Source organism: Hordeum vulgare, chromosome 1H (assembly GCF_904849725.1).
Source record: "Hordeum vulgare subsp. vulgare chromosome 1H, MorexV3_pseudomolecules_assembly, whole genome shotgun sequence".
NCBI lineage: Eukaryota > Viridiplantae > Streptophyta > Magnoliopsida > Poales > Poaceae > Hordeum > Hordeum vulgare.
In genome coordinates, this window is record NC_058518.1 from 471811020 (window position 1) to 471883108 (window position 72089).

The 72089-nt window shown below is 46.2% G+C and overlaps 1 protein-coding gene, 1 long non-coding RNA gene and 4 other non-coding genes across 6 annotated transcripts; 5 read left to right on the forward strand and 1 right to left on the reverse strand.

The window, feature by feature from the left end:
* Positions 1-19949: 19949 nt before the first annotated feature.
* On the forward strand, positions 19950-20887 carry LOC123415584. The gene is made up of 3 exons (XR_006615299.1): positions 19950-20467; positions 20644-20715; positions 20860-20887. It is a non-coding gene; the product is annotated as an uncharacterized LOC123415584 (long non-coding RNA).
* A 35053-nt stretch (positions 20888-55940) lies between these two features.
* On the forward strand, positions 55941-56018 carry LOC123423985. Its single transcript, XR_006621491.1, has one exon. It is a non-coding gene; the product is annotated as a small nucleolar RNA U83 (small nucleolar RNA).
* Positions 56019-56428: 410 nt separating this feature from the next.
* On the forward strand, positions 56429-56518 carry LOC123424032. The gene has a single exon (XR_006621523.1). It is a non-coding gene; the product is annotated as a small nucleolar RNA U31b (small nucleolar RNA).
* Positions 56519-56638: 120 nt separating this feature from the next.
* LOC123423973 lies at positions 56639-56742 on the forward strand. The gene has a single exon (XR_006621480.1). It is a non-coding gene; the product is annotated as a small nucleolar RNA Z107/R87 (small nucleolar RNA).
* Positions 56743-56840: 98 nt separating this feature from the next.
* Positions 56841-56964, forward strand: LOC123422635. Its single transcript, XR_006620614.1, has one exon. It is a non-coding gene; the product is annotated as a small nucleolar RNA SNORD14 (small nucleolar RNA).
* A 7171-nt stretch (positions 56965-64135) lies between these two features.
* Positions 64136-65376, reverse strand: LOC123446368 (myb-related protein 308-like). Its single transcript, XM_045123003.1, has 2 exons — positions 64934-65376; positions 64136-64793 (listed from the first exon to the last, which is right to left on the reverse strand). The coding sequence occupies exons 1-2, from the start codon at positions 65194-65196 to the stop codon at positions 64301-64303; spliced, it is 756 nt and encodes a 251-aa protein (XP_044978938.1). The 5' UTR covers positions 65197-65376; the 3' UTR covers positions 64136-64300.
* Between the last annotated feature and the right edge of the window lie 6713 nt (positions 65377-72089).

Genomic DNA, 72089 nt, shown 5'->3' on the forward strand with positions numbered 1-72089 from the left:
CCGAGCCAGTCGCCTTCTTCCCCTCTTCTTCTCTCCTCGCACTCTGTCCCTTTTGTCGCCGAACCTCGTCGGCGGCCACCACCTCCGCCGCACCATGGTTTATGAGGATGAGAGTAGCAACGACCTATCGAGCCTGGACATCAGCTCTTCCTACGACGACATGATGTACCGGGTAATTTGTAGAGCTAGGGTTAGGTTTAGGGTTTCGGTTTCTTCACATTGGGGATTTATCTCTGTTTTTTGGTTCTTTTTTAGATCCCTGCTAGTATCGACGACGAAGACTACATGGGCATCGAGAATTCTGCCCTGGATGTTTGCTTGGAGCATGGGCTGCCGCCTGAGCGTCGCGTAGCATTCGAAGGATTTGAGACGGGCATGAGGTTTTTAGTGTGTGCTCAGCCGGTAAGATGCATGAAGTTGCTTCTGTTTTTTCTATCTGCTGGTTTCCTGCAATTTTCTAGATGCAGCTTAGTTAGATTAGCTAATTGTTGATGTTTAGTGTAATGCCCCAAGTGTGGAACCTTCCCTATTTGGAACCTGTTGCATGTGGGTCCACCCTGTCAGATATATGTTGATGTCACTTGTGCCTATGATTTCCTGTGTCCCTTGCATATCTTCCTTGCATGCATGCTTAGCATAACATAACATGTCATCTCCTTGATCTTGTGATTTCATGTGACTCTTATTTTTAGTCTTATTTGCATGAATGTATCTTTGCCATACCTTGATTCTATGCCATACCTTATGATTGCATGTGATCTTGTTAGGTGTGATGTTGAGGTTTGTTATTATCTTGTGTTGATGCTCATGTGATAATGGTAGGTGGGTAGGAGTGAGTGCTAAGTATGGTTTAAGCTCTTGCTATTTAAAAACCTTTTTCCCTCCTATTATTCCATGTCAAAATTCCTTCTTCCCAAAAATGATTCTAAAATGTCTGGGGGTTAGAGTAAATTGTGATTATGAGGAGGTGTATTTTTGCTGACTTGTTCTTTGATTTTAAAAGGTGCAAATAAACCCAAAACAGTAAATTAATTACTGTTTTGCATTTATTTCAAATGGCTCCGAATATTACTTTCCTATTTTTTTTCCTATTGGGCCATAAATCCTTATGACCAGGAGGTATTCCTTTTGATTTTTAACTCAGTAGCTTATCTTGTGGATTATTTTTTCCCTCTGTGTGTTTTTAAACTAAATAGAAAAACCCTCCCCTGTGTTTTCTATTTTCCCTGGACAACATGGGCCTCCTTCCTGTTCGCTGGCCCATGCTCTCCCCTCCAGAGAGAGCCCACGCGAGAGCCCCTCCTTTCCTTTCTTTCCCTGACGGCGTTTCTTCTCCTTCCCCGCTTTCTGCTTTCCGTCAGCACGTGAGAGAGAGGGAGGAGCTGACGGTGCCGTGGCACGGACGCCGAGGGCCCCTATATATCTGGGCGTCCGAGCCTCCCCTCGAATAGGGTTTCCTCCTGCCGCCGCCATCTCCTTATTCCCCCTCCATCTCTTCCTTTCCTCCCCAGGTAAGCTTCCTGTAGGTAGCAGAGAGTGCAGAGAAGAAAGAGTTCGTCGGCGTCTACCCCGCGTGCGTCGTCGGGCGGCACGGCCGCCATGTCCGGGGGCTCGGGGTGGTTCCCCGTGACCCATTCCCGGCGCTAGGAGCCCCGGGGAGCGACCCTCCCGTCGAGACCGTCCTTGTCTTCGGCGAGCACCGGGCGAACTCCTTCCCCTGCTTCGGTCTACGGCAGGACGACTTCTTCGGCTCGTCTTCTTCCCCTCCGGCGCTCCTCCTCCCCGTTCGGCGCCCCCTCTTCTCTCCAAGGTGAGGTTCATCGCCCCTTGCCTCCTCCTCCTCGGTTCGGTCATGATCCGAAGTAGGATCTTCGTTCCTTCTCTGCTGCTGTTTGTCGTGTAGTTAGCGAGCTGGGTGGTGCGTGGTGTTGTGGTGGCGCCTTGCTGCTGGTTGGTAGAGGTAGCAGCAGGAGCCCGCCTCCACCCAGCACGAGGAGCCGTTGCGTCGGGAGGGCGAGCGCCTCCTTCTCTAACGGGAGGCCACTGTCCGACAGGAACCAAGTCAGCAGACATCTCGTGTGGTTCTTTTGGTTTAGAGTATGACTAGGCTCGTAGCAGTAAGGGCGGTTCTCCCCCTCGTGCCAGCAGCGACGCGGGCGGGGTGCTTCCCCGTCGACGTTGGAGGTGTAGATGGGTCGGTGTACATGCCTGCTGTGTTGAGTAAGGTAGATTAGAGGGCAGATCCGATCGAGTGTATCCTTTTTTTTGTTTTCTCGCGCGTACCTGTTCAGACTTCGACCCATAGTGCAGTGGTAGCGAGAGTGTACGCCTGATGAGAGGTTCTGGGTTCGATCCCCCTCTCGGCCTATTTTTGTTTTGCTAATTCGGTGCACAATGACCAGGAGCAGTTCACCTTGTTCCCTTCCTCCATCCTGTCGAATAGATGACAGTAGTGTGGTGGTGTGTTGTTGTTGCTAGAACCAGAGGTTCTGGGTTCGAATCCCAGTAGTCTCTGTGTCCCTTTTGCTGTCATTTCTTTTTTTTTGTCTATTTAATTTCTGTTTTTCCTAACTCCTTTACAAAGTGGTTGTTTTGCTGTTAATTCTGATGTTTAACCATCTCTTTGGATTGGGGGGGATTAATTACTGTTACTGTTAGAATGGTTAGGATAGATTTATGTGTGTGTGTGTTTTGCACACTAGTGTTTAATTCCTTTTGCTGTGATCTTATGGTTTTGGGAAAGTTTGTGGCCTTGTAGCTTCTAGAGTTTAATTCCTTTTGCTGTGATTCTTGATGGAGCTTGTAGTGTTTTTGGTTGGCAACAACCACATATATTATTTGCCATGTTTGAAGACCTGTAGCTATGTTGCATGTTGCTCCCAAACAGCTAAGATGCAGAAACTGGCAGATTGTGTAGTTTTGCCATTTTGTTCAAAGTTTGTGTTTAATTGTTGTTGGGGTGTTCTACCTTGCTCCATTTCATTCATGTTGGGTTAATATATGTCTTGGCAACCTGGGAACACCAAATTTCTGCCAATTGTGTGTGTGGTGTTGAATCTTTCACGTAGAGCTTCATATCTTGTATCGTTGATTCCCGTTGATCCGTAGCTCCGTTTGCAATGTGCTTTAAATGGTTTTGCACTGTTTTTACGAGCTGCATCCGTTCTTGTCATTCCCATGCATGTCCAAATAGTTAGTGAAAAGTTCTGTCTAGAAACTTGCTGTAGTTTATTTTTGCTTGTGCTAGTGATAGAAATAGTGGAGCGTGCTCAACTTTCATCTCATGCATCATGTGATTGTTGCATCTTGTGGTGCTGCTGTTCATTGGCTGTTATTCTTATGTTGGGTAGCACCGGGAGCGGAGAACGAATACGTGGAGTCAGGAGAGTACGTGCAGGACGATCCAGAACCATTCCAAGCTGAGGATATCACAAGCAAGATGATATGACCTTGATCCCATCTCTAGACTTGTTATGTTAGTTTCGATTCCATGTAAAATTGCTCGCTGCCTACCACTGAAAAGATATTGCCTCTTCATATGCCATGAGCCTAAACACCTTACTCATTCCTAGCAAACTTGCCTGGCTAGGTAGGCTTGCTCAGCTACTAATGTTAGCATTGTTAGTTGCAGGTGTTTTAAGCTCATGTGATGACATGAGCTGGATATCCTTATATTAAATTCTGCCATTTAATTAATGTATCTATATATTTGGTAAATGACGGGAGGCCTAGCCTTTTGCCGGGTGACTTGTTCCGTTATTGTCGCCTTAGTTACCGGTTACCGGTGTTTGATTCCATAATGATCGCTCCTAACACGTTCGGGGTTGTTATGGGGACCCCCTTGATAAATCGCGTAGTGCTAAGGCTTGTCCGGCAGGACCCAACTTTGGTTTTAATCTGCTAATCACATAATAATCTGCATAGGGAATAGCTACCCCGAGGAATTTAATCAGCAACCCGGGCCAGTGCTCCTCATGAGTGTTGGCCCCACCTGAGCGATGTCCGGGGCCCCACTGGTCACCCAGATGTTTAGCCATCCCGACGTCTAGCTCATCTGTCATGTCCTGACACTAAGATACGCGGCTCTTATCAGGGTCGTCGACACGACGGGAGGTCCTGCTGGTCTTGTCTTACCTTAGCGGTATATCTTGCGTATAGGAATCCCGGTGAAGCTTTGGTTTCCCCCAGAGTTGAGGTTTTCCTCTAAGGAATCTGACGAGATCACGAGATTCGTGGTAGAGGATGCCTTTGCGGCCTGTGTTCGTTTGTGACGGACTAGTTGGAGCACCCCTGCAGGGTTTAATCTTTCGGAAAGCCGTGCCCGCGGTTATGTGGCAACTTGGAATATTTTGTTAACATCCGGTATTAGAGAACTTAAACATAAACTAATAAAAATGCCAACTGTGTGCGTAACCGTGACTGTCCCTTCGAAGATCTCTTTTCGATCGGGAACACGGTGGGGTTATGAATGCCGTAGGTAGGTGTTCAGGATCACTTTCTGATCTAGTATTCTCGATCGTTAGCATAGACCACTTTCACTTCACTTTTGCGTAAGTTAGCCAATTATTCAACCATAGGTTGCAGCAGCCTGATACACTTCAACCCTTCCTTACCCAAATAACGTGGCTAGTTTTGGCACCAAGGTCTTAGATTGCTGAGTCCCCGTGGCTCACGGATTCCTCCGAAACTCCCAGCAGGTACAGGTATCCCGGAGACAGATGATCCCGATGGCACCCAGCTGGCGTGGCAGTACGACGAGGAGACAGATCGCCTTTACGTGAACTATCCAGAGGACTGAGCCGTGGTCGTGATCGTGGGCCTGCAGCGGGTAGCATAGCATTTTCCTTGATTTGTAGTCCGTACTGGAACTACCTTGTTTGTATCTCCGTTGTACTCTGTATTATTAATAAGAAGACAGTTGAATCCCAGATTGTCTACTGTACTTATTATTATGTGCTATGTTTACTTGCTTGCGAAACGCTTAGATGCGCTTCTTTCCTATTTGGGGCCTCGACCCCCAGATCGGAAAGGACCGCATCTTGGTCGTTACATTTAGTTAGATTAGCTAATTCCTGTTTAGATCCCTGTTTATTCAATATAGAAGACTACATGGTTAATTGTTTTTGGTTGGTTCTTTATATCCCTGTTAGCTTAGTTCGATGCAGACTATCATTGTTCCTGATGCCAGCACTGTCATTGTTTATTACAAATGGGCAAGTGTTCTTAGATTGTTTAATACTAAAGATGGAGCTTAGCTCAAAGATACTGGCTTAGTTGGAAGTGCTGATATTTTTTTACAAGTAGTGGAAGTAGTGGTCAGTACTTCTACAATTGCTGGTATTTTTTTATTGATTCTAAACATGGAGCTTAGCTTTAAGATTCTGGCTTAGTTGGAGGTGCTGGTATTTTTTTACAAGTAGTGGTCAGTACTTTTGCAATTGATGTTATTTTTTTACAAGTAGTTAGAAGTGCTGGTATTGATGGACTGCTAAAGATGCAGCTTAGTTACAATTGCTGTTATTTTCTTACCTTTTCATGGAAGTAGTGGTCAGTACTTTTGCAATTATTTTATTGGTGTTCTTTACGGAATAATATAATATGTGTTTTTTGTATTGCAACCACCTCAAAATTGTGGTTTTGTTGGGTGGGTAGACCAAGAGTGGCCTCCCACAATGCAAAATGCATTGTTGAAACTTTGGGAAATGTTGGAAGACAACAAGAGTGGTAGGAAGGATGATAATTTGGAGAATTCACTGAAAATTCACCACCTCACAGAGGAGAAAAGAAATCTTGATGCAAACTATGACAAACTAGTAGAAGATGTGAATCAACTCCTCAATGCCCAGGAGGAGAGGGTCATGGATTTGAGCTATATGAAGGTGAATGCCCATGGTGCAGAGAGCTCTAGTTCTGATGTGTCTGTCATGAAGTGTGAGATTGAGAAGAAAGAGGCAGAGATAATGGAAGTTAAAGGGAAGTATTAAGTGCTTATGAACCTTGCAGAAGCTCAAGGTAGGGTCATTAGGACCCAGAAGGCAAATCATTTGAAGGAGAAGGAGAAGCTAAGTGAAGAGAACTACAATTTAAAGGTTCAGATTGATAAACTATCAAAATCTAAGGAAAAACTTAATGATGACATTATGGTGCTCAACCTTCACATTGATGGTCTGAAGAAAGGAATTGAGAATCTGATTAAACGCAGGGATGAGCTGAAGCTCCAGATTGCTGATCAGTTGAAGGCATTGGAGAAGAACCAAGCGAAGTTGAAGATGATCAGGGACATTTTGGATGGATGAGCTGATCATATGAAGATGAAATCCACTATGCTATGGTTGATGTGGTGCCTTTTTGTGAAATGTTGTTCTTTAATGCATGATGAACTCCACTATGCTATGTTTGTAACTCTACTATGCTATGGTTGGTGCGTTGCCCTTTTGTACCAATGTTGTAATGCAAGAATCTCTGAATTATGTATGGTTAAGTGACTTGATCTTTGTTCAACCTAAGTATGTTGTATTATGCTTAAGTGACTTCTTATTTTTTGTATTGATAGATGGGTATATGTTTAAGTGTCCATGACAATGAAGCACTTGTTGCATTGATAGATGGGTATATCTTAAGAACCATGACCATCAGAGAGCAATAAGAACCATGACCATCAAGCACATCAGAGAGCAGATATAACACCATTTGAGCAATAAGAACCATGACCATTTCTTGTATTATGTGAAATTTGCTAGCTATTAATTTTCTAACTAAAGAGAGATCTTAATTTCCTAACCTGTTGCTATAAACAGATGATGAACACATAAATAGATCAAATCATGACCATCACATCACACATTATATAACCTCATCATCAGCTCACCAAGAAATTAGTACTTATCATAGAACCAGCAAATTCACTTAATACTTATCACTTATCACACATCACTTACTACTGGTAGTACAACCAGCAAATTCACTTAATACACATCATAGAACTTAGTACTTATCACTTATCACACATAACTTAGTACTGATCATACAACCAGAAAATACTCTGAATACACATCATTAGTCATGGTTACCACTGGCAGTAAAAAATGCCATCCAGCCAGAATGGTTTCTTGGTGTAGGAGCAATTGATGAACCTCCAGGAGCTGATGATGAAGCTCCAACAGATATTTGGCTGAGAATCAAAGTGAATCCTCGGTTCCCAAACATCATCATTTAAACTAAAGTTCAGACATAAAAATTCAGATAAGCACATAAGCATCAAAATTCAGATAAGCAAGCATATAAATTCAGATAAGCAAGCATATAAATTCAGATAAGCAAATAGACATCAAAATTCAGATAAGCACATAAGCACTTGTTGTCTTCATCAGTCAAACTATAAGCATATAAAGCCTCTACTATGAATTCTTAATTGCACTGGTTCAGAGTCCAGGAGCAACACAGAACCTCTACCATTGATAAACGTAGCTGGAGCAACACACATATCGAGTCCAGGAGCAACAAACAACCTCTAGCATTGATACAACTAGCCTCTACCATTGATACAACCCAAAAAAAGAAAGAAAAAAATTGCCAGTGTTCATCAGTGACTTACATCATGCCGCCACCAGAACCACTGGTCCACTGATGGCTACTGCTAGGGTTGGCGACCCAGATCTCTGCCATCTTCACCTTGTCCTCCATGGACAGGGCAACCTCCTCCTCCAAATCCTCATCCTCCGAACCAGCGCCGGAGGAGTGGTTCAAACTGTAGCTGCCATCGTCCACAACCAGACCTACGTGGTCATCTACCCCGAGGCCGGGGAGGTCTCCGTAGCCGCCAGCAACGTCACCGCCGCCGGGAGTCGCTGTTGCCATCATCGGAGAGCCGCACAGAGAGGGAGAGGGGAGAGCAATGCTAGGGTTCGAGCGAGAGAAGAGGGTTGGTCTGGTTCGACCAGGTTCGAGCGAGATGGTCGGGTTCGACCAGTTTCGAGTGAGTGACCGAGCCGGTACGTGTACGCCACCGTGGAGGCTGACATGCGGGCCCGGTATGTCAGATACATCGTCAATACGTGTTATACGGGTGTCAGATCGTATTGCAACAATTAGGCTATGAGATGGTACTGACACGCAAAAAAAAATGACTATTGGTACCAATTCGTTACATGGTGCCCAAATGTGGTAGTGCCCTGCAATTTGTTCGACTCGGAGGTAAATAAACAGGGGCGGCTCCAGTGTAGGGTCATGTAGGGGCGGCCGCCCCGGGTAATTTTTTTAAACCTAGGGTACACCCCCTACTAATTTCAACCGGTGGCCACCATGGGAATTGGGAGGCGAGCAGCTTTGCCTGAAGCTATGGTCGAACCCTCTCTGACGAACAGTTCTGCTGAGTGCTGAAAAGGAAGAAGAAAACGCTTCGCTTTGAGTAACTGCTCGGTAGATATAGATGGGCCAATTAATCAAGCCAAATAAAATTAGATGGGCCAATTAAGAATAAAATACACAACCCAATTCTCACGTTACTCATGGACCTTAATTCTCACGTTGTGGTATCCACTATTCCAGGTTATATCAATCGTGGACCTGAATACCTGATCGGCTGGTCGTTCTGATTTCTGAACCTAGCCTGGATCGATCGCACTGTAGGGACGCGCCGCCGGCCGTGTCGTCTCGCAATCGTCGGCGCTGCGCAGGTCAGTCTAGCCCATGGTATTAGATGGAGAAGGAGAAGCGAGTCCGCCTGTTCGCGTTACCGTCTTCACGGGAAGCGGAGTCGCCGCAGCCGCCAGCGGCGGCGCCATGATCCCTGCTCAAAACAACAAACGATCAGCCACCACAGGAAACAAGGAGCAGGTTCTTTCATTGTCCTAGTCTTCTTAATTTGTTGTCGTTCTTAGCCTTATTTTTGAAAGTTGAATACTGGAAAGTAATCAACACTGTGATGTTACAGAGACCTAAGAAGATGAAGCAAATTGAATCTTTTTTCAAGGCTATCCCAGTAAATCAGTCTAGACCCCAAGTTTGTGAATCTGAAGTAAATGCAACCAGTTCAGAAGTTGATGTTCTCGCAGTATTAAGTACAGAGAGTGATGCAAATAATTTGCAAGATGATATTCCTCAAATATTTATTCCAGCTGAGATTGAACCTGACCCGGGCCTTCGAAAACAAATTGAAGAGTATGCTACCCCGGAAATTAGAGATGAAGTGAGAAGGGCGTATATCTCAAAAGGTGCATGTCAGCCTAAAGATCACGATTTTGAACGCAATGAAGATGGCAGGGCGTTTAGAGGCGACTGGTATAAGGAGTTTGATTCGCTAGAGTATAGTGTAGCAAAAAAATCTGCGTATTGTTTTCATTGTTTTCTTTTCAACAAACCAACAACCAGTTCAAAGTTTGGGGCTGAAGTCTTCAGCAAGACTGGTTATACGAACTGGAAGAAAGAAGTTGAAAACTTCAGGCTCCATGTAGGTTCGACAAAGAGTGCTCACAACAATTCAAGAAGGCATTGTGAAGATTTTAAAAATCAGAAGCAAAGTGTGGCATATGCAATCACTACTCAAACTGAGAAGGCACATATTGAATATCAGAACCGATTGTTAGGTGTTGTTGGTGTTGTAAGGTTTCTGCTTAGGCAAGGTCTTGCTTTTCGTGGTCATGATGAGTCTAAAAATTCAAGAAACAAGGGTAATTTTCTTGAGATGTTAGAGTGGTATGCTCAGAGGTGTAAGGATGCAGCTGATGTTCTCTTTGATAATGCTCCTGGAAATCACCAGATGACTTGTCATGAAATTCAAAAGCAATTGGTGCAAGCTTGTGCTGAAAAAACTATTGAGGTCATGATGAATGAGCTTGGGGATGGTCAATTCTCACTTCTTGTTGACGAGTCCCATGATGCATCAATCAAGGAGCAAATGGTAGTGATTTTGAGGTTTTTGAATAAGCAGGGGGAGACTGTAGAAAGGCTTCTTTGTGTTGAGCATGTTGTTGACACCACATCTGCTTCTCTCAAACGATGTTTGAATAAAGTGTTTGCTACCCATAATTTGAGCATGTCTAGGCTGAGAGGGCAAGGATATGATGGAGCCTCAAATATCCGTGGGCAACTTAATAGCTTAAATAAACTAGTGCTTGATGAGAATCCTCATGCATTTTATGTGCATTGTTTCGCCCATCAGCTTCAACTAGTAGTTGTGGCTGTTGTGAAAGGAGTTCTTGCTGTTAGTGATTTCTTTGGCTATACAAATATCATTGTGACCATGGTAAGTGCATCTTGTAGAAGAAAAGATGCATTGCTGCAGAAATATCATGACAAGATTGTACTCCAATTGGAGAATGGGGAGATTATGAAGGGAAGGGGAAAACATCAAGAGACAACTATAGCACGACCTGGTGATACACGTTGGGGATCACACCAGAGAACTCTAGTTCGCATCTATCAAATGTGGGACTCGGTCATCCAAGTGCTACATGCTATTTGTTTAGATGGGGAAAATGACGATGACAAAGGCAAAGCATCAGGTTTGATGAAACAAATGGAAGTCTTTGAATTCGTACTCATATTGCATTTGATGATTAAAGTTCTTGGTCTGACGAATGATTTATCACAAGCATTGCAACAAAAGGACCAAAACATAGTCAATGCAATGAACATGATTGTCTCCGTGAAAAGGTTATTGCAACATTTGAGGGATGAAGGGTGGGAGCCACTTTTGGAGGCTGCAACTACATTTTGTGTTCACAGAGATATACTGGTGCCGAATATGAATGATAATATTTCAGCAAGGGGTTATCCAAGGAGTTCACGTAAGTCAGTTACCTGCTTCCATCACTACAAAGTAGAAATATTCAACGAGGTGATTGATAGAAACATAGCCGAGATGAACAGTCGATTTAGTGAAACAACAACACGATTATTGATTTGCATTTCATGTCTAGATCCTAGAGACTCATTCATTAGCTTTAACCATGACAAGATAATGGAGCTTACAACCATTTACTCAGCAGACTTTGATCCAGAAGAACGGCAATTTCTGAGTGGTCAGCTTGACATATACATTGATGTGATGAAAAGATCACCTATTTTTTGTGGTTGTGATAGTCTATCAAGTCTGTCTATCAAGTTAGTTCAAACTAAGGAGTATTTGCGTTTCCCATTGGTTTATCAACTCATCAAACTCGCATTGATATTGCGAGTAGCGACAACATTAGTTGAAAGGGCTTTCTCAGCCATGAATATAATAAAGACAGATTTGAGAAACAAGATAGGTGATGAATGGTTGAATGATATGATGATTTGCTATGTTGAGCGATATATATTTGCTGGGATTGAAGACAAGAAGATTATCGAACATTCTCATGGCCTAAGGAGTCGTAGAGGCCATCTTCCAAATCCTGCACGTATAACTACAACTTAATGGTAAACATTCGTCTTATCTTTTGTTTAAACGAAATAACGAATGTCATCCTATATTGTGACTTAAGTTAATGTGATTGTTTTTACATATTTCAGGTACATAATGGACTGGGAGATTAAATATTTGAGATAAAGCATAGATGATTTAGCGAGCGGGAGTCCAAGTTAGACTTTATGTGAATTTTTGCATTACATTTTTGCCTAGTTCTTGAGAAGAAAACTACTTTGATATTTTTTGCCTAGTTCTTCAAAAATAAACTATTTTGTTAATTTCGTCTTGCATGCATGTGTACTTTTGGCCAATTATTTTTCTTGATTGTTTTATTTGATTGTATTGTGCCTTTGATTTTTTCTTTCCTTTAAAATCCGCCCCTCGTAACTTTAAATCCTGGATCCGTCACTGTAAACAACTTACCACTGCCTTGGCAGACGGGGCTCTATGGGTTGATCGTCTCATGGACCCTATGGCCCGAGCGATGTGGAAGAACTTCGCTCCTAACAAGTGCAAATTGTTCCTATGGCTCGCCCACAAAGATCGACTATTCACCAATGCCCGAAGATTCAGGAGAGGCATTGAGGCAATGGGCACTTGCCCCTTCTGTAACAACGCGGAGTCAATCAATCACCTGCTCTTCTCCTGTGATCGAACTAAATTGATGTGGGATGAGCTAAACTCCATCTGCCAGGCTCCTCCTGAATCTATCACCAACTGTTGGGAAAACAAAATGCATAATAAAACCCGCTCCACGGTCATCATCGCTCTACTCTGGAACATCTGGAAGAGGCGAAATGCCAAAGTCTTCAGATATGAAACCCAAGAATCACACCATCTGCTGTGCACATGTGCGGGCGACCTAATGCTCTGGCCCCAATGGTGTGCCAACGAGCTTAAGAGATCAGTTCCCCGTGAATGGAGCGCCATGTTGTTCCATCTTGCTGCGAGAATGTAGCCTTGTGTATTTTTGCTTTTCCTCTCTCCCGCCCGCGTATACCTCCTCCAAGCTTGGTTTTAACTCCACCATTGGTTATATAAAAGTTCAGGCCGGCATAATAAGCCCGCCATTGCAGCGTCAAAAATTATTTTTCTTTGTCACTCTCTCTTGCCCCCAAACATATTTTTTTGTATATTCTTGATATTTTGTTTATTCGTTAAGGGAAATGATTAGCATCCACCGGCGGATTGCTCCCAAACATCCACCGCCTTCCTCTTCTACCACGTCTCCATGTAGTCTTATGTTTCCATCATGCCCTCCAAAAGACCACATAAGATAGTTGTAGAGCTTGGGCTCGCACAGACATTTCCTATGAGAATATCTCTAAAAATTTCTACAACACCACCTTTGTTGCAGAATAATTATGCAACAAGACCATTGTTGCACAAATATTCTGCACTTCTGTAAATTTTCTGCAAAAAGAATTTTGTCCCGAAAATTTCTATGACAAGACCTCTCTTGCAAGGAAAAAAGGGTAACAAGACATTTGTTGGAAAAAAATTTACGGCTTAACCTATCTTGTAAACAATTCTGCAACTTGAGCCGTGTTACAAAAAAAATCCTACAACATTACTCGAGTTACACAAATATTCTAGATTCTGCAACCCGACCTGTGTTGCAATTGTAGAGGGTGATGTTCGGCCACTCAATCCACAAAATGCGACGACTTGCAACGCCTCCGCCACCTCCCCGCGCATGGCACTCCTCCAAATGAGGATCCAAATACCGTCCTTTGTCAAACACCCGCCTATAACACGGACTATGCTCTTAAAGCATATAGGTGTTCCAATGATTCTATATTTTACAACAAAATCTATGTTGCGAAAATATTCTGCAACAGTACCTCAATTGTTAATCATGTTAATTTAGCGGATTTGGCAAATATGAAATGATATGACCCATGGGAAGTATGCACCCCCGTTCTTGCCACCGTCGAGTACATGGATAGCTATTACAAGTCAATTAAGCTCTCTCGACGCTTCTGAACGGAAGAAATTCAAAAGGGGAAGATGCCCTCTTCGATCAATGCTATGCCAACTCAGGTTTTCCATACCGCCGCACTCCTTGGGCCGGCGCCGACACCGAGCAAGTTGGCCCTTTCGGTCGATGGCTCATTCCTAAAGGAGGATGGCTTGGTTGCCGCTGGTATGGTGCTCGGGAATGAGAAAGGGGAGATTCTGATGGCAGCTTATTGATACATATTCCATTGCAATGATCCACTGGAAGCAGATTGCATGCAATCATGCAAGGTATGGCATTGTCAATACAACACTTTAATCTTCCGGTGGTGGTGCGATCGGATTCTTTTGAAGCTCTATCCAGTTTAACAAGTGGCGTGCTCCTTCGCTCGGTGTATGGTCAGATAGTCTTGGAGATCAAGGCTTTACTAGGTATTAGGGAGTTTGTTTCTCAGAAAGTTAGCTGGTGTCAAAATAGAGTTGTCGATTGGTTGGCAAAGTATAGTCGATCTGACCAAGCTACTCCTGTGTGGCTAGGCTCGGTTCCACCATGTATTGAGGACTTGTGGCCTCTTGACTGTAACTCTATGCTTATGAAACAAAACTCCCTTTACCCCCGCAAAAAAAACCTCAGTTGCAAAAACAAATATTTTACAAAACCTAAGTTGCAAAAAAAAATCAACAAAAATGTTGTTGTAAAAAAATTCTGCAACAACACCTATGTTGCAGAAATAATTCTACAACAAGACCCGTGTTACAGTGGTGAAGACGTGCTCGTTCGATGCGACATGTCTGACGGCTCGTGACCCGACTGATCTTTTAAAAAGATCGGCCGACGCGTGTAGGACTCCCCATTTGTGAAGGCTCAACAGCCAAAAATCGTTTATGTTTGTAGTAGTTTCTTTGAAATTTCTCTTTTAGGCTTCTACATTGCAGAACTATATTGTACGTGCTCTCGCGACACAAGGAAACCCCTCGTCGCGCCACCAAACTAGTAGGCATTAAATTAAATAAAATTACCCACCTTTGCTTAGGATCTATAGCCGGACGTTTCAAACTCGTCTCAAAAAAGCGATCAAAACGGGCTTCTCAAACACCCGGGAGACCGGTACCCCTCATATCCAGTCTAAATATGGGACAGATATTGGATGCTAGGGCGCGTCCGTCACGTCGGACACAACCCACCCCACCCCACATATATTCCTCCCCATACGCTCGTTGGACCAAACCCTAGCCACTTCACTTCACTCCCCTCCGTCATCCGAGCTCACCTCCGGCCTTCTCCGACATGGCGGGCAGCGGATTTGACTCTGATCAGTCTGGATCCGTCGATTGGGGTGTCATCCCGTGCAGGTTAGAGGAGGCAATGGTCGTCCGCATTGCACGCTGCCGCTCCCGAGAGGACAGCGTCCGATTGACCGCACGATTTGTTCGGCACGACTTCATACGTCGCTCAACGGGTGCTCGGGTCCTTCGACACTGGATCATCGTGCTCCTAGCAGCCTAGCCATCCCTCCTTCCCCTGCACCGGTCGGGCGGATTATGAGTCCCACCGGGACACGTGTGACGTCGTGGGAAGGGGAGGATAAGGGTCGCCGAGGCCCAACTTACTACTGACATAGTGGCGGCGAAGGCAGTTGATGCGGCGATGCGGCCGACCGTAGAGGAGAAAGCCATCTGCGCGTGCATTCTAAAGAAGTGGCGGCGGAGGAACAATTGCACCCTCGCCTGAGAGCAGGATTGGGCGGTCCGTGAAATGGCTGGACTACTGGCAAAGTAGGAGAAGGAGGAGAACAACGGTGAGGACAGATCCTGCGAAGAGCAGATCCGACTCGATCCTTATTGCGTCTTCAACTCGTACTTTTGCGAGAAGGACGGCAATGATGCGGGGAAGGGCAAGGGTAGTTGGGGATGATCTTCTCTCCGATGGCATGTTGTATGTATTATTATCACCCCAATCATGATCATTAGCACAATTGACATTCATAGAGTTTATATTAACAAAATTGCAATCATGCTTTTCATTCAATAAATGTATCCCAATAGCATTTTCATTCATCACTTCATTATGAGCTATTGATATAAAGTAAGTAGCAAGTTTGAAAAGATTAACAAGTGGATGAGGATCCATTTATCTTTAAATTTTTGCATTTACTTTTTATTTTTGCGTGACAAAGATAAAGATAACATAACTAGGCAAGCAAGCAAATAGAAATACTTTTGTATTTTTGATTTTTATAGGAAGAAAATAGAAAAAACAAATAATATGTAGAACAAGTGAATGATAATTTGTGCAAAGGTACTTGATAGTAGGTTGGTGATACACCCCAACAATGGTGCCAGAAATCCTTCCTCATACTTGTGATTTGCATTGGCTTTTCCGTGAAGAGGAATGGGTAATGCAACAAAGTATAGATAAGTATTTCTCTCAATGAGAACCAAGGTTATCGAACCAATAGGAGTAGCATGCAACCCCCGTCTTCAGCGACTGCGCACAAAGAAGCAAACACTTGCATCCAACGGGGCAAGAGGGTTGTCAATCCCTTGGACTTGTTATTTGCAAAAAAATGAAGTGTGTAGATGATAGTTGTATAATATAAATTGCAAAATAAAAAATTAAATAAATGGCAGGAAGGTATTGCAAAATAAAAAATTAAATAAATGGCAGGAAGGTAATGAAAGATTTTATAAATTTATAAGAGAATAGACCCGGGGGCGTAGTTTTCCCTAATGGCATCTCTCATGTAGTAGGCATATTGTGGGTAAACGAATTACTGTTGGGCAATTGATAGAAAAGCGCATAGTTATGCAATATTTATTCATGGCAATGATCAAGTATATATAGGCAACATGTCCATAAGCGAATAGGCCGACTCCTGCCTGCACCAATTATTATTACTCCACGTCGAGAGCGCTTCTTTGTCTTCCTAAGTATTAAGTTCATCAATCCTAAGTATTAAGTTCATCAATGTAATGTAGGCATGTATTCAGTATATAGTCATGCGTGTTTGGGATAAGAACTTGCATGATATCTTTTGTCCTACCCTCCCGTGGCAACGGGGTTCATAAGAAAACTAAGGGATATTAAGGCCTCCTTTTAATAGAGAACCGAAACAAAGCAATAACACGTGGTGAATACATGAACACCTCAAACTACGGCAATCGCCGGGAAGAATTCAAATTATTGTCACCTTGGGGTATGTGGATCATGACATGTAATAGGTGCATATAACTTGCAAGATAGGATACAAAACACTGTCATATTCATAAAAATATAATAGGTTCACATCTGAAATCATGGCATTCGGGTCCTAGTGACAAGCATTAAGCATAGCAAAGTCATAGCAATATCAATCTCAAAACATAATGAATACTAGGGATCAAGCCCTATCAAAATAACTCGATTACATGATCAATCGCATGCAATCTCATCATCGTCTAGCAAGCCTACAAAGGAATTACTCACTCCAAGTGGTGATCATCATGTAATTCTCATGAAGAAGGGTTGGTAATGACGATGACGACGAATCCCCCTATCAGGAGCTCCAAACGGACTCCAGATCAGCCCTCCCGAGGAAGAACAAGAGGTGGCAGCGGTTCCGTCTCGTAAAACATGATGAAAACTTCTCCTCTATTTTTTCTCCGAAATTAGGAATTTATAATACTAGAATTAGGGTCGAAGGAGCCACGAGGTGGCCCCAAGCCGACAGGTCGGGCCCTGTTGGCTTGGAACCAACAGGTGGCCGCTGTCTGGTGGGTCTTCGCTCCAATAATTTTTATATCTTCCAGAAAAATCCATAAAAAGTTTCGTCTAATTTTGATAACTTTTATTTCTGCACAAAGACAACACTATGACAGTTCTGCTGAAAACAGTGTCAGTCCGGGTTAGTTCCATTCAAATCATGCAAATTATAGTCCAAAACAAAAGCAAAAGTGTTTGAAAAAGTAGATACGTTTGGAACGTGTCATCGAGCTACTTGAGTACATGTATACATCGGTTCTTCAAATAAATGCCTCGATTGGATGGGATCGTTAGCTTAGGCGCTCTCCACAACCATGTCTTTGGTTTGATCCACGAAGGTGTCCTTTTTCCTCCTGATTTCTTTTCCTACTCCCTAACAATTGGGACCCAGACCATGGAGAGATAGTGATCTTGCAAGGGAGAGTTGGGGTATTCTAGTCATATAACATGGTCAACATGCATTAACTTCACTGTAACGTGAAAATGACTTTTTTAGCACAACCCTAACATCACAATGGCATTTTTGAGGAGTGAATTTTTTTAGTGATAATACTGAATAGTATAGTACAACTGATGGGAAAACTGATAAAAACCCTAAATCTTAATATACTATGACATTCTATGTATGGCGGGATCATTAATCCCCCCCTTCATGCTTAAATCCTGGCTCCGTCCTAGCGGGGGTGTTCTTCTATGGACTCGGTCCGCACCTATTCGCCCAGGATCGTCTTCATGTCTGAGCAACGGTCGTACTTTGCAACACTATATATACCCCTCATGTACTCAAGCAAGCCATTCCAATAGTTTACATATATATACTACTATATTAAACCGGCTAAGCCAGGGGTCCCTGATTTTTTTAATATTTTTTCAAGGGCTTTGTGAATTTGACATGTGGCAGTTGGTGAATAGTGCCCTGAATAGTAATTGCACTCATTAACTAAAGGAGTGTTTTGGCGTGGGCCTTCCTGGCCTTCCACGTGTGTGTATTAATTGGTTGCCACACACGTCTTGAAAAACCGTATTTACCGCTCTATGCGAAGCCGTGTCGGGGCTTCGCACCGAGCGAGAGAGGGTCGCTTTTCAAATGAGCTGGCCCGTTTGTGGGGTTGTAGTGTCCGGTTTTGGGAACCTTCTAGAAGTTTTTAATCGTTTTTTTTCTGATTTTGGGAAACTACTAGAAAGTTTCTGGAATCTAAGCCAGGGGCTCCCTCATTTTTTTTACATTTTTCAAGGGCTTTGTGAATTTGACATGTGGCAGTTGGTGAATAGTGCCATAAATAGTAATTGCACTCATTAACTAAAGGAGTGTTTTGGCGTGGGCCTTCCTGGCCTGCCACGTGTGTGTGTATTAATTGGTTGCCACACACGTCTCGAAAAACCCTATTTACAACTCTATGCGAAGCCGTGTCGAGGCTTCGCATCGAGCGAGAGAGGGTCGCTTTTCAAATGAGCTGGCCCGTTTGCGGGGTTGCAGTGTCCGGTTGTGGGAACCTTCTAAAGGTTTTTAATCGTTTTTTTTTCTGATTTTGGGAATCTACTAGAAAGTTTTTGGAACTGTCTTTTTTCTTTTTCATTATTTCATTCTTTTTTGTTTATTTTTTTTATTTTTTGTTTCCATTTCAAAAAATGTTCTTAATTTTCAAAAACTGTTTTGGAATTTTCAAAAAATATTCCTGATTTTAATAAATGTTTTGTATTTTCTAAAAACTGTTCTCGGTTTCAAAATTTGATCTTAGGATTCAAATTTGTTCTCAGTATCAAAAATATTACTTAAGATTCAAAATTGTTCGTGCTTTAAAAAATTGTTCGCGCTTTCAAATTTGTTCAGGATTTTAAAAAAAATTCTCAGCTTCAAAATTTGGTCTCAAATTTCAGAAAATGTTCGTGCTTTATAAATTTGTTCACACTTCCAAATTTGTTTGGCGTTTTTGAGACTTGTTCTAAGTTTCCGAATTTGTTCTCAAGATTCAAAAAATGTTCGTGCTTGGAAAAAAATTGCGCTTCCAAATTTTTTCATGTTTTTTAAAAACTGTTCTCGATTTCAAAATTTGATCTCAAAATTTATAAAATGTTTGTGCTTTCAAATGTATTTGGGGATTTTCAAAAATGTTCTCCTTTTCAAAATTTCTACTTACGATTCAAGAAATTTTGTGCTTTAAAAAATTGTTCGCTGTTCCAAATTTGTTCATGTTTTATTAAAATTGTTCTCGGTTTCAAAATTTGTTCTCAAAATTCAAAAAATGTTTGTGCTTTAAAAAATCGTTTGCGCTTTCAAATATGTTTAGGGTTTTTCAAAATTGTTCTCCTTTTAAAATTTTTGTTCTCAGGAATGAAAAAATGTTCGTGCTTCCATATTTGTTCACTTTTTTTTGAAATTGTTCTCGATTTTTAAAAAATCGAAATTCAAAAAATGTTCGTGCTTTAAAAATTTGTTCACGCTTTCAAATTTTTTCGGGGTTTTTCAAAATTGTTCTCCTTTTCAAAATTTTGTTCTTAAGATTCAAAAAAAGTTCGTGCTTTAAAAAATTGTGCGCGCTTCCAAATTTATTCATGTTTCTTAAAATTTATTCTTCAAACTCGAAAAATGTTTTTTGCTTCACATAAAAAAAATTAAAAAAGGAGAAAATATGAACCAAAAAAAATAAAAAAACATAGAAGGAAAAAGGTAGCAGAAAGAAAAGGAAACAAAACTGGGCCGACCTAGTCGTAACGCTCCCGTGTGCGGCGCAAGGGCTCCCTGCCGCAATGAGCGGCAGGTAGGAGCTCCCGCACGTCTCCACTGAAATATCTGCACCTGAGGCCCGCTATCCACCGCTTGGATTGTGCTTCTCTTTCCTTCGCTCAGGCAGACACACACAGAGAGAGGGGGGAGGTATCGAGAGAGGAGGCAAAGAAAAGGGGACTAGGCCCGCCGGCTCCCCCCGTTGATCCCTCGCCCCCCGCCACCATTCGGTGATGGAATCAAACGGGAGCAAGGCCTCACACCGCTCCACCGGTCCTTCCTTTTCCGCCGCGCAGCCACGCACATCGGAGGTGACGGCGCAATGACAGCAGCAGCAGCGCCCTCTTCCCCCAATCCCACCCAGCAACGTGGCTTTCTCCCCCCACGCCTTTCCCCTACTGGCCATGGGAGTGAGCCTACTATTGCCCCCTGTTGAGGTCCTCCAATTCCCATGGCGCGAAGCTCTTGTGTGGCGCCTCAGTCCTCCCCGTTGCCATGGAAGCCGTCACGCCGTTGGGACCCGAGTTGCAGTGTGGGCTCCGCCAGCGCCGGCGGCCACCATGGAGTGGGTCGTTCCTATCCCCTCACGTTGCATATATACTGGACGCGAGCAACATTATCGTTCTTATTTGGGCCAGCCGGGTGCAATGAGGTAATTCAATTCAAGCCCCCTTTTGCCCATTGTTTCCTTCTTACGAATCCTCTTCTCTCAAATCCTTAAATCTTTCTAAGACTTGCATGCAGCATGCTAAGCCTCTTTCCTCTTGATTCATGCACCAACTTCTGTGTATGTGGGCTGATATATGCTAATATGTTTAATATCATTAGAAAGATCTCAATTACGGGATCCACAAGATGTTGAGAAAGAAATCAGCCGGAGATCTTTAACTCTTCAGAATTGTGAGGATGTGAAGCTCAATTCTTTACTTTGATATAAGTTTTATTTTAGTACTATTGATATTGCTCTGCTTTACCCACCAAGTGTTCACAAAAATATCAAATCTGTTGAATTAAGTTTGTTTTTGGGTTTATCTTATTAACCAGGCACAAGCCCACAAACGGATCTCACGCTGACGTGTTGGAACAATGGGAGGAACAATTTCAAAGGATAAAATACATGCCTTCAAAACCAAGATGACCGATGAACCTATTTATAGGCATCGTGCGTACCAAGTTCAAAAACAAGAGAAAATTACAAAATGGTGGACCATGCATGGAGGGTACTGTTTGACTAAAAAATATTGTAGAACCAGTCATCCCTCAGTCACCAAAAGTTTCGAAATATGGATATTCTTATCCTATATCACAATTCCAAAGCCACATCGGCCTGAACATTTTTTTAGGGTAAACACATTCTATTATCAGGTTGAACATTCATAGATACTATGATGAATGTATAATTTCTCACTCTTTATAGTTTACCCACAATTTCGTTAACCTTCTATATGCAGACATGGTGGGATTTGTCACCAGCATCACAGGAATATTTCCATCATGTGGCTGATCAACCGACCAAAGGCGACAATTTCACATCACAGATGGATAGTATGTACTAACTCTCATCATTTTTTCCATTTCACATTGTTATTATCCAAACAATTACATTTCTTTTCTGGACACATGTTGCGTGACGCTCTCGGGAAAATTAGCAAAATCTATTGATGCAAAGAGACTACAACGATGGTCCACATACCAAGCTTTTGTACTATTATTTGCTGGCATCTCATTAAGTGAATTTAAAGATAAGCCCACAGTGAGTTAGTTCCCTCTATCTTAATGCACTACAACCAGCAATCTTTTGAACATGAGTTAATATGGGTCAGTTTTTGGTTGATGACTTCATGAGGTTGATTCAACTGCCATAAGTTTTGGCAAGCAGAACGGAAGAACTGTTTTTTTTTTGTCAGCATGGCACTTTAAGGTTCAGTTTTACTACACTTTCAGAATCATGACTGTTTTCCTACAGGTTTTAGCATTTGGCAATCCTTCCAGGAAGTGTTTAGACAAATAGTACAACACAGATAGTGTGTAATGTAAACATTGTATTTTTGTCAGCATGGCACTTTAAGGTTCAATTTTACTACACTTTCAGAATCATGATTGTTTTCCTATGGGTTTTAGCATTTGGCATTCCTTCTAGGAAGTGTTTAGACAAATAAACATTGCATAATACTTCACTCTCATATTTTTGACATTACAGCATGTAGATCAAAGTCATCGAGCACTACATCCTGATTTACTTCAGTTAAATGTTGATTTATAAAGAGGTTGTTTGCATCTAAAAGTTGTTGCTTGTCTAGGCACTAGAAAATACAGAGATGGACCTATAAACAGAGGCATATTGTACTTCATGTGTTTATAAGTCAAGAAACATAATTATCACTGTGGGAAAACATCTTATATTTTGAAACGGATGTAGTACTAATTATCTAATTCAGTTTGTTTCTTTATTAAGTTTTTTCTACCTTTAATGAGGAATACAAAAGATAATCTTTGTATATATTGACAAGTGTTTCAACTGAACGAGAAAAGAAAATGTGTGCTATATAAACATGTTCTATGGTAAGTCATGCGGGTTGCTCTGGTAATTAAAAATGCAATACATGTCCCATTTATTCATGGCATTTTGGTTCAGATATTTTTTTGTTCTACTCGATTAATACTTAATTATTACAATTCTTTATTAAGATAATATTTTGGATATAGTTTGATCTGATTCATTTATCCAAGTAAATAATGCTTGCTGTCATATTTCCACTGTTCAAGGTAATGATTAAATTCCATCCAAACAACTAAATTAATTTTAGAGATTGTAAGTAGACAGAAAATCCACTCATGTTTTTATCTATGGTAATTCTGGTCCAGCTGTAAAATTGTGTTCATCCAAAATTATGCATCAAATGCTTGGTACTTTTCTATCCAAGATAGTGAAAATCCACTCATGTTTTTATCTATGGTAATTCTGGTCCAATTGTAAAGTTGTGTTCATCCAAAATTATGCATCAAATGCCTCGTACATTTCTATCCAAGATTGACTGTCATCTTTTATTTCTTCATGCAGTTGAAAGTTGAGAAACTAAAACAGAAATGTACCCAAGTTACATTTAAATTTGCAATATTGTTGGACAAATCGGGATGTAGGGTTCCTGCACGATAAAAAAATGTGTCAGTGTCATGGTTCTCTTCTGCCCCTGATTTAAAAAAATGTTTGATATGTGCACATACATATCTTCAAGGAATTCCTTCAGGCTCCTGTTCTCCATCTCATCCGCCATAAATGTATAATGTGTCGAGACCACACTGGTTTCTATGCAAAATTAATCTCCCCCTTAACAAGTATTTACATTTATTTTCTTGTATCAATTTCAGTACACGTATGTAATTTCAATGTGCACATAGTAGGGTTTGTCTTTCTTTACCATTATTTCTTTTACATTACCCTACTATACATTAGGCAATTCTAGGGAAAATTTATCATTAAGAATCGCACTTTGGGGGTTTACTGTGGGCATTCATCTTATTTTAGTTTCTTGTAGAAAAAAGGCATCCATCTAATTTGTACACACGAGATACTTTGCCCACAAGAAGTAGCATGAAATTAATGATGATTTTTTAACACATATCTTATTTTCTAAAACATGCGAAATCTAGATGAGAAATCACTAATATGTGCAGATATGGAGCGTCCCCCCCCCCCCCAACACTTCTCTGACTTTGCCGCTCCTACGGTATTCATCTGCCTATGAGGGCATTGGTGGCTCTGTCCGTATCTTCCTCGGCTTTGTCACTATCTCCTTTCAAGTGTAATTTATGTCTCTCCAATGAACAAATGAAATTTCCACATTAAACACTATGAAACTGCTTATTTAGAAAATCGAGCTGAATTCTACTATTTATGCATTATTTTAACTGGAGGGTTCAATGTGTAAACAATTGCCTCTAAAAGGAATGCCAATCGGAAGGATTACTCGCAATTTGACTTTTTTTATTTGATGCCCAATTAGGTTGTGTAATTACAAACAAGTTAGAATTTTTGCTCACCTGGGTCTTTATCTTTCTCAGCAGGGCAATTTTCCTTTGAAATCGGTGTTGCCACACAGATAATCGCCATGTGGAAATGATTTTTTTATCAGAATCTATCCATCTTAAAAGAAAACAAAGATTGTTGTTATGTTGTTAACTTATATTGGTATGAAACGGTACCCTGCAGATTGCTATTAGTGTTGTAGTCTGCCGCAATTATAATATAGATTGTACAATTATCTTTGTAGTTTCGGAAAAGATTTGGTCATTGGTCAAAATTTAATCCTGCGCAGTGCCTATTTCCAAGCTATATTTGCTATCATACATATGAATTGCCCTACACCACAGGCAAAACATATATTGTTGATTAACAAAAGCTGCTAAATTGTTATCCGCTCATTGCTAGAATTTGCAACGCCATCTACTACACTACTTTTACTTATTTTTCAGAATTTCTTTCTGGATAAATCACAACTAAATCAGAGGCGGGCACGCCGCGCGTTCTGCCTGCTAGTATACCCTTAACTGTTTTATCCTCCCCTCGTCTCCTCCTTTTTTGGAGTTCATAGCCTTGTATAATGTTAGGTGTTTAGGGTGGTGCTTAGAAAAATAAATTGAGATTTTTGAAATACCAATGCCTATTTTAACAGGAAAGGCTCTTACTTAAACGTCTATCCTCTACAAACAAGCATCGCTACTTGACGAAACCCTGGTTTATTTTTTTATATATACCCTTAATTTCGCTGGACTATTCTATTGGATATATATGTTGCTTACACGATTATGCGGGAACAAACATGCATGAAATGATGCGGTGTGTCCTCCCTTTTTAGCGCCGAGTCGTTTGTGCGGGTAGAAATCCAGATCCAGCACGACCTCAACTGAATTAACCACGCTTGAAAGTGAGAAATGGTGGCGAAGTGGCTTCGCCGGTCGATGCTGCCCGTCCTTACCATGGCAGTATCTCGCTTTTGCTTTAGCAGATGTCTCAACCATATCTTCCAGCTGCGACCCAACAATGTTATTTGAGCCGTGATATCACCTGCATGCATCTCGTACCATTCCGCTACAGCACAGCCCAAAATCGAATGCATCAAGGACTAGTTGTTTTCGGTTTCAGACTAACTAATACTACTACTACATGATAAATCCTACTATAACGAATGACTAGTTGCCCTAGATAATTGCAGACTAACGAAAGACTAGAATGTTGAAACGGAGCATTCGCTCCCAATTGGCAGGAACAATAATACGTACACTTCTCTCCATCTGTGTTGTTTGGCGGGCCGGTTTCTGCCAGCTCCCCAAGATGGATATGGAAAGAGTCAGATAACCTGCAGGCCCGGTTGGTTCCAACTTCTAATCCTGTGCGGTACCAAGGACGAGTACCAGAATTCTAGTTGTTGCACCTAACTGTCCTTCATTCAGCCAACATTCTGCTGCATGTTGCTGTTCGCCGCCAGCCCGCCACCATTCTGGTTGGGAACAAATAACCTCTGCATCTTCTCAAGCAGAGTAGTCAAATGGTCTAAGGACAACTCCAAACAGCTGTCCGTTTTGTGCGAATTTTGTTCGTTTGGGTCAGACAAAGGGGCGATGTCCGGCTCTATACATTATGTTTGTTCCAAAATATGTTCCCTGCTACTAGTTTGGCATACAAATGCTAGTGGTTGGCACACATGTCAATGCACAAAAAACAGTCAGAGTTCTTGTCTAATGGCCCTCCTAGTTCACACCTTTGGGGGCATCTTGATCATGTCCATAATCATGAAAACAAGTGTCAACTTTTTTGCTTTCGTATTTGCATTGGTGACCTTCATCTCGAGCTTTTTCGTTTGGACGGACTCCTCGAACTCGAGCATCCTCCTCTCTCGAAATAGGCTTTCGCCCCGCTTTATATATAAAGCAAAAGTACCATCCTCCATACAACCATGACCGACAAAGTGACAAACAAAAAGATGGCTGGGGCAACATCACAAGCACGTCCAAATAAAGCAGAAAACAGCAGATAAAGCCAACAAGGGCCAAGCTAAGCATCATGAGGACGGGGAGAGAGCCGCCGGGCGGACATCAGCAGCGCGTCCAGGTAGCCCTGAAGTCGGACACGGTCTCGGGGCCTAGCGAGCGGATGCCAGTGCTGCAAGAAGGCAAGAAATTTGAAGAAAGAGTCAGAAGCATGTCGCTGGAACACCCGCACAATCACCATCTTATTGCGAGTCGTCCATAGAGTCCAGGAGAGAGCGACGAAGATCAGCCAGAACAGCCGGCGCTTACGGCCAGCCTGGGTGGCCCATACCTGCAGGAAGTCTGCCAGGTCATGGGCCTCCCACTCAGGACCGAGAGCCTCGCGTACAAAGCCCCAAAGGGCCTGAGCCGCGTTGCAAGAGAAAAGGATGTGGGTGCCATTCTCCGGGATGTGGCACAGGGGGCAAGTGCCGTTACCCGGACCGTGGCGTTTGAACACCTCAGTCCCTGAAGGCAGGCGGTCCCGGAGAAGCTGCCAGACGAAGATCTTAATCTTCAAGGACAGCTGGGCCTTCCAAAGTGGGGATAGCCACAGGAGGACCGGCGTCCGACACAGAGCCAAGTAGGCCGAGCTAACGGAGAAATTTCCCGAAGGAGACAGACTCCAAACCGCATAATCTCTATCCGACGAGACTGGGAGAGGTACCGCTGCCTGCAAGGTATCCCACTCTTGGACCTCGGCCGGGCCTAGGGGGTGGTGGAACGGCACATGCCATCCGTCCTCCCGAGCGGATGCGGCGACAAGGGCGGCAGGGTCACCGCATATAGCAAAGAGCCTAGGGAAACGCAGGCGAAGTGGTTCACCATCCAGCCATGGGTCTAACCAAAACTGTGTCCCAGCTCCATTGCCCACCGAGGTCCGAAGGCCTAGCCTAATATCCTGCTTGATGCCTTGAATAGATTTCCAGAACTGTGATCCAGTCGAAAGGGAGCATGCTAGAAGGGGTCTGCCTTGGAGGTATTTAGCCTCAAGAAGCTGCAACCACATGCCCCATCGCCCTGTATAATCCGCCACACCCATCTGAGCATTAGGGCAACATTCATCCGGCGGGACGCAGGAATGCCCAAGCCCCCTCGATCCTTCGGTAAGCAAATATCTGCCCACTTCACCATGTGGTATTTGGGCCTACCATCCCCTGCCTGCCAAAAGAACCTAGCCAGCTCCTTATCGAAGGAGCTATGCACGCTCTCGGGCAGGATATAAATCCCCATCATATACATGGGGATGCTCGTGAGGTTAGCAGAGATGAGGACGGTCTTGCTTCCCTTGGATGTGAATCTGCCGCACCAGGGTTCCGCACGGGACGCTACTCGTCCTACCAGCGGATCGAACCCGCTAACCAAAATCCGAGACTCCGCCATTGGCATTCCCAAGTAAGAAATGGGGAGGGCCGCCAGCTTGTAGTTGAGATTGTCGGCAATCCTACGTTGTTCCTTGGCGGAGTAGCCGAGGATCACAACCTCACTCTTGTCAAAGTTAATCTTAAGACCAGACATTTCCTCGAAGCAGAGCAGCAGAAACTTAAGATTAGCAATGTCCGAGTCCGAACCTACGATCATGATCATGGTGTCGTCCGCATACTATAGATGGGAGACCCCCCCTCCCGGAATGAGGTGGCCAACCACCCCCTGGATATGGCCGGACAGCTTGGCCTTATCCAAGATGCCAGCGAGGACGTCAACGGCGAGGTTGAAAAGCAAGGGGGATATAGGGTCCCCTTGCTTTACTCCCCTAGACGCGTGGAAGAAGGGGCCTACATCACCGTTGATGTTGATCGCCGTGTTCCCAGATCTGACAAGCTGCATGAGCCAGGAACACCACCTGTTGGCAAAACCCCGTTGTTCCATAACTAACCTCAAAAAGGACCAATCAAGGCGGTCATATGCCTTCTGGAAGTCCAGTTTGAGAAAGACCCCCTTGAGCCCCTTGGACGCCACCTCGTGAACAATCTCGTGAAGAGCAAGGATCCCATCATGAATCCGCCTGCCCTTCAGGAATGCGGACTGGAGGGGGTGAGCGATCCGTTCAGCCAAAGGGGACACGCGAGTAGCGCAGACTTTAGCAATGATTCGTGCCACCACGTTAATCACCGTGTTGGGGCGGAATTGCCTGATGTCGGAAGCCCCAACTACTTTGGGGATGAGCGTAATAACGCCAAAGTTAAGCCTGCCTATGTCCAGGGTGCCAATATAGAATTCCTGGAACATTGGCATAATAGCTGGGCGCACGGCATCCCAGAATCTTTGAAAGAAGATAACCGGGAGGCCATCGGGCCCCGGGGCCGAGCATGACTTCATAGAGGCGATCGCCTGTCCCACCTCCTCCGGGGAGAATGGGATAGTAAGCTCCGCATTCTCCGCGTCGGACACCTGCTCACCTAGCGGCCAGAAGTCCTCGCGAAGGGAGATGCCTCCAAGCGGCTCAGCTGAGAATAGCTCCTTATAGAAGGAGTAAATATGGGATGAGATTTCCTCTGCACTTTCCAAGAGGGCGTCTCCATCCCAGAGGAGCGGAATAGCGCATTTCCGCCTACGGCCATTAGCGATGGCCTGGAAGTAAGCAGTGTTCGCATCCCCCTTCAGGAGCCAGTTTTGGCCCCCACGACGCTGCCAGAACAGCTCCTCGCTCTTGAAAATTTCCATGAGCGAGGAATCAAGGGAATTCCTCCTGATCTAGTTAGCGGGGACAAACCTGGCCCATCAGCCAAGTCATCCAACTGCTGCAGCTGACCAAGCAGGGCCCCTTTACGGGCCCGTAAATCAGCTCCCGGATTGGCCCCCAGCCCCTCATAGCCTGGCGGACCAGCTTAGCACAGTGATGCCAAACATCTACCGCACAAAAAACACGCGGCGTGGATGAGGCCGCCAAACGCCAGCGGTCGCGAACCAAATCGCAGAAACCAGGTTGCTCAAGCCAGAAGTTCTCAAAACGAAAACGACGGGATCGAGGAGGGGCGCCATCCCCCGTCGAGAAAACAAGGGGGGTGTGGTCGGAGCCAATCCGCGTGACCGCCTTGAGCCCACAAAGGGGGAACATCACTTCCCATTGGGCAGACACAAAGACCCGATCCAAGACACTCCGGATGGGATCCACCTATTTATTAGACCAGGTGAACCTAGCCCCTACGCGGGCTATTTCACGAAGCGCCAAGTCTGCAATGCAGTCATTGAAAAGACGCATATGAGGACGATCCACATTTAGCGAGCTTTTATCAGAAGCCAACCTAATGAGGTTGAAGTCACCGGCCACCACCACACGGGTGGTGCACCTCTCTACTTTGAGTCTTAGCTCGGCAAGGAAATCGACCGAGCGGGCATGGTCAGCCGGACCATAGACGATAATGATGGAAATATGCCCTAGAGGGAATAATAAATTAGTTATTATTATATTTCTTAGTTCATGATAATCGTTTATTATCCATGTTATAATTGTATTGATTGGAAACACAATACTTGTATGGATACATAGACAAAACACTCTCCCAAGTAAGCCTCTAGTTGACTAGCTCGTTGATCAAAGATGGCCAAGGTTTCCTGGCCATAGGCAAGTGTTGTTACTTGATAACGGGATCACATCATTAGGAGAATCATGTGATGGACTAGACCCAAACTAATAGACGTAGCATGTTGATCGTGTCATTTTGTTGCTACTGTTTTCTGCGTGTCAAGTATTTGTTCCTATGACCATGAGATCATATAACTCACTGGCACCGGAGGAATGCTTTGTGTGTATCAAACTTCGCAACGTAACTGGGTGACTATAAAGATGCTCTATAGGTATCTCCGAAGGTGTTAGTTGAGTTAGTATGGATCGAGACTGGGATTTGTCACTCCGTGTGACGGAGAGGTATCTCGGGGCCCACTCGGTAATACAACATCACACACAAGCCTTGCAAGCAATGTGACTTAGTGTAAGTTGCGGGATCTTGTATTACGGAACGAGTAAAGAGACTTGCCGGTAAACGAGATTGAAATAGGTATGCGGATACTGACGATCGAATCTCGGGCAAGTAACATACCGAAGGACAAAGGGAATGACATACGGGATTATATGAATCCTTGGCACTTAGGTTCAAACGATAAGATCTTCGTAGAATATGTAGGATCCAATATGGGCATCCAGGTCCCGCTATTGGATATTGACCGAGGAGTCTCTCGGGTCATGTCTACATAGTTCTCGAACCCGCAGGGTCTGCACACTTAAGGTTCGACGTTGTTTTATGCGTATTTGAGTTACATGGTTGGTTACCGAATGTTGTTCGGAGTCCCGGATGAGATCACGGACGTCACGAGGGTTTCCGAAATTGTCCGAAAACGAAGATTGATATATAGGATGACCTCATTTGATCACCGGAACGTTTTTGGAGTTACCGGGAATGTACCGGGAATGACGAATGGGTTCCGGGAGTTCACCGGGGGGGGGGACCCACACCGGGGAAGCCCATAGGCCTTGAGGGTGGCGCACCAGCCCTTAGTGGGCTGGTGGGACAGCCCAAAAGAGCCCTATGCGCATTGGAAGAAAAATCAAAGAGAAAAATAAAAAAAAGAGGAGGTGGGAAAGGGAAGAAGGACTCCACCTTCCAAACCAAGTAGGACTCGATTTGGGGGGGGGGGGGGAGAGACCTTCCCCCTTGGCTCGGCCGACCCCCTTGGGGATCCTTGAGCCCCAAGGCAAGGCCCCCCTCTCCCACCTATATATACGGAGGTTTTAGGGCTGATTTGAGACGACTTTTCCACGGCAGCCCGACCACATACCTCCACGGTTTTTCCTCTAGATCGCGTTTCTGCGGAGCTCGGGCGGAGCCCTGCTGAGACAAGATCATCACCAACCTCCGGAGCGACGTCACGCTGCCGGAGAACTCTTCTACCTCTCCGTCTCTCTTGTTGGATCAAGAAGGCCGAGATCATCGTCGAGCTGTACGTGTGCTGAACGCGGAGGTGCCGTCCGTTCGGCACTAGATCGTGGGACTGATCGCGGGATAGTTCGCGGGGCGGATCTAGGGACGTGAGGACGTTCCACTACATCAACCGCGTTCACTAACGTTTCTGCTGTGCGATCTACAAGGGTACGTAGATCGAATATCCCCTCTCGTAGATGGACATCACCATGATAGGTCTTTGCGCGCGTAGGAAATTTTTTGTTTCCCATGCGACGTTCCCCAACAGTGGCATCATGACCTAGGTTCATGTGTAGATGTCTTCTCGAGTAGAACACAAAAGTTTTTGTGGACGGTGATGTGCGTTTTGCTGCCCTCCTTAGTCTTTTCTTGATTCCGCGGTATTGTTGGATTGAAGCGGCTTGGACCGACATTACTCGTACGCTTACGAGAGACTGGTTTCATCGCTATGAGTAACCCCGTTGCTCAAAGATGGCTGGCAAGTGTCGGTTTCTCCAACTTTAGTTGAATCGGATTTGACCGAGGAGGTCCTTGGATGAGGTTAAATAGCAACTCATATATCTTCGTTGTGGTGTTTGCGTAAGTAAGATGCGATCCTACTAGATACCCATGGTCACCACGTAAAACATGCAACAACAAAATTAGAGGACGTCTAACTTGTTTTTGCAGGGTATGCTTGTGATGTGATATGGCCAACAATGTGATGTGATATACTCGATGTATGAGAGGATCATGTTGTAATAGTTAATATCGACTTGCACGTCGATGGTACGGCAACCGGCAGGAGCCATAGGGTTGTCTTTAAACTAACGTTTGTGCTTACAGATGCGTTTACTATATTGCTAGGACGTAGCTTTAGTAGTAATAGCATGAGTAGCACGACAACCCCGATGGCGACACGTTGATGGAGATCATGATGATGGAGATCATGGTGTGACGCCGGTGACAAGAAGATCGTGTCGGTGCTTTGGTGATGGAGATCAAGAAGCACATGATGATGGCCATATCATGTCACTTATGAATTGCATGTGATGTTAATCCTTTATGCACCTTATCTTGCTTAGAACGACGGTAGCATTATGAGGTGATCTCTCACTAAAATTTCAAGACGAAATTGTGTTCTCCCCGACTGTGCACCGTTGCTACAGTTCGTCGTTTTGAGACACCACGTGATGATCGGGTGTGATAGACTCAATGTTCACATACAACGGGTGCAAAACAGTTGCACACGCGGAACACTCGGGTTAAGCTTGACGAGCCTAGCATGTGCAGACATGGCCTCGGAACACATGAGACCGAAAGGTCGAACATGAATCGTATAGTTGATATGATTAGCATAGAGATGCTTACCACTGAAACTATTCTCGACTCACGTGATGATCGGACTTGAGATAGTGGATTTGGATCATGTACCACTCAAATGACTAGAGAGATGTACTTTTTGAGTGGGAGTTCTTAAGTAATATGATTAATTGAACTAATTGTCATGAACATAGTCTAATGGTCTTTGCGAATTACGATGTAGCTTGCGCTATAGCTCTATTGTTTTTATATGTTCCTAGAGAAAATTTAGTTGAAAGTTGATAGTAGCAAACTTTGCAGAGGATTGTCCTCGTTGCTGCGCAGAAGGCTTATGTCCTTAATGCACCACTCGGTGTGCTGCACCTCGAGCGTCGTCTGTGGATGCTGTGAACATCCGACATACACGTTTCTAATGACTACACGATAGTTCAGTGCAAAATACTTAATGGCTTAGAAGCAAGGCGCCGAAGACGTTTTGAAACGTCACGGAACATAAGTGATGTTCTAAAGAGATGAAATTGTGATTTCATGCTCGTGCCCTTGTTGAGAGGTACGAGACCTCCGACAAGATTCTTTGTCCACAAAGTAAAGGAGAAAAGCTCAATCGTTGAGCGTGTGCTCAGATTGTCTGAGTACAACAATCGCTTGAATCAAGTGGGAGTTAATCTTCCAGATAAGATAGTGATAGTTCTCCAAAGTCACTGCCACCAAGCTGTGAGACCTTCGTGATGAACTATAACATATCAAGGATAGATACAATGATCTTTGAGTGATTCGCGATGTTTGACACTGCGAAAGTAGAAATCAAGAAGGAGCGTCAATAGTTGATGGTTAGTAAAACCACTAAGTTTCAAGAAAGGCAAGGGCTAGAAGGGATACTTTGTGAAATGGCACAACAGTTGCTGCACTAATGAAGAGACCCAAGATTAAACCCAAACCCGAGACTAAGTGCTTCTGTAATCAGGGTAACAGTCACTGAGGCGGAGCAACTCTAGATACTTGGTAGATAAGAAGGCTGGCAAAAGTCGAAAGAAGTATATTTGATATACATGATGTTGATGTGTACTTTACTAGTACTCCTAGTAGCATGAGGGTGACGAAATGAAAGCTACGGCATAAACGGAGACTAGCTAAAGGCGAGGTGACGATACGTGTTGGAAGTGTTTCCAAGGTTGATATGATCAAACGTCGCACGCTCCCTCTACCATCGGGATTGGTGTTAAACCTAATAATTGTTATTTGGTGCTTGCGTTAAGCATGAACATGATTGGATCGTGTTTATTGCAATACGATTATTCATTTAAAGAGAATAATGGTTACTCTATTTTCTTGAATAATCACCTTCAATGGTTTATTGAATCTCAATCGTAGTGTTACACATGTTCATGATATTGGTGCCAAAGGATACGTAATAATGATGATAGTACCACTTACTTGTGGCACTGCCGCTTGAGTCATGTTGGTATAAATTGCATGAAGAGGCTCCATGCTGATGGATCTTTATACTCACTTGATTTTGAATCACTAGTGACATGCAAATCATACCACATGAGCAAGGCCTTGTTTTCATTGAGATGAAATAAGATAGTAACTTGTTGGAAGTGATACATTTTGATGTATGCAGTCCAATGGGTGCTGAGGCACGTAGCAGTGGATATCATTATGTTCTTACTTCAATGACGATTTGAGTAGATACTAGAGTATTTGCTTAATGAATCACAAGTCTGAAATATTGAAACGTTCAATTCTGTTTCGGAGTGAAGTTCGTCGTAACAAGAGGATAAACTGTGTATGATATGATCATAGAAATGAATATCTGAGTTACGAGTTTTGGTACGCAGTTAAGACAATGTGGAAATTGTTTCGCAGTTCATGCCACCTAGAACATCATAGTGTGATGATGTGTCGGAACATCATAGCCACACACTATTTGGTATGGTGCATGCTACGATGTCTCTTATCGAATTACCACTATCGTTTATGGGTTAAGCATTAGAGACAACCGCATTCACTTTAAATAGGGCACCATGTATTTCCGTTGAGATGACACAGTATAGACTGAGGTTTAGAGAAATCTAAACTGTCGTTTCTTGAAAGTTTGGGGTTTCGACATTTATGTGAAAAAGTTTCAGTCTGATAAGCTCGAACCCAAAGCGGATAAATGCATCTTCATAGGATATCCAAAACAGTTGGGTACATCTCCTATCTCAGATACGAAAGCAAAGTGTTTGTTTCTAGAAATGGATCCTTTCTCGAGGAAAGGTTTCTCTCGAAAGAATTGAGTGGGAGGGTGGTAGAACTTGATGAGGTTATTGAACCATCACTTCGACCAGTGTGTAGCAGGGCTCAGGAAGTTGTTCCTGTGGCGCCTACACCAATTGAAGTGAAAGCTGATGATGGTGATCATCGAGCATCGGATCAAGTTACTACAAGCCTCGTAGGTTGACAAGGTCGCGTACTACTACAGAGTGGTACGGTAACCCTGTCTTGGAGGTCATGTTGTTGAGCAACAGTGAACCTACGAGTTATGAAGAAAGCAATGGTGGGCCCGGATTCCGACAAATGGCTGGAGGCCATGAAATCCGAGAGAGGATCCATGTATGAAAACAAAGTGTAGACTTTGGAAGAACTACTTGATGGTCATAGGACTATTGAGTAAAGATGGATCTTTAAAAGGAAGACAGACGATGATAGTGATAAGTCACTATTAAGAAAAGCTCGACTTGTCGCAAAGATGTTTCCGACAAGATCAAAGAGTTGACTATGATGAGACTTTCTCACTCGTAGCGATGCTAAAAGTCTGTTGGAATTATGTTAGTATTTGCTGCATTATTTATGAAATATTGCACATAGGATGTCAAAACATTGTTTCCTCAACGGTTTCCTTGAGCAAACATTGTATGTGATACAACCAGAAGGTTTTGTCGATCCTAAAGATACTAACAAGTATGCAAGCTCCAGTGATCCTTCAATGGACTGGTGCAAGCATCTCGGAGTTGGAATATACACTTTGATGAGGTGATCAAAGATTTTGGGTTTGTACAAGGTTTATGAGAAACTTGTATTTCCAAAGAAGTGAGTGGGAGCACTATAGAATTTCTGATAAGTATATGTGGTTGACATATTGTGGATCAGAAGTAATGTAGAATTTCTGTAAAGCATACAAGGTTGTTTGAAAGGAGTTTTCAAAGGAATACCTGGATTGAGCTACTTGAATGTTGAGCATCAAAGATCTATGGAGATAGATCGAAAGCGCTTAATGGAAGTTTCAACAAGATGCATGCCTTGACAAGTTTTTGAAGGAGTTCAAAATAGATCAGCAAAGAAGGAGTTCTTGGTTGCATTGTAAGGTGTGAGTTTGAATAAGACTCAAAACCCGACCACGGCAGAATAAAGAGAATAGACGAAGGTCGTCTTCTATGCCTAAGCCGTAGACTCTAAAGTATGCCATGCTGAGTACTGCACCTGATGTGTGCCTTGCACTCTGTTGAGAGGTACAGAGAGTGATCCATGATTGAATCACTAGCAGCGGTCAAAAATTTATCCTTAGTAACTGATGGACTAAGGAATTTTTCTCGATTATGGAGGTGGTTAAAGAGTTCGTCGTAAAGGGTTACGTCGATGCAAGCTTTGACACTAATTCGAATAACTATGAGTAGTGAAACGGATTCGTATAGTAGAGTAGATATTTGGAGCATTTCCGAATAGCACGTAGTAGCAGCATCTATGAGATGACATAAAGATTTGTAAAGAACGCACGGATCTGAAAGTTTTCAGAACCGTTGACTAAAACCTCTCTCACGAGCTAGACGTGATCAGACCCCATAATTATATGGGTCTTGGATTCGTTGGAATCACATGGTGATGTGAACTAGATTATTGAATCTAGTGCAAGTGGGAGACTATTGGAAATATGCCCTAGAGGCAATAATAAATTAGTTATTATTATATTTCTTAGTTCATGATAATCGTTTATTATCCATGCTATAATTGTATTGATTGAAACACAATACTTGTGTGGATACATAGACAAAACACTGTCCCTAGTAAGCCTCTAGTTGACTAGCTCATTGATCAAAGATGGCCAAGGTTTCCTGGCCATAGGCAAGTGTTGTTACTTGATAACGGGATCACATCATTAGGAGAATCATGTGATGGACTAGACCCAAACTAATAGACGTAGCATGTTGATCGTGTCATTTTGTTGCTACTGTTTTCTGCGTGTCAAGTATTTGTTCCTATGACCATGAGATCATATAACTCACTGGCACCGGAGGAATGCTTTGTGTGTATCAAACGTCGCAACGTAACTGGGTGACTATAAAGATGCTCTACAGGTATCTCCGAAGGTGTTAGTTGAGTTAGTATGGATCGAGACTGGGATTTGTCACTCCGTGTGGCGGAGAGGTATCTCGGGGCCCACTCGGTAATACAACATCACACACAAGCCTTGCAAGCAATGTGACTTAGTGTAAGTTGCGGGAGCTTGTATTACGAAACGAGTAAAGAGACTTGCCGGTAAACGAGATTGAAATAGGTACGCGGATACTGACGATCGAATCTCGGGCAAGTAACATACCGAAGGACAAAGGGAATGACATACGGGATTATATGAATCCTTGGCACTGAGGTTCAAACGATAAGATCTTTGTATAATATGTAGGATCAAATATGGGCATCCAGGTCCCGCTATTGGATATTGACCGAGGAGTCTCTCGGGTCATGTCTACATAGTTCTCGAACCCGCGGGGTCTGCACACTTAAGGTTCGACGTTGTTTTATGCGTATTTGAGTTATATGGTTGGTTACCGAATGTTGTTCGGAGTCCCAGGTGAGATCACGGACATCACGAGGGTTTCCGGAATGGTCCAGAAACGAAGATTGATATATAGGATGACCTCATTTGATTACTGTAAGGTTTTCGGAGTTACCGGGAATGTACCGGGAATGATGAATGGGTTCCAGGAGTTCACCGGGGGGGGGGGCAACCCACCCCGGGGAAGCCCATAGGCCTTGAGGGTGGCGCACCCGCCCTTAGTGGGCTGGTGGGACAGCCCAAAAGAGCCCTATGCGCATTGGAAGAAAAATCAAAGAGAAAAAGAAAAAAAAGGAGGAGGTGGGAAAGGGAAGAAGGACTCCACCTTCCAAACCAAGTAGGACTCGGTTTGGGGGGGGAGACCTTCCCCCTTGGCTCGGCCGACCCCCTTGGGGCTCCTTGAGCCCCAAGGCAAGGCCCCCCTCTCCCACCTATATATACGGAGGTTTTAGGGCTGATTTGAGACGACTTTTCCACGGCAGCCCGACCACATACCTCCACGGTTTTTCCTCTAGATCGCGTTTCTGCGGAGCTCGGGCGGAGCCCTGCTGAGACAAGATCATCACCAACCTCCGGAGCGTCGTCACGCTGCCGGAGAACTCTTCTACCTCTCCATCTCTCTTGCTGGATCAAGAAGGCCGAGATCATCGTCGAGCTCTACGTGTGCTGAACGCGGAGGTGCCGTCCGTTCGGCACTAGATCGTGGGACTGATCGCGGGATAGTTCGCGGGGCGGATCGAGGGACGTGAGGACGTTCCACTACATCAACCGCGTTCACTAACGCTTCTGCTGTGCGATCTACAAGGGTACGTAGATCGAATATCCCCTCTCGTAGATGGACATCACCATGATAGGTCTTTGTGCGCGTAGGAAAATTTTTGTTTCCCATGCGACGTTCCCCAACAGATAATCACCTTCCAACTCAGGTGGACTCATCGGTCGGTGACAGCCATGCTCACGAAAAACTCCCCGCGGTCCATGTGCTCCACCGAGAACGCATCTTCCCTAACACCAAGCAAAATGCCCCCAGAGTGACCCGTCGCAGGGAGCCACTGCCAGGCAAAATGGTGACGGCACAGCCGCTGGAGCTCAAGCATGCTAAAGTCCTGGCGAATCGTTTCCTGTAAACCCACGATGTCAATATCTTCCTGACGCATATAATCGATGAGCTGCTGTCGTCGGACAGTGAGGCTGAAGCCCCTAATGTTCCAGCATAGGAGCTTCATTTAATAACCTCATCTGAATTCCTAGGCCCCGCAAACGGGGCCGAACTATCCCTCCCGGCGCTCACTGGAAGGGGGGCATCCTTAGGCGGGCGGCCCCGGGCAAAGGAGACCGCGGAGGCCACCTGATCTGGGGAGGCGGAGCTGGGAACCGAGGCTCGCACCCCTCGACGGGACTCCGAGGGGTGGAGACGGGTGGGAGGACGTCCCCTTGGCTCCCGTGTAGCGGGGGGGCCCACCCTGGACGTCATAGTCCCACCGACCGTCGAGGGTACACCACCATCCCTGGTCTCTCTATGACCAGGTTCGGTGGGCACCGAGGGGGAGGGTTCACCCCGCGCTGCGACTGCGCGGGCTTCCTCCAAAGCCCCCTCGAACCTCTCCTTGGCACACAAGGCAGAGATCTGCTCTAGAGGTGGTCCTTTCTCCCCTCTGAAAACAATACCACTATCCAAGGCTACCACAGACAAATGGGGCACCATATCGCTAGTGAGCACAGAGAACCGGGAACCAGAAAGAGAGGCAGGGGGAGGGGACGTACCCAGGAACAAGTCACGGGCCGCGGCACGGCGGGCCGCCAGCTCGGGGATCGTCGGGATACACCCATCCTAGAGGACCCGGGACTGGCTGATCCGCGCACTCTGCCGCGCAGCCACCACGGGTGACGGGCTCTCCCGTGTTCTGGCGAGGGGCGCGAGAGGGGAGACCTCGAGCCAGCCAGGGTCAGCGATCGGAGGGGGCCCTGGTCTGGGGACCCCAAGGCAGGAGGCAGGGGGACCCCGGAGAGCGCGAGTAGCAGACCACCCCTAGCGAGCGTGGGGCGGACGCAGGGTACACCTCCATACCCACACTCACCTCCTCCTCAGAAGCGTCCTCCGGCACGGCCGCGAGAGGTAGAGGGCACCCAGTGTCAGCCGCAGACAACGGCACTGCCGCCACCACTGGAGTACCCCCCCCCCTCCCTGCATGTCCCGCCGGCCCGGCAGCCGAGGAAGCAGGGATCCGCCCGCACCAGACTACTCGGGCGGAGCCCCTCCAGCGTCCACATCCCCCTCAGAGGATGATCCCTCCTCTAAGGAGCCTCCCTCGTCCTCGAGCCCCCCATCCTCAGGCGTCGGGTCATCCGGGGCCACACCCGAGGGGTCAAACGGAACCGGGGAATCGAGCTCATAGGTGAGGCGCCTACCTTTAGAGCCGAAGTAAATGACCAGTGACAAACCATCAATCTTAGCAGGAGCCGGGCAAACAATCTCAATGCGAGCAGGGCCATCATCCTCAAAAGAAGCCAGGTCAGCGGTGATCAGCTTGCCCACCGGCTCGGAAATGGCTCTCAGAATGTGAGTGAGCTTGCCGCCTCGCGGAGCCGCACTACCCCCCCTCGGGAGGCCATATACGAGGACCCACACCTTTTCCAAAGGCGGCACACGGTCTGGTTCGGCTGCCGCCGCCTTGACGGAGATCATGAGCTTGCTGATAGGGCAGCGGATGGCGTCGTGGGAGCAAACCCGGAGTAGCTCGGCCGAAGGAAATGGAACCGAGAAGACGAGGGGGGCGTCTCCGTCACCTCCCAGGCGAAAGAGGAGTCGTGGAAGTCACCGATGTAGGCCGCAAGCTCCTCCCGAATGAGATCGGCCGAGATCACCACCCCAGCTGGGGTGACATGCTTAGGAGCTAGGGTGACCGTCGCCAGGTGGGGTCGAACAACCTCCTCCTCAATCTCGGCATCCATGAAGTAGAAACTCCCCCGCTCAGTGTCGTAGCCAAGATAGGCCAGGGTCGTGGGACATCGAGGGGGGGCTCACACTCCGAGCGGTAATGCCCTGCGCATCCGCAGTTGATGCACATCGTGTCCTCACGGGAGCGCTGGCGACTGCCCCGAGTTGGGAGTTCCGGAGCCTCCGGCTTAGGAACCCCCGGTGGAGGCGGGCAGTCATCGCCCACCGGGGTTGCACCAGCCGCCCTATTCTTCTTAGACTTCTTCTTCTTCTTTCCCAGAGACGGGGCGACCGAGGGGGCAGCAGGCGGCAACACCGGAGATGCCCGCCTCGAGGGCCCCTCCTCCCGACGCTAGTCCGCACCCTCCTCCCGAGAGGGGCGCCAGTCCGGGCGGCGGACCTCAGCACCGTGACGAGGAGGAGGGCCGCCCCACCGCTCCTCCCGACGGTGATCCGAGCGGTCCCTCCGCCACGACGGCACCGAGGAGCGGGGAGCGGGGGGACGGGCCGACGGGTCACGAGGGACGTGCTCATCACGCGACCGGGGTGCCGGAGGAGGACGTGCCACCAGCTCAGCACGCAGAGCAGCCTCCCGGCCAGTGTCAGGAGGGCTCAGGCGCGCCGCTTCCTAGCGGCGGATGTCCCCAGGCGAGCCCGACAGAGCCAGGCGAGGGTCCCGCTCAGGGTCCTGGGGCGGCGGGGGGCGGCGAAGGGAGGTGCCTGCGCAGTAATCCGACGACCTCCCTGCCCGGTCCGAGCCACCACGCCCGGACCGTGAGGAACCACTGCCAAGACCCTCGTCCAAGGCGTGTCCACGGGCAAACGGCGCGGGGCGGGGCTGCTGATCCGTCGGGGATACCCGCTTAGGCCGGGGCTGGCCGTCTCCCGCAAGGCGCGCCATAAGGACAACCTTGTAGGAGCGAATCGGGGACTGTGGGGCGGACCAAGGGGCCGGCCTGGGCGAGCTGGGGCCGGCACGCACCGAATCGGCCGGAAGACGGGGCGGGTGGGAGGCTATAGAGCCCAGGGACCCGACCACCGTCGCAACATGGTAGAGGTCCGAGGCCGAACTAAGCAGGGCGAGCGGCGCAGAGGGGGCGGGGGCCAGGGCAGCGCGGCGAGCAGGGGTGAGAGAACGGCGAGCACGGGGCGGGCGAGGGGAGTCGGGGCACGGGGGAACCGAAGCAGCTGGCGATGATGCACGGGGGGAGGAAACCCTATCGCCCCCCCTAGCAGGCCGAGCAGCTCCCTTCGCAAGGCTAGCTTGGGCCGAGGCCCAAAGCTTGTTAACCCGTGCCAGCGCCTACGCGGCGCGACGGGCCGCCCCAGCCACTTCCTCGGCAGAGAGGGGGCACGTGAGGGCCCGCGGCGGCCCAGCCGGGAGACCAACGGCCCACTCGCCCGAGAGCCGGCCCACCCTGCTAGGGCACCGGGGAGGCGCGACCCGCGGGGAGGCACTACCCGCCGCCGCCGCCGCGAAGGGCCGCCGGCCACCAGCACCTGGTCGGGAGGGACCCTCCTCATCCCCGGCAGCCACCATGGGGGATAACCCGGGCGGCGCGCCAGGCCGGGGACAAGTCACCGAAAATTGGCCGCTGAGAAACTCCGGCTAGGGGCCTTCCCCTCGCGCCGCGTGGCCGGCCGTGCCGCGGCGAGGAAGCTCCTGAGAAGCCGCGGAGCCAGTGAGATGGGGAGCTCCACTCTCCCCTCGCCATCGGAGTGTGACGGAGAGTTAGCACCTCCCTCCTCCTCTGCCAATCTGCCCAGCGCTGCGACTAACGGGAGACGTAGATCGACGTCCCCCCCCCCCCCCCGCCAACCAGGGCGGCCGCCGGCAACGAGGTGGTGGAGGGCGGCAGGGACATGGGGTCCGCCGTCACAGCAAGGGCGTCATGCACGAGGTCCCCAGAATGGCCCGTCTCTCCTTTGCCCCTCTCGACACCGGTGCTAGCTAGCCTCCTCGAGCATCGTCCTCTTGACAGCATCCTCTATGTCAAGCTTTTTTGTTTGCATCTTCATGTAGGCCTTCATTTGCTCCTCTTTTTTACGCTTTTTCTCGTCCCTTGCCTCCTTCTAGGTCATCATTCCTTTCAAAGTTTCTTGCAAGGCGAAAGATGTCGTGTTACGGTTCTCGTCCATCTTGGAGTTGCTCTTGCCCCTCAGCCTCTTCACTGCATCTCCTTCCCTGTCTATGTCTGCCTTTCCTCAATTCTTCTTGAGAGTGGCATATTTATCTATGAACTTGGGGCAATCTTTGATAAGCGTCCAACAATGGATGAAGGTGAATGGCTTACCTTCATGCAGGGCCTTGAAGGCTACCAAACATTGTGCCTACACAAATCAAAGCGAAGGCATGATGTATATGAACCAACACATAATGCAACAAACATGAACATGGCATTGAAACGAACAGAAGGGAGTTCACCAAGTCGCCCACTCCTAGTCCACTCACGGGACGGGCTTCAACGCTTTCAAGCGCGGCACAAAACTTGTTGCATTCTTATTGAGTAAACCCCCATCTCTTTTGGATTGAGTGTATGAACTCTCCCTCCAAAAATGGCACCCTTTTGCTCGGCACCGCTCTTGGGATCTTGCCCTATTTCCTTCCAACTCTCGCAAGTCAACATGTCCTCATATTGGGTGTACGATCTTGTGCGAGTGCTTTGCTTCCTATTTTGTGCATTGGGTCATTGGGTGATCTCATCGATGAAAACAATGGATCCTCATCGATATCTACGCCCTCTTCCTCCTCCTCTTCACAATAGATGTCTTCATGTCGTGAGTTGTCATGGACGTCGGCCTCTTCTTCTTCGTGGTCACCGAAGTGGTCGTCCTCATCATGGTCGCGGTCGTCTTGGGTTTGAGTCTCGTCGAGATCGAAGGCTTGAGCTTGGCCCTCATGTTGGAAGGCTTCGCCACGGCCCTAGTAGATAACTTCCTCCATGAAATTGGAGAACTTCGGGTCGTTTTCCGGCAACGTTAGGTTGGGCATTTCGTCGAACAGGTTGCGAGCTTCGGGAAGGTTGGCCATAGGCATCAACTGAGGTTAGTTCCTTAGCATCCTGGCGGCCGAATGGCTGGTGCCATCCGACCCAAGCGTGACGTTGACATCGATAACAGCTGCGTGGGCTGAGGTGGCCGGCGTTATCATGCCGCCGAAAGGCGACATGGAGAACCAGGTCGGAGCATGCATCGGACGAACACCAAACGTTTGCGGAGTTGTGCAGGAGCTCGACGACCGGCCTTGTGGAGGTCGAATGACTGACAAGCAAGTGCTTGCCGCAGCTATAGTAGCGATCGAAAGAATGGAAGGCGCGGGTCGACACAACCCTAGCATGGGGAGGGCGTGCGTCGTGGCTTGCTGCGTGGCCTTGGCAATGAGGACAACGAGGCCTCAAGGGTGTACTCGGATGTGGCTTTCCTCTCAACCTGAACGGACCTCGGGTTCTCTCTTCGTCGACTCTCGGTCGAGCCGCTCAACCTCCACCCGCGTGAGCTCCGACCTTCGCTTTGTCATATTCTTCTTCATCGTCGGTGCATGGGTGGCGGCAGGGCTGGCGGTGGCGTGTGGCTCCGGGGCGCCGGACATGGAACCAGGGGTAGGGTAAGGCGGCTTGAGGGTTTTGGCTATAGGGGGGAAATGAGATGCGTTGTGTCCCCGACACGCGAGTCATGGGAGGGCAATGGCGCGTGTCCCGCCCTTCCGTGCATTGTTTATTTGAACGCAAACGCAGCCCAAATTTAAATCGAAAATGAATCCAAAACAGACAGAAAATAGACGTACATTCATTTGCGGTCGTGCGTTTGGACCGTAATGTATGTCTATTTCAACCCAAACATACGTGTCCCACAAAATGGGGTCGTGCGATAGGATGCATGCAGCAATGGCGGCCATGCTAGCTTCTACACTTGCAGAGGCGCTGGCCTGGACAAATCACAAATACTGTGGTACATGGTAGGTGAATGAGGATATCCAGAATGAACCAATGTAATTACTGTGTTTGATGAAACCGGTCCAGCAAGGCAGCAATGCCACCCTTTCTTGTCCATACACAGTTTTGGTGAGGCACTCAGGCGTTCAATCACTGTTACACCAAACTTGCTTAACCCTCCAAGACGAGGAGAATCCTTCTAGATGCCTTTTTGCGGGCTCTGACATCCGGGCGAGAGAAAGATGCGTTGAGATGGAACTGAATGCAGATGCCCGATAGGGCGTTGCGTTTGCCTAACCACCACCTTTTCAGACGGGGCGTCTCTCTGAGCCCACATACATGGCGATGGCGTACGTCGCACGTTCATGCACAAGCTGCACGACCACGGCCACGAGATGGTGTATCCACCCAGGAAAGTGAGCCGCCTAACTGCCTTCCTCGTCGGCGTTTCCGTTGCTCCGCCGGTGCGGCACCCACCCACGGAAGCAACTGCTACGATGACGGTGTGATCGGCTCGTCATCATGGTTTAGGAAAGCCAGGGTTGAGATAGTCATCCATGTAGTCTAATAATCTAATGAAGAAAGTTATTACTAGTAGAATAATCAACCGCTGCATGTTTTTGTTTATGCGTGTACTGATCAATCAATGGAACCTTCCACGCCGTGGCACGGGATCCACGTTTATTTTTGGCAGACTGGCGTCAATTCGAGGTTGGTGCAAGTGTAGCCGGTGATGCTGTCAGGCTACCAACCTCCAGCTACCGCCGTCCGATTCATGCCGTTTCAAGATTCCTTCCGCTCTGAAATCGTGAGGTATAGGGTTCTACTTTATTTTATCAGCACCATGTCTATGGTGTCCAGCGTGATTGCTTACCACACTGACCGTGTGGTTGTGTATATTTGTTCTACTATGCTGTTGCTCATGTTGGCCGCTCGCCTAGGAAATGTAGCGGCACGTACCCTTGGTAGGTGGAGTGGACACGGAGAGGTGTAGTTCTGGATGGAAACTACTCGCTCTGTACCCATGCTTTAGGCTATAAATAAAGCGGCAAACATTGTGAGAAAGAGAAAATTCTAAAGCATGAGAGAAGCACCCAACGGGAAGATTTTGGTTCCGTCTCATCATGGTCATGGATTAGGCCGTGAAGGTGACTCTTACTAGCACGATTTGTCACCGCCACAATATATCTCGCCACTTGGGCGACGCACACCTAATTCGATCATCACTCATAGGGCGCAGAATTGAACTTTACGTCCCAGGTCTCCGTTCTCACTTCCCGGGGCAGACACAAAAATGTTCAAAGCTGTCGTTGAAATTACGTGCACCCGCACATGTGATCGTGTATGTGATCCTAGCTTCCACAGCCACATCGTGGGGGTGGCGGGCATGCATGGACCTGGTAATGAAAGGAAGATCGACCGATGTACCCAAAAACACGATGCAGGGGAAGGGGATATATAGCATCACACGTGTATCACCCACACGAGGATCGGAGCTAGCGCTTCGCTATCGCCGATCGCGGCGTCACACACGTACCACCGGACCTAATGTCGATCGGAGAGCCTTTTGAATGGAACGACGAGCGCGCATGTGCGTGCCGTGAGTGAATTAATGGTCGCCCATATCTCCTTTGCATCGGGACAGCCAGCACTCTGGATGATTGGCAATGGGCTTCGTCGTTGTTGGACAGGAACGTCGACCTAGATTCTCCACCCCTGTTCTCGCCCGAATGGAGTTGACTCTAGATCGACGTCGACTCCGTTCGTCCGTCCGTCCGTCGAAAGCATCGCCAGTACTAGCAGAGAGGTTTCACAGTCAACCTTAGGGTAGCTACAGTCATACCCCTCAAATCCTTTTAAAAACGTTCGGATAGACCGTCCGATCACTATCTAGTTATAAAAAATCAATCGTAACAAACCTCTTAAATGGGTCTCAAACATCCGGCCTGACTGACAACATCATTTCCAACGCAAACATGGGGCGGATATGAGGAAGCACCGGACACGCCCGCCTGGTTCACACTCACCGGCATCGACCCCATGTATATTCGTCCTCATCCGTTAGCCGGACCAAACCCTAGTCACTTCCCTCCACTCTCATCCGTCATCCAAGCTCACCTCCGGCGATCTCAACCTTCTTTGACATGGCCTCCAACGGATTCGACTCCGATCAGTCCTTGTCGCGGTGTCTGGACGCGTCAAAATTTGACTCCAACGGATCCGACATACGGCGATCTCAGGCCAACTCCACCGCGCGACCCCAAACGGATGTCCGTTTTGTCCGGATTACGTCCGTTTGGGTAGGAAGATGGGGTCGCGTCCGGCCCTGTCCTGGGATGCGCTGGACGTGCGCCCAGCGCGCTGCCGCATCCTTTTGCCCCATCCTATCCGCCAGGGCCTAAATGCCCATATTTTCGTATCAAAACAAGTTTGCACATCAACCCAATCGAAATTGTCTCTCTAAATAAAATAGTTTTACAACCAAATCAAAACTGACTCTAAATAAAATAGTTTTACATCTATTGGTTGCCAATATGTTCCCACATGTGCTCAATCAAGTCATTTTGAAGATTCAAATGAGTGTGTCAATCACGCATCTCATGATGGAACTGGACAAATTGTTGAAACATGACCGGTTCTTGGTCCAGGGGCTCAACATTTTCACCTTGAAAATCAAGTCCTTGGTCGAAGATACTGTCATCACGCTCGTCCTCGACGATCATGTTGTACATGATCACACAAGCAGTCATCACCTCCCAAAGCTTCCTTTCATCCCATGACAGTGCAGGGTTTCGAACGATATCCCATCGGGATGGAAGAACACCAAAAGCACGTTCCACATCCTTTCTAGCACTCTCTCGCATTTGGGCAAATTTCTTTTTCTTCTCATCTTGGGGGTCCGAGATTGTCTTCACAAAAGTTGACCACTGAGGATATATACCATCAGCTAGATAGTATCTCTTGTTGTACTGGTGCCCGTTGATCTCAAAGTTGACAGGGGGAGTGGCCTTCCGCAAGCCTTGCGAACACTGGAGAACGCTACAGCACGTTGATATCATTGTGAGAACCTGCCATGCCGAAGAAAGAATGCCATATCCAAAGATCCTGCGAAGCCACCGCTTCTAATATGACAGTGCAAGCTTTGGCATGGCCCTTGTACTGGCCCTGCCAAGCAAATGGACAGTTCTTCCGCTCCCGGTGCATACAATCTATGCTGCCAAGCATGTCTGGAAAGCCTCTAGCTGCGTTGATCGCCAATAATCGCTCTGTATCAGTGGCAGTTGGCTGCCTCAAGTACTCAGGGCCAAACACCTCGATCACAGCCTGGCAGAACTTGTACATTGACATCAGACATGTTGTCTCACTCATACGCACATACTCATCCACCAGATCGCCTGGAATTCCATACGCAAGCATGCGGATGGCCGCGGTGCATTTCTGGTAAGGGGAGAATCCTAGCTTGCCAAGGGCATCCGTCTTGCACTCGAAGTATGGGTCATGAGCAACCACTCCCTCTCGGATACGATTGAACACATGCCTTGCCATACGAAAACGGCGACGAAATTTATCCGGCTTGAAGAGCGGCGTGTTCGCAAAGTAATCGACATAGAGCAGGACCTGGCCTCTCTCCCTGTTGCGGTTCAGGTTCGGAGCACGGCCAGAGAGTGACCCCCTGTACCAAGGAAGTTGCCGTTGAATGTGGTCGTGAACCATCACTGCAGCCACCACAATATCTTCATCATCGGACGACGAATCGTCCGATGAATAGATGAAGTGGTGGAAGAAAAACTCATCATCACTGTTCACACCTTCACAGGTAAAGCGTCGAACACCTTGCACTCGTGCGGGCAAACTGTTGAATAGATGGTCACCTCGACGCGGGGGTGGTTGGTGGCCGGCAACTGGCCGCTCTGGAGCGCTCGTCGGTAGCTGCCGAGGCCGCCGTGATACGGCGCCTGCGACCGTATCCACTCTACCGCCGGCTACGACGGGCGACGGCGACGGCGACGGCCAAACCTCCTCCGAACGACGTCCAAACTACGACGAAAGCGCGGGCGTGGTGACGGTCATGGCGAAACGGGATTTGCTACGGACGGCCAGGGGGATGAAGTGGCCAGAGAATAGCGGCGACGCCGTCGGCGGGGCGGGCGGGAGAGGGGGTGGAGACGTTGGAATCTTTGGGAGTGCTTGTGTCCCCGACAAGCGGGCCACGAGCGGACAAGGACGTGCGGCGAGCGCGTCCGCGCGATGTCTGTTTCTCCCAAACTGGACGCAAGTTTGGGTCGGGGATGGATCAAAACGGACGAAATTCGAACATTTGTCCGTTTGAATCCGCGCGTTGGGTCGCGGTATTCGTCCGTTATATCCTAAACGGACATGCGCAGATAGGATGGGGTCACGCGGTGAAGTTGGCCTCAGCCTTCTCAATATTTCACACACCTTTCTTTTCTGGTCATTATCCGCGTATGTGTCGAGACGCGTTCCTGAACATTTAAGGGGGCGGATATTTGAGGGGTCCGGATGCTCTAGCCAACGGTGAACGTCAGCGTCTCACCGATGGGCCTAGACTCGGCGTGTCCAGATCAACCGGCGCTGACCTTTTCATCATTTCTAAAACGACGGAAGCGATCGCGTTTGACCCGATCACTCAGCCTCAGTGTGGCGGCCTTTGATTGCAGTTCCTGTTGAGCCATGACGCTGAAATGCGCCTGATTATTTACTTATTCAGATGGATGCAAAGGCCACCGGCGCAGGGCGGGCTTGCATATTTGATATTTCGCACGCAAGGGAGGAATACGGAGACGGGAGGCTGGAGTTCCTTCGCTCGAAAAAACAAAACGAAAGAGATGCCGCCTAGTAGTGGAGTGGTATATGTGTACTCGTGAGCTCAGGATATGCAAGTGCTGTGGAGTGTTGGAGTCCTAGACAGAATTTCAGAAGGGAGCACCAAATCCGTCCACCAACCGCTGCTACCGGTTCAGGGTTTGAGCGCTTTACAGTCTTCGCCTTTCGCCCCCGCTTTCTGGGCTGTAAAGCGCTTTTCATTTCAAATCGCTGCGTACGTAGTACTACCATGTAAGATTCGGCTTACCAAACCCAAGCAAGCAACCGGAAATGTGCGTCTGGATGTCGTCTCACTCACCGCCGCATGCGGGTTATGGCTAGTCAGCTTGTTTTCAACACACACTCGTGCTAGCCTGCACACCTTAGTTCTGTGAAATGATTCATCTTGACTTTCTTATGAGAACATCTATAGCCGGATCCTTTATATCTGTTTCAAATGTCCGTCATATCGTCGGATCAGCGCCTAATTAGAAAAACATCAATCCGCATGGATGCCTTAAACAAGCTTGAAATGTCCGGACTGACCATCACCACTTATATCCAGCCCAAATACGAGGCGGGTATTGGAGAGCCTCGACGCGTCCGGACATGTCCGTTACGTCAGCTTGGCCCATCACGGACCCCACAAATACCCCATTCCGAAAACCCTAGACATCCGACGCTTCAGTCTCCGTCCACTCCACTTCCATTCCCCCATCCTCCGATCCGATGGCCGGTGACAAAAGCAGCTCCGACGGATCAACGTCGTTGTGGAGGAGGTGGCCCTCCGCAACGCGTTGCATCGGTCGCTGCAGGACAAGGCAGCCCTGACAACGACAGATCTTCATCCTCCGGGCCCGTCGCCCGTCGACGGAGCACCAACGATAGAAGCAGCTTCGATGGATCGAACGTCGATGTGGAGGAGTTGGCCCTCCGCACCGCATTGCACCGGTCGCTGCAGGACAAAAGGTGGCCTCGGAAGCGAGAATCTTCATCCTCGGGGCCCGTCGACGGAGCGTCGACAACGTCGTCGGCCCTTCCCGCGAGGTGCGCAGCTCCGACCGGTCCGCTCCAGGTCAGGTACGCCGCCCACCTCCACCACTTTCTGCTCCGGAACGGTGCTCGTCCACCGCTGGGTCCTCGTGCCTGCGTCGGGGACGGGGCACGCAAGGACGTCGGAGTGTGAGGCGCATGCAGCCCGCTGCGAGCGACAGCGGGCGAGGGACTGGTCGCGCGGCATTCGACCTCGAGTGGGCCAGTCGACTCCTTGTGGGCGTCCTTCGTCTTTTGCTGAGGACGACGAAGACAGATGCGCACCGCCTCCACCACAAGAATGCCGACACACTCCGACTGTCCATCCAGTTATCCAAGCGCAAGGCGGCGAAAAAGACGGCGGCGAAGGCGAAAGCGCCCCGCCATGCGAAGGAGCGGGACCACCTGCTCCACGGGCTGCCCGGCATGCGGTGCCGCTTCAACTAGGACGACGACAATGCCTTCACCTCTGACTCCAACGACGATGTTTCACCGCCCGCCAACGCCTACACGGAGCAGGGGCACAACCGCGTGGATGACCGTAAGGGGAAGGGGCCGGCGAGGAAATGGTGATTTCCTCTGCTCTTCTCCGATTTTGTTTATATTGTAAGTATGTTTAAATAGTTTGTTGTTCAGATTTTCCAATGAATTATGCTTTTTTTGTTCGGCGATGCAATCCGATCAGATGAAATATATTTAATCTATTTGTTTAGTAACATTTGTATAGATTGTACCAACAAGGATGGACGTAGATGTGAAAGACAATAAATAAGAATCGTTCTGTCAGTGTCCGCGGGGCATATCGACGGATATAAGAGGACACATATTAGCGAGTTCCGGCTGTAGATTCTTTAATGTCATAGTCTGTCTTCAAAGAAAACGTTCATTTTTAGAAAGGAGGGTGGAAAAATTCAAGCATTTCAAACTGGCCATTGAGACGAACGGGGAATGGACAATTTCATGTGTAGTCGCCACAAGGATTTCGTAACTGAAAGACGCACGGTAAAAAGTTTCAAATGAACGGATAGAAAATTATTCCTCTTGATTTCCTACAACGTCATAGTCTGTTTCAGTAATTTCATAATAATGATTTAATCAATACTAGTAGAAAACAGGGCATTGAGCCAACCACATTGGACCCGGATTGGATATAAACCGGTTCTAAAGGGTCTGTCCGCTGGGCCCACTCCCTGCAGCAAATGGCCGCAAGGCCTTTAGGACCGGTTTGTAAAGGACTTTGGACCGTTTGCTGCAGGGAGGGGGGGCCCAGTGGACAGACCTTTAGAACCGGTTTATATCACAAACCGGTGCTAAATGTTTTCTCATTTTTGCAGCAACTGCGGGCCCCCGCTGTCAGACCCTTTAGCACCGGTTTTGAACACAAACCGGTCCTAAAGCCCTCCCCTATATTCCACCCCCGAGCTCAGCTCAGCTCCATTTTTTCCAGCTCGAGCTCAACTCCATTTTTGCTCTCTCCTTTCTCTTGGGAGCTCTAATCCATCCCCATTTTTCTCCACCATTTGTCAAGATTGTTGGCACCCATCGGTCCTACGGTTAGCATCAACATTCCCTCTTCCGGCATTGCAAGTTTTGCTCGTTTTCTTGCTCATTTCATTTTTCTTGTGCTAGCTAGGTGTTTGATGAAATGCCTAAGCTAGAGAGAGTTCATCATTTGTTATGTATACATATGCAATTTGAGCTCAAATTTAATTATGATTTGTTGTTTTTTTTAGTGTCGCGCGCCTTGTCCCCTTCCTCACCGCCGTCGATCGCCCCGTCACCGACACAACCTTGGTGAGCCTATTGTTTTTATTTACCAAAATAAATTTTAATTTGTATGATTTACATATTTACTTGTATATAATTTTCTTATTGTGTAAGATTTTTTTATATGTATAGCGCCATGGTTTTGATATCCGTCCCCGTTGGCCCTCGTCCAGTCTATGATTCGGATGTGGTATATTATCTTTTATAACTACATATTTTCATTTCCTGATTATATGATAATTAATTACGCCGACCAACTTGACATAGATATTTTTATCTAGGAGGTAGTGGAACCGGAAATGCCAATCGACCCTATTGTTGAGAAGTTACACTTAGTTGAACAAGAAAATGTTGGCCTGAAAGAAAGATTGAAAAAACTGAAGAAAGGTTGGAAAAAACTGAAAGAGAGAAGATGACCTTGGAAAAGGTTCTTGCCGGTGTCGTCGATGATCACAAGAGCGATATGGACGCAATGCGCGTGAAGATTAGAAAGATTAGAAAATATGCAATTAGTAAAGAGGCTTGGTATCATTATGCCATCGGGTCAATTTTTACCTTTGTTGCGATTTTGATCGCATTTGTTGTTGTTTTTAAATGCATTAATTAGAGAGAGTTTTTATGGTTGGTTTCAGTGTGTATTTTTATGAGAACTATATATGTATGGTCACTACGCAATTTGGTTTTAACGTGTGATGAACTTTTTGTATTAATTAATTAATTTAGTCATGATGATTTAGCATAATGGTTTTTGATAAATTTATATAATGCAGATGAACCGGCAATGGATGTACAGTGATCGACGTCGTCCCGAATTCCTTAATGGCATGCATAGTTTTCTCAATGTGGCTGAGAAAAACAGGTAGAATGGATTTATTTTTTGTCCATGTAAAAAATGCCAGAATAAGAGGAATTTCCCTAACTCAAGAACCATACACACCCACCTGTTGCAAGAAGGCTTCATGCCCAGTTATTTTTGTTGGACCAAGCACGGAGAAAGAGGGGTTGTAATGGAAGACAATGAAGAAGAAGAGGATAATGATAACTATCCTATGTTCGGTGAACACGGTGATACTGAAATGGGGGAAGACGAGCCTGAACTTGAGGACATTGTTGATGAGTCTGATGATGATCTTCGTCAGGTCATTCGTGAAGAACAGATAAACTGCGCAAGTGAAAACGATAGGTTGAAGTTGGAGCGCATGTTAGAAGATCACAAAAAATTGTTGTACCCAAATTGCGAAGATGGCCAGAAAAAGCTGGGCACCACCCTGGAATTGCTGCAATGGAAGGCAGAGAATGGAATATCTGACAAGGGATTTGAAAAGCTGCTGAAAATAATGAAGAAGATGCTTCCAAGAGATAACGTGCTGCCCTGCAGTACGTACGAAGCAAAGAAGGTTGTCTGCCCTCTAGGATTGGAAGTGCATAAGATACATGCATGCATCAATGACTGCATCCTCTACCGCGGTCAGCATGAGAATTTAAATGCCTGCCCGGTATGCGGTGCATTTCGGTATAAGATCAGGCGAGATGACCCTGGTGATGTTGAGGGCGACGATCGCCCCAGGAAGAGGGTTCCTGCCAAGGTGATGTGGCATGTTCCAATAATACCACGGTTGAAACGTTTGTTCCGAAACAAAGAGCATGCCAAGTTGCTGCGATGGCACAAAGAAGACCGTAAGGAAGACGATATGCTGAGACAACCCGCTGATGGGTCGCAGTGGAGAAACATCGACGATAAGTACGAGGACTTTGCACGTGACGCAAGAAACTTAAGGTTTGGTCTAAGTACAGATGGCCTGAATCCGTTTGGGGAGCAGAGTAGCAGTCATAGCACCTGGCCCGTGACTCTATGTATCTATAACCTTCCTCCTTGGTTATGCATGAAGCGTAAGTTCATATTGATGCCAGTGCTTATCCCAGGCCCGTCGCAACCCGGCAACAACATTGATGTGTACCTGAGGCCACTGGTTGATGAACTTTTAGAGTTGTGGGCTGACGAAGGTGTACGTGTGTGGGACGAGTACAAACAGGAGGAATTTGACCTACGAGGGTTGTTGTTTGTAACCATCAATGATTGGCCCGCTCTTAGTAACATCTCAGGACAGTCAAACAAGGGATACAGCGCATGCACACACTGTTTAGGCGAGACTGAAAGTATACATATAGGCAAGAATGTGTACCCGGGGCATCGTCGATTTCTTCCAGACAGGCATCCCGTAAGAAAGAAAGGAAAGCATTTCAAAAGCGAGGCAGATACACGGAGGAAGCCAACCCTCCCTAAAGGTACTGATATATATGACATGGTCAAAGATATAAAAGTAATCTTTGGTAAGGGTCCTGGCGCACAATCTGTTCCGAATGACGCCGACAACCACGTAGCCATGTGGAAGAAGAAATCTATATTCTGGGAACTACCCTATTGGAAATTCCTAGAGGTTCGCTCTGCGATCGACGTGATGCACGTGACGAAAAATATTTGCGTGAACCTGCTAAACTTATTGGGCGTGCATGGGAAGAAGTCGAGAGATACACCAAAAGCACGGCTGCACCACCAACGTATGCACGAACGAGACGACCTGATGAATCCAGAGAATTTCAAAGGTCCTGCCAGCTACGCTCTACCAAGTTTACAGAAGGACGTGGTCCAATGTCTTGTCAGCTTCGAGTTGGTGTTCCCACCAACCTTCTTCAATATTATGACGCACCTCATAGTTCACCTAGTCCAAGAGATTTCCGTTCTCGGTCCTGTATTCTTACACAATATGTTCCCCTTTGAGAGGTTCATGGGAGTCTTGAAGAATTATGTTAAAAACCGTGCTAGGCCAGAAGGAAGCATGGTCAAGGGCTATGGAACAGAGGAGGTCATTGAGTTTTGTGTTGACTTTATTCCTGACATGAACCCGATCGGTGTTCCTCAGTCGCGCCATGAGGGGAGACTGCGTGGAAAAGGCACGCTAGGAAAGAAATCAACAACATGTATGGACGAGCAATCTTTCACTCAAGCACACTACACAGTTCTAGTTAATTCCAGCTTGGCGGCTCCATATATCCAGGAACACAAGGATATTTTACGCTCGGAATACCCGGAGCAACCTGAAGATTTCATTGCTAAAGAACACGCGAAGACTTTCGGCAGTTGGTTGCAAAGACGTCTCATTAATGACAACATTGTTGAAGATGAGCTATACTTGTTGGCCAAGCAACCATCTTCGACTGTATTGACCTTTAAAGGGTACGAGATAAATGGTAAAAGAAAACAGAAAAGGGAAACAAAAATAAAAATAAAAGAAGAAACAGGAAAAAGAAAAAGGAAACAAAAAATACCTTTATATTTTCAAATTAGTTTGATAAATATCTTATTTTTTATTTTTTTATTGTTTTAAATGACATTTAGATAATTTTTACACAAAATATCAGAAAATATAAATATGTTTTTATAAATATTTGATTTTACAATTTTTTGAGTCTACTTTGATTTTATAAATAAATATAAAAGAAAACAGAAAAGGGAAACAAAAAAGAAAAATAAATGAAGAAACAGGAAAAAGAAAAAGGAAACAAAAAAAATTTCTTTATATTTTCAAATTAGTTTGATAAATATCTTATTTTTTATTTTTTATTGTTTTAAATGACATTTAGACAATTTTTACACAAAATATCAGAAAATATAAATATGTTTTTATAAATATTTGATTTTAAAAAATTTTGAGTCTACTTTGATTTTATAAATAAATATAAAAGAAAACAGAAAAGGGAAACAAAAAAGAAAAATAAAAGAAGAAACAGGAAAAAGAAAAAGAAAACAAAAAGAAAAAGAAAACAGGAAACAGAAAAAAGAAAAAAAGAAAAAAAAACCTTTAGCATCGGTTGGTGTTAACAACCGGTGCTAAAGGGTCTTTAGCACCGGTTGGTGTTACCAACCGGTGCTAAAGGCTTCTACAGAGGCGTTTTTATTTCCTTTGCCGAAAAACCTTCGCGCGCGCGTCTTCTCTCCTTCCCGGGCGAAGCCCTGCTCCGATTTTGTGTCGCCGCCGTCGCCTCCACTTCGACCTCTCCGGTCCCGCCGTCGCCGTCCGCCTCGACCTCTCCGGTCCCGCCGTCGCCGTCCGCCTCGACCTCTCCGTCGCCGCCGTCGCCTCCACTGACTCCCGCGACTCCCGCCGTCGCCGTCCGCCTCGACCTCTCCGGTGCCGCTGCCCGACGTCCGCCTCCACGCCGCCGCCGCCGTGCTCGACCTCCGCCGCCGCCGTACACCGGTAAGCTCTGCCACTGACCTAGGGCCGGCCCTTGTTGAGGTCTACCTCTCCTTCCTTCTCCTCGTCGCCGTTGCACTGCTGCCATGTCTTTCTCCTTATCTGATTGTAGTTGAGAACAAATTAAGAACAAATTGTTATACCTTCTGTAAGAGTGTTTGTTTGTTGGTGGCCAAGGATTAAAGTAAATTAATAGACAAGCATATGTCTGAATTTTCTTCATGTGGAACGATCTAATCTTCTCTATGAGGCCAATGATCTTGCTCATTTATTTATCTGTAGTTATATTTGATTCGTTTTATTTCTTCATGGTGCTGATGATGATTAGTGTGAACCTTTCTCAATGAAATCACAAATGATTACATAACCTACTGCCTTCCTTCTGAGGCATCATGATTCCTGGTATTCTATTTCTGTTTTTTTTTTGTCTTTTGTTTTTATTTCCATTGAATTGTTGTGTGCTCCACGTCAAGTGATGATTACAAGTGCATAGTTCATATTGAATTGTTGTGTCCATTGAATTGTTGTGTGCTCCTGGTATTCTATTTCTGTTTTTTTTATTTGTCCTTTGTTTGAACTAAACTAATTAAATCATTTTCTATTAGACTAATAAATATGCTCTTTTTTATTTGCTTTGATGTGAGCAGTGATGAGACAATTAAATAAATATGATCTTCCAGGTGTGATTATCAATCGCTACGTTCTTGCTGAGCTCCTATCCTGTTGTTTTTGTTAATTCAGTTTGGTTTCCAGAGGAAACTTTTATTGTGATGGTTGACATGATTTTTCCAATCCTTTTTGAGGATGATGATTTCATATTTGTCGCCCCAGTCTTAGGGTCTGCAATGTTGTTGGATCTGTGCTGATTGACATACTTCTGAATCTGACTCTGTAGTAGATGATTTCATAGTTTGCTGCACCCTTATACCCTCCCATACAATTGCAGATTTGTTTAATTCTTGTCTTCCAGTTGGTTCTGTTTTCAATATATACTTGATTTTTCCTTTGGTGATGGCAGTGACGATTTGCAAATATTCAAGCTCAACAGACCAAATTACAGGTTTTCTCTCAGGAGTTGATTTGTATGCCGATTATCCCGCTGAACCGAGCCGTCACCAAAGGAAAAGTCAATTGACGAAATTGATTTTGTTTGCAATTCATTATTCTTCTCTTTTTGTGTTTGTTTTTGTTTTCTGTTTTTTGGTGATGTAGTTGCGATGATGATAACAAGCTCCCTCTTCTGAAAGCATTGATATTCCCGGAGCCGCCTAAGAGCTTTCGCCCTGCCAGGCTAGAGAGCTAATGCTGCTAATTCCTTCCTTGGATGTCTGAGCCTAGTTCACATCTCCCCATTTCGTATTTGTATCAATTTTAGTTTCTTTTTTTTGCTGCTTGTTTTTCAAACATTTTGCTTTCTTTGTTTTTTGCCCAGCCAAGTTTTATTCTCTGAAGCTGATTTTATATGCTAATTAAGTGATTTGAAGGCTGTTTTGAAATGTAGATGATAGTTTTTCAATTACCTTTAACAATGTTCTCTTCTTGAAATATATTCAATAAAACATTTCATACATTGTCATCATCAGTACCACGTGACGAATTCTACATTGACTCTTATTTTACATGATGTCTTTACATGATATATCTAATAAATCTTAACCATTAAATTTTAAATCTAATGGCTGAATTAATCTTGATGATGCCATGTAGAGGAGTCAAACGTGATTTCAATTGGTAGAATATTCCGTAAACTTTTCCGTAAACTTTCCGGTTCCGTAAATAATTTTGCTAAGTTAAATTCTTGTTACTAGCAGGTGTTGAGCTATGGATCCCCAAGAACCACATGATCAGCACGCCGATCAGCTCGCGGGAATGGGTGAGGCGGAGAAGGAAAGATACATGTGCCAGATGATTTTTGAAGATGCAACAGCCATATATCATGATGACGACGGTGGAGAGGCGTTTAGCAATCAATTTTTGAACGACTCCGGTGACGGAGCTGAGAATATAGAACATGTAGTAGATGCAGAAGTGCCCTCCGGAACAAACTCTGCCAATGTATATCTCAAGTCACTGTTGACGCAACAATTAATTTGTATTGCACTTACTAACGAATCATTATTTTTCCGTTTAGGCGCCCTCCGGAACAGCTAGCGCAAGTACTGATACAAAGTCGAAACGAGGCCCGGCCGCAAGGTTGAAAGATACTGCAAGGTACTCGATCGATAAAGTTGCTGCTGATGGCAAACCACTGGAACCCCCAGAAACTTATCGCAAATTTGTAAATCAGTGCGGAGTTGTTGTAAGAGACCTGGTCCCGATCAACTTAATAGAATGGAATAAGCCGAAGACCGGCGCCAACGTTGGAGCTACTTATGTCGATGACAGATTGAAAAGAGTGCTTTGCGACACGGTCTGGCTAAATTTCAGCGTAGCGGAAGATAAGAAGAAGAAAGTCGAGGAGTGGGCTTTGAAGAAGATGGCCACACAATTCCAGAGGTGGAAGAAAGACTTGTGGAAGAAATATAAGGAGGAAGATCCAGTTTTCACTGGGAACCTAGTGAAGATAAGAGACGCTTGGCCTGATTTTAAGGCGTACAAGAAATCGGGTGTCTTTACATCCCGATCAGCCACAAATACGGAGAATGCGAAGAAGAAGAAATATCACCATATTTTGGGGTCAGGTGGCTACATGACTGCCCTGCCTAGGTGGCGAAGCTATGAAGATGCGCTTCTGAAAAGAAATATCATTCCACAGACACATGACTGGCCCGATAGGTCCAAGTTCTGGTTGTTCGCGCATGGGGCAACGTTGGACGCTGAGACTGGGATGATTGTTCCGGAGGGACCATGGGCGGAAAAAATAAGACAAGTCGTATTAGATCTAGAGAAGGCAATAGAAGCTGTTCGAAAAGGAACTTTTGTTCCCGATAGAGAGAACGACGAGTTGACGAAGGCACTCGGGAACCCCGAAAAGTGGGGACGAACACGAGGCTTTGGAGCCACTACCCCGTGGAACCAAGGGTTTCCGGCGGACCTTGGCACTTACAGAAGCCGTAGTAGAAGCAAGAGGAAGGCGCTGGAACGGATATCGACATTAGAAGAAAAGGTGGCGTTTCTCTTGAAGAAAGGGGGACACCCTGTACCTGACACTGAAGAGGAGGAAGAAGATCCTGCACCTGACGCTGATCACCAGCAATTAGAAGACGATCCTGTAGCAGATCCCGTCCCATCTCAGCATAGAAGCAGCGTGGGTTCCACGCAGCTGCAGCTAGAAGACGGTTCTGCAGTCGAACCGTCGGCGCCTCACTACCCCGTGGATGATGTTACGGAGAAGACAAACTGTGAGATACATATGCCAATGGGGAACATATCCTTCATGGTGGCGTCAGGCTATGCTTTACCGAATCAACCTGGAGCAACCTACCATGGTGGTCAGATTCCAGCATCCCATGCTCGTGTCGGGTTGTCAACAATTACGCCGGGATGCCAGTCAATTGAGCTTGATATTCCTGGAGGTGAAGGCGAGAAGACACTGGGAGAAATGGAGCTTGGTATCATCTTGTGGAAGAAGAAACACATCGTGTTTCCTAACGCGGCGCCAAGGCCACCGACTCCTCCAGGTACAAATGCACCACCTCCAACAATTACTGAATGTTGCACCACATGTAAGCCTATTTTTAATAGTTTTTTCACTTTCGTACAGAGAATGCACGACCTCCAAGTCCACCCCCCAACGCACCTCCAAGTCCACCCCACAACGAAGATTGGGAGCCCGAGGCCGAGAGTCCATCGCCCGTGCACTCCAGTGAGCCGACGGATGCGCCCACTACGGGTACGGCAAAGCGGAAGCTGCAGTTCAGAAGAAACGGGTCTCCTCCCAAGAAGAGAGAAAGGAAACCCAAGAAAGTCAAGACTCCCCCGAAGTTACCAGGCCTGATGACTCCGGAGGAACTAGACGAGGCCGTGAAAGCCAAAAACAAAGCATGGTTCTCACGGTTTCCCCTGAAGCCCCCTCCAGACATCTGGAAAGAAACTCTGAAGAACATACCAAAGTGGAAAGTTGAGCGCACCATCGACAACTTATATTATCCTGAACCGCCGCCACCGCCGGAACTTTCAGACTATGAACGGTACATTGAAAAGATGCACACCGCACAGATGAAGGAGGCGGAGCAGATGAAGCAGGCGGAGCAGATGAAGCAGGCGGAGCAGACGAAATGCGGGAAACAAGTTCCCCAGCTCGGACAACAAGAAGCACAGTCAATTGCCCCGCTCAAGGTGTTATCTGGCCAGGCTTCAGTGTCCGGTCCACGCATGGGCGACGTAGGTTACGCTATTGCTGATGTGGTATATAAATATAAGCCCGAGCACCCTCTGGTCGAAAATCCTAGTGCTCTAACAACCCAACTATGGAATTTACATGTTTGGTACTTGGAGGCCGCAAGGCAAAAGAGAGACTGTATCATGGCGACAGTTCAGGATCAACACTACTTCGGAGAGTACGGTGTGGAGATTGGGTTCGATGATTTTTTCCAGATGTACAATCAACGTGCCCTCGACAAAGCTATCATCAGCTGCTACTGTTTGTAAGTGATTTATTTGTGTAATTTAATTATTTAGTTAAGCTCGTGTTCATTGCCCGTATAATTATCACTCACGAGACATTCTTTTTGTACGCTACTATGCAGAATGAAGATTCGTGAATGCAGGCTGGCAGGAATCTGGGACTTTGGGTTCATTGACCCGTATTCGTTTCATCAAGAGACAATATAAAAGTTCAACAAGGATACACCGGATGATTTGCTAAGGTTTTTGAAGCGACAAAGTACCAAAAAAGAAATACTTTGGCCCTACGGATTCAAGTGAGTGTTACTCTCTTGTACACATTCCATTTTGCTTACCTGATGTTAAGTGTAATTGATGAGTATGCATGACTGCGTGTGTACACGTGCGCAGGTCCCACTTCATATTGTTCATCATTAGAATCGATCAAGGACAAGTTGAAGTCTGGGACCCGTTAACCTGGGACGCTGACACATGGAAGAGCGCGCGTCAGATGCTTCAAAGGTATATATATATCGGCCTCTTTCGTTCATCGGCCTCTTTTTCGTTCATTTCCTGATATCAAGTAAGTAATAATTAACTCTTGTATTCATTTTTCTTTGTCGGCCAGGGTTTGGCAAATGTTCATCAAGGAAGAACCCGGTACATGGGCAGACAAGCTCCACTTTCAGATTAACAAAGTAAGTAGTACTACGTACCCTGGTTTCAATACCATTACCATTCTCTTGATTATTATTAATTTGACTGAATTATGTTCTCGTATATAGAGCGTCCCGCAACAACCACGGGGCACTGATTATTGTGGATACTACTTTTGCGAGTACATTCACAGGATTATCAATGAGAAATCCCGTACTTCCAGAAATCTAGAGGTACGTAACCGGATCTTCACAACTTTATTTATGTTGCCATCAATTATGTTTAGTTTTGTTCATAACTTAATTGTTTTCATCTACTTCTTTTAAAGCTGCAACGAAAGCGGGCGATGCTCAGACCAATCCAACGTTGCAAGGCAGTTGCAGAGGAATTGGCAGGATTTCTCTACACGCAAGTCATAGATAAAGGCGGAGAATTTTTCCATCCTATGAACCAATAGCCAGCTCCCTTCTCTATGCAAGTATACAGCTATAGGAAACGAACTTCAAATTATGTAATGATAATCGGTCGAGTACTTCGTGTTACATGTATATATGAAATTTTATTTGGTGCATCAACATTTAACCGCAAACACGGAATCGGAAACACTTAACCGCAAACATGGAATCGGTGTTTCCGGATACGTGTTTCCGATTACGTGTTTCCGATTCCGTGTTCGTAAAAAACGAAACACGGACACACGGAATCGGAAAGACGTAAACGGAAATACGGAACTGGAAACACGTAAACGGAAATACGGAAAATACGGAACACGGAAACACCGAAATACGGAATCGGAAACCCTGAAAAGAAAAGGAAAAAAAAGAAAAAAAAAAGCATTAGGACCGGTTGGTGTTACCAACCGGTTCTAAAGGTCCTCCCCTGCGCGCACTCTTCGGCGCCCACGTGGATGCCTTTACCACCGGTTTGTAAGAGACCGGTGCTAAAGTGGGGGGCCTTTAGTCCCGGATACGTAGCACCGGATGTGTATCCGGGTCCAAAGGCCCTTACCAACCGGTTCTAATGCCCTGTTTTCTACTAGTGTGTGTGCAAAGCCCTAGCTAGTCTCAGTAAAATAACGTTCATTTTGGAGAAGGGGCGTGGGAAAATTCATGCATTTCAAACTCGTCATTCAGACGCCGGTGAATAGACAATTTCATGCATAATCGCTTATTCGGGTCAACGTTGTAAGCTACACCTTCTGTTTCGATTTATAAGACCTATGCTAATGGAGGTTTACGTTTTGCTGATGTGTCATACTAGTTAATGATAAAAAAGGATAGGGTAGTAGCTAGTACGATACAATATTTGCACGCTATCATAGGTAAAAAATGATTAATAGTCCAATCAAATCTATGAGCGTTAAATCATTAAACTTAAAGACAACCTCTAAGAATCAATGCATTGGCCTACTGTATAGTAGTCTCTTAAGTTATTAATGCTTGTGATGACGTGCTAAAAAACGATGCATAGACAAAGGCCTAAGGCTGGTCATAGTGGGGAGTATCATGTAGTGGGTGGCTGCTACGGCGTGGAGCTGGCTAGGTTTCCCCTCCGCGTGGAGCGACAGGTTGGTCTTCGGCAGGGTGGGAGCGGCTGCAGTGGTGGCTGGTGGACTTGGATCCGCCCAGGCTTGGTAGGATCTGGCTCGCTGTCTAGGGTAGATGTTGGTCGTGTGCAGCCTCCACGCGGCGCTGTTGGAGGCCGCGATGACTCTGCCTCTGCCTCTTCGTTGGTGGGGTGGGGAACGTGGTTTGGCTGCGGGTGAGGCGCGATGTGGGTGTGCAGGAGGTATGTCGCGTGGTGGAGGGGCTCGTGCAGCGGCTTGGCCCATGGTGGGTGGCTGCTACGGCGTGGCGGAAGACTGTCGTGGCGCCCTGACGGGGCCCGTGGTGGAGGGGCTTGAGCGGCCTGTACGACGCTCGAGCGGCGGCTTCGGCCGTGAGGGGCGCGGTCGGTGTGTGTCTGCGCGGCATGGCATCGCATGCACGGGGCGCGGATTGGAGGCCCATGACAACGAGGAAGTGCGCTCCTGCCGTCGATGGACTCCCCGAGGTAAGGTTGGCTGTGGCGGATCTTGATGCTTCTTCGTCGAGGGGCAGCTTCGATGGTGGTGACGTTTGGTGGATTTGCCGACGCCAATGCGGGAAGATGTGCAGCTGGGGTGGCGTGGAGCTTGGTGAAAATCATGTCTTGGCCTCGTGTCGTGACCAGCGATGGTGACGATTGTGGCCGTCGTTGGCCTTCATGAAGGCATCACTGCTTTGTTCCCCCACCCCTCATGCGCGGATCTGGCCATTTTGGCCTCTTTGAGGGAAAAGTTGATATGTGATCGGACGATGACGACGTCTTGGTGTCGTATTTCCTCTTGGGGGCTTCATCTTGTGAGCTTGGCCTCGGCGAGCGGGACCGGGGGATGATGGTTGGCGGTGGGTGTGGTGTCCATGCTTCCGTGGCAACGATGATGGTGGAGCGATGTTGGCGACGCGGCAATGATTGCGGTAGTCGGCTCTTTTTCGGCGTGTCCACGATTTTTGCCTCGGTTTGTTTGTTGCTATGGAGTCGAAGCTGCGGCGGCAGGTCCTGTGGTATACGATTACTGGTTGCAGGTAGACCGTTTGGTGATCTTCCGTGGCGTTAACCGTGCCTGATTTTGACCTTCAAAGTTGAAGTTGCGTCAACTGGCCGCAGGTGGTTGAGATTTGGGCAATAACTCTTCATGCATCCCCCTCCCCAAATCCCATGATGAGGACCCCCTTATTAATTTATAATTTTAACCCCAAATTTACTTAAATTTACCTATGTGACCCCTTCCAACATATTTTGTGCGCAATTGGCTTCCCTTACGTTGTATTTGTGGCTCCGATCCCGCCATGACCTATGTATTAAGTGATGTACACAACATCAAACCAAACAAAAAGTTTAGAAGTCAAAAAATATGCATCTCCTTGAAATACAAAAACCTGAAAATAGGATCTCATAGTTTGGCCGTACGAGTACCCTCCGTGCCAAACTCCCAGCTATTTCAAGTTGCACCAAGAATTCGTGGAGTGCAAACCTGGACTAGCTGAAATACCTAAAAAAACCCACACCACATGATGTCCTTGCGCAGCATCCACATGACCAAAACTGCATAGGAAAGGAACACCAGAATCTGATGCCGGAAACAATAATGTGGTCGCTGCCTCACATCAGGCCCTCCCTTTTTCCACAAAATACACACCAACCTTTGTCACATTATCCCCTGGTTTTTCCCACCCAACGCAACAGCACCAACCAACAACAAAAGAGAGCGGACAAATTCGCGGTTTTGGCGTACAAGGAAGGATATGAACAGATTAGATTTTGTTTTCACCGTTTTGTGAGCCAGCCAGCAGCGCTAGGTGCTGTGGACTGGAGGAGGAGTAAGTAGAAAAATTTCCCTGTCTTACAAATTGCTGTGGAGTTCTAGGGCCTAGCCGTCCCGTCGTCTCTCATATGTACTGGCCCTCCTCCAACGGCCTGAAATATCTAAAGCCGCCGCCCTGGGAGCCCGCGCTGTCGGCCTGCCGGCAGCTGCACGCCTCCCCGCCGCGGAAGCCGAGGTGGCGGCAGAGGCAGACCGGGTGCGACGTCGGCGTGTCGGCCGCCGGCGGGCCCACGGACAGGTCGAGGTTGAGGTCGGGGCACCGTGGCTCCCCGGTGCTCGTCGCGCCGCTGCTGCCGTCGTCGTCCGACGACTCGACCGGCACCGGCGGCTGCTGCTGTTTGGTTGGCAGGGCGAACATCGTGGTGGGCGCCGCCCTCGCCGGCACGGCTATCTGTGCCGGGCGGGTCGGCGCGGCGGCGTCGATGACGGCCGTGAGCGGGCGGTGCGTGTGCGGGTCCATGCCGCGGGAGAGGAGCTTGCGCTTGATGTGCGTGTTCCAGTAGTTCTTGATCTCGTTGTCCGTCCTGCCCGGCAGCTGGCCGGCGATGAGAGACCACCTGCACGAGACGAGCGAGCATTCCCGTGGTCAGCAAACATACTACAGTTACAGTAGATAAGAAGCAGCCATGGTCGTAGCAAGAACCAAGAAGAGCGCGCGATTGCAGCAAGAAGAGTGTTGGCGATGTCGGCGGCTTACTTGTTGCCGAGTAGGCTGTGGAGGCGGATGATGAGCTCGTCCTCGTCGTCGGTGAAGTTGCCGCGCTTGAGGTCGGGGCGGAGGTAGTTCATCCAGCGGAGGCGGCAGCTCTTGCCGCAGCGCAGCAGGCCCGCCGCCTTGGGCAGCGAGCGCCAGCAGCCCTCGCCGTTGGCCCTGATGTAGGCGATCAGCCGCTGGTCCTCCTCCTTGGTCCACGCCCCCTTGTTGGTGTGCTCCTTCTCGCAGCACGGCGACCTCCCCATGCCGGTCGATCCGATTCGATCCTAGCTCCTCCTACCAGCTAGCTTCTCTCTCGCAGTCGCAACTCAGCCGAGCAGAGCGGAGGCGGAGCGGTATATATGGCGTGTGAGGGCGCGCTGTGTGTTGGTTGCGCGCCTTTTTTCTGTCTCCGCGCGCATTGACTCGGCTGCATGGAGTAGTGGGTTGGGTTGGGTTGGGTTGGGTGGTGGTTGCGGGCGGGGCGGAGGCGGTGCGGTTGCGGCGGTGGAGCCCGCGTGTTTTTTGTTCCCGCCCCGCGCGTACTTGGCACGTACCGCTGCACTTGAGCTTGAGTTTGGTAGTAGGCAGAGTTGGGTGGGGGTGGATTTAAATTTTAAATCACATTCACGGACGTCGCTGCAAGGTGCGGGTACGGTTGGATGTTCGCTCGCTCCTCTTTATGAGCTACGATCGGTACAAGTTGGTAGTCCTACTCGTTGGATGGATGGATGGATGGGTCGAAAGGCAGGCAGAATCCATTGACTGGCAGACAGTAGAGTTCAGTACTTGCAACGAAACCCCATAAATGCAAAAGGAACGGCGCTAGTAGTAGTACTCCTACCACGTCAATTCGAGGAGCCATGACCTGAAAGGGGTCGAGCAGGGACGAGAATCTCCGGAATTCCGCTCAACCACAGCTAGCCCCTGTTGCTGCAGCAAAATCCGGTCGAAGCGATGGAAGGAACAAAACAAAAGAACCAACCGTGACACGGATCGGGCCAACTTTACGAGCAGTAGGTGCGAAACCCTCTAGAAGGTCGCAATAATTTAGGACTCCGTCCGGTTGCGGTTAGGTGACGTGCATCTGGTATTCTGGTTAGTAGTACTACTACGAGTTTAGGCAGGTCGAGTTTGGTGCATGGGTGGGCTAGGCAGCTCGGCTCGGATCCGATAAAGAATCCGGCAAAGCCGCGCGGCCCCCAGGGTCAAAGCTAACATGCCGGGCTCCCCTTTTCGTTGGGAACCGCTTTTGGTCGTATCGGGTCGGGTCCACTGGCGACCGGCCCCGGTGAATCGGGCCTGGCGACGTACCGTCGTGTGCATGGAGTGAGTGAGGGTTTCCGAGCGTGCCCGATCAGACGCAGCGGGCTGTGCTACTGGTGAGAAGCTCACACCCGCAGGAATTGGTCGTGTGATCGTGTCCAGGGCCAGGCTGGAAAGGGAGCTGCACGACGGCACCGCGTTTTTCACCCTCGCGAGCTAGGCGCTGCACGTACATGTCATGCGGAACACGGGCCGCCGTTGGCAAATGGCAAGTAGAGTAGAGTACTAGGAGTAGATGGATGGATTGAATCCGACCGGGGCGAAAAGGATGGGCGTAAAGCGGGTCAGCGGCTGGGATCCCCGGCGCGGTCGATCGGGCCTGCGGTCACCGGCCGCAAGCAAGATGCTCGTGGCTCGTGGCTCGTGGGTGTATGCAGCTAGGAGCAGGGTATGTATGGGTTGGGCAAGCGATCGATCGGTCGTGCTGCTGCAACTTGTCGTCTCCGCTCACGGTGCGCTCAACATGCTGCGACGACGCGGGACATAAAGTGGCAGCAACACTGACTGCATGCTTTCCGCAAAAGAATTAAAAAATATATTTTTTAAAACAAATGACTGCATGCGCTTGATAGGCTGCATGACCCAAGGCTAAGGGTTTCCCGCCAGATCTGAAGAGAAAAATAGATTTTCTCACCAAATAAAAAGTTTTTTTTAATTAAAAATCTGCCAAATAAAAAGGTTACCCTGTTGTGTAAAGTAACCGGCACGTGCGCGTGAACGTAACAGCAGGCGCACCATAAAAACGAAAACGATCCCTGATGCAGCGAGTTAAAACTGGTAGGTGCGACGTGACCTGTCATTCAAAGTGTGAACGCCGTACGCAAAGCCCACACACCAGAACTACTCCATTTTTTGTTTATAGGGCTTAAATATAAATTTTCATCAACCAAATTGAATTGTAATGGATGATACTAATTTTAACTAGTAGTCAATAAAATATTTCTCACATATTTAATTTTTTAGGCAATAAATATAGTATTCTTTTTTTATTACACTTGCATAATGCATGTAGAAAAATATGCATATTTAATTTTTTAGGCAATAAATATAGTATTCTTTTTTTATTACACTTGCATAATGCATGTAGAAAAATATGCATGCATAGCCATTAATTCCTTTATCTTATCAATATGAATTAAATGTGGCGTGAGACTCAAAGCACTTTAACTCAGTTAGACTTAAAACGAGCCTAGTAATATACTCCCTCCGTCACGGTTTAGAAAACATGGTTTAATTTACGTGCATTTCAATAATAGACAAGGTTTAAGGCGCATTGCATTTACTCATAACAGTTAATTAGTACTCCGTTGTACTACTTCTATATGCATGCGTAGTGTGAATGCTATTTTTCAACCCATCTCATAGCCAATCAATAACCACTTAGGTTCCAGATAATTTCCAAACACCACTAGTAGAAAAAGGGACTTTAGTTCCGGTTCCAGAGGCACATTAGTCCCGGTTCCGGAACCGGGACTAAAGGGTCAGGACTAAAGCCCCCCTCCCTTTAGTCCCGGTTGCATTATGAACTGGGTCTAAAGGCCCTCCACGTGGCAGCTTTCTGGGCGGGGGAGGGAGGATCTTTAGTCCCGGTTGGTGTTCTCCACCTTATTTTTAGAAGAAAAAAATTGTTTTTTTTTATTTTTTAAAGTTTTATTGTAATTTTCAAATCTTTGAATTATTAGACAATTTAATCTCTAATCACCCTTCCCGGCCGGTCATTCATCCTCTCACCGCTTCAGTCCCAGCACGCTTAACTTACTGGTTCTATCGGCCCTAGTTTCCAAGTTTGTACTTGTTGTTTTCCTCACAATAGTAAGTTATCAATCCTATTAACCCTTAGATCTTGATGTCACATAATTTAATTTTTTGAATTCCAGACAATTATTAAAATAAATCAAATAAGTAATAATAATATTAAATTTCAATGAAAATGAAATAAGTAATAATATTATTTCATTCATTTTTTGCCATTTATTCATTGAATATGGCAGAACTAATATCTTTAAATATGTAAAATGAAATTCGACAAATAATATATCCATTATTATCAGAAAAATGTGAGGAATCCAAATATGACATAATTTATTTATTTTTAAATAAAATTAATTATCAAAATTAATTTTTTGGAAAAAAATCTTCTTTTTGAAATAACTTTTTGTACATTTGGAATTTGAGAATCTGAGAAAACTTCACCGGGTAAACCCGGGTGAAATTGAGTCCGAATTTTTCTCTAGTTTTTTTATATATTAAACTTTTTTTTCGTCGTCGTATGCAAAAGTTATGGCCGTTTTACATTTTTTTTCCTTTTTTGCAAAACGGTCAAAATTCATATATCAAAATTTCTATACCAACTAGACACTAAAACCTAACTAAATCTTAAAGGATTTTATTTTTTGAAGATTTTATCATTTTTGTTTATTTTCTATAAAACTAAAAAAGGCGGTCCACGGGGGGGGGGGGGGGGGTAGAGTTTGAAAATTTCAGAACCCCTTTAGTCCGGGTTGGTGTCCATCCAATCATACCGTCGACTACATCTGCTAGCACCGTCCCAGCGAGAGTCACAACTAAGGTTAACCATGCCAGAGTTAACCCTTTCTAACTTCATTTGCTAATTTTCATGCATTTAATGATTTTTTCAGTTAAATGACCCTGAAATTGAAAAGTACTACAAATAATTTTTGAAAAGGTTGAAACTTGGCATGGTATCATCATTTCAACCACATAGCTTGTGCTAAAGAGTTGAGAAGGTTACGGCAAAAACTGGAGTCACTTTGTGTACAAATTGGACCATCTCCTTCGAAGTATCAAGGTTTTAGACGAAAACCCATCTGTTACAAAGACATTTCATTTTTTTACTTATTTCAACTCGAGACTTTTTGTGCATTTTGTGCATTCAATATGCACCATTCCAAGCCACATTCTCAAATTTCAACCATTTCTAACTTCATTTGCTATTTTTCATGCATTTAATGATTTTTTGAGCTAAATGACCGTGAAATTGAAAAGCCCTACAAATGAACTCTAAAGAGGTTGAAACTTAGCATGATATCATCATTTCACCCACATAACATGTGTTACAAAGTTGAGAGTGTTACGACAAAAACTGGATGCACTCCGTGTACAAACTGGACCATCTCCTTCGAAGTATTAAGGTTTTGGACGAAAACTCGTTGTTACAAAGGCATTTCATTTTTTAAAACTTATTTCAACTCCAGACTTTTTGTGCATTCAATATGCACCATACTACAACATGTTAAAATCTACAGAAAGAACTAACTAAAAATAATAATGAAACAACAATTAAATGACTAAAACAACTATATAAGCAAAATAGTGTTGTTTTAATTAAAATCCTAATTTAAAATATTATAAAAATAACCAAATAAATCTTAGTGTTACAAAAATCTAACACGTGACTAGGAGCAAAAAGAATTAAATTAAAAACTATGTGTAAACTCAAGTTATTCACAATCTAGGGTTTGAAGCAAATTTGAACAAATTTAAATTTAAACCATTCAAATTCGAAAACTAATGGAACAAACAGAAACTAGATAAAATTTTGAATCTAATGCAAAAAGAGTCACTCAAAAACATCAAATATCCTAAAAGATATAAGCAATTTAAAACAGAAACTAAAAACAGAAAAAAATGTAAAAACAGAAGAAAAAACTGTTAGAACCCCTTTAGTCCCGGTTGGTGTCTCCAACGAGGACTAAAGGTCCCATTTGAACCGGGACTGATGCCCGACCAGCGACCTAGCAGCTCGAACCGGGACTAATGCAACCGGGACTAATGTGTAGATCGAGCCGAGACGAAAGCCCTGTTTTCTACTAGTGCACGTTTTCTAAACCGTGACACAGGGAGTAATGAAAATCTGAAACTTTTAAAATGAGCCCTATAAACCGAAAAGGAGAGTGTAGCATGAAAGCGTATGAGAGGTGTATACGTTGCATACTGATCTCCCATCATTTTGCTGCTACATTTTTTTACCAACAGACCGTAGAACTAGTTCTACGGTAATTTTCATTCATTAATTAAAAGCATTGCTGAGAAAATCGTTAAATGGTGGCTCCTCGGTTGGCTGGCAAGTAGGGAAAAATAGGCTAATCGATAAGTTAATAGGCCATTTAATCAGTTAATCAGATGATTTATCAGTTAATCAGATGATTTATCAGTTAATCAGCTACTCAGTTAAATAGGGATTAAAAGTATATACAAGTATAATACAAGCAGGCTTAACCAATGCGAGTATGATCAAACATTAAATAAAATCCTAGGTTGCTTTCAATCCAGGACTTGATCTCCTTGGGGCTGGTCGTATTAGCTTTGCTCTTTGATGGGCCATTGTGGGTCCTTCTTTCATGTAGTATTTCCAACACAAGGGGTGTGAACTGCTTTTTGAAGATCTTGTCATTTCGGACAAACCGAATACTCCAGAAACCATGATGATAATATCGAGTGATAGTTCCTTTGGAAGAACTGAGATAGCCATACATACCTCAACGAAGCTTGATATTCCTCTTCTCGTGGTGGGCATGATCTCATTCCAGCAGTGCAAACAGAAAGGACTGTCCTAAAATAGGTGCATAGAAGTCCCCTTTAGCCTTGTCATTGCACAGAGCAAATTCATATGATTCTAGGAACATAAATTTCCTTCTCAAAAGATTCTTGGTTTTGACTCTATCATATAAGAGAAGCCAGAAGAATATTTTGTGTCTAAGCATGGTGGAAGCTTTCCACGAGAGCTTGAGGGTGAAGTGGCAATTGTTGGGGCCTATTAGACAGTTGTACATCCTCATGGAGGAGTATGATGGTGAGGTCCAGGTGTATCTCCATTAATCCTTGTGGTTAACCACTGAAGGTTTGTGATAGTATCATGAATTTCAGTGAATTGTTCATGCGTTGTAATGGACATGGACATGCGAAATAGGTGTTCCAAATTCTCTGAATGAATATGATGGTGAAGTGTGATATCTAGATTTTTGGTGAATGAGAAAACCTCGATGAATTGTTGTTGTAGTGAAATGTGATTCCATGGATCCTTCAAGAGGTTAATAGTATCTCTAATGTCAACTTTACATTTTGCAAACTTCTAGAAAGTGGGAAAAAGTTATAGTATATCTTTCTACCAAAATGATCCAACCTATCCTTCTCGTGGAGTATGTGAAATATAGTAATTTTCCGAAATAATCTTTACCCATGGTAGATCCTGTTTATTGAGAAATTTGTGGAGGAACTTCATGAGCACGACATGATTGTGTGTTGAGATATCTAGAATACCTAGACCTTCATGAGTTTTTGGTAAGCAACCCTTTTCCAAGATCAGAGCAGGATCTTTTCTCCACAACAAAATATTTTCTCCAGAAGTAGTGATTTAGGTACTTGTTAATCTGCTGGATGAGAGTGACTGGCATAGCTAGGCTCTCAAGTAAAATATAGGCATACTTGATAAAACACACTTGATTAAGACAAGTTTGTAACCATAAGAGAGCATAGTGGAATATACCTGTAATCCTGATTCAATTCTCTTGATCAGTGGAAAGTAGTTCACCACTCTGGGTCTATGGAGGCTGAGTGGTATCCCTAGGTACGGGAGAGGCAAGGTGCCAATATCGCATCCTATAAGTGCAGCTAGGGCCATCATCTTGTGATCAAGGGTGTTAAGAGAAATCATAGTAGACTTAGAGTAGTTTACTTTCAGGCCAGTGTGATTTGCAAAGTACAACAACAATTTTTTGATCAAAAGTATGTCTAGAGGGGGGTGATTAGACTACTTGACAAGATAAAAATTCTGCATTTTCCCAAATTTAGTTGAGGGGTATATATGGCAGTT

Excerpts from the sequence above, each read along its gene's own strand:
- LOC123446368 (XM_045123003.1), bottom strand. The coding sequence starts at position 65,196 with ATGGGGAGGTCGCCGTGCTGCGAGAAGGAGCACACCAACAAGGGGGCG. Across the intron at positions 64,794-64,933 it reads CACAGCCTACTCGGCAACAA|GTGGTCTCTCATCGCCGGCC; the intron begins GTAAGCCGCCGA and ends CGTCTCGTGCAG.